Consider the following 72,089-nt stretch of genomic DNA (forward strand, 5'->3'; position numbering starts at 1 on the left):
CGGCAGTGATTCCGCACTCCTCTGCCTTGCTCTGTCATGCTACATTTTAAGTTCACATAATTGGAGATATTCCAATTATCAGTCGGGTAATGTGATGAAAATGCTAACTTTCCCTCTTCAGCCTGGCTGTGCTGATCAATTCTTCCCAAGTGCACTGCATCATGAAATTATATTCATCTGTAGCTTTATGTCTTTTTCATTGGATGTAGCAGTTGTAGGATTTATACACTTCCCACTCACTCTTGAATGGTGGTTGTACTGAAGTGTGTTTCTGGTTTCTAGAAAGATTATTCTTTATGCTGTGGTCACAGCTGCACTTGTCTGGGTCAAGTGGACAGTTTGCCACATCAAAGTAAGTGCAACGAAGGTTGGACCGGCACAGGAAGGTAGTCAAACGTCACCATTTGTGTCTTGTTTTATGGTCCCTACCTGAATCGCACCAGTACAGTATTCCCCAACCAAGGCCCAATGGAAACACTAAAAATGATTTGGTAGCTTTATTTGATCAAGGCCTTATGGTTGCCTTCTCTTTGACCTATCATAGGATAATTATTGCCTCCTATTACCTTTCTTTGTTTTGCTTGACACACTGTTCAATCACAATGCCACGGTGTATGTGAAAGTGACAGGGTTCTCATTAACTTTAATTACTGTGTGCCAAGTCATCTGAAGGCAGTGTTTTGTCATCACCTGTGAAGGTCTAATCTTATCTGTGGCTGTTGCATGGCTCTTCATTAATCACTCCCCCGGCCCAATCAAATGGTGACTGATGGTTGACGTGGCCTTGCCCGGCCATACCTCGGGTGCTGGGAGTCGCTCTTTGGTTGGCCATGGCACGATGCGGCATAGATCCTTTGGCTGATTGTCACCAATGTCTGTGTGTGTGCATATACACGATAATGTCCTCTACGTGGGGCACGCGTTGTGCCCTGTAACCGTGTGCCAACTGTCCCGTGCTCCTGTAGTTCAACACATTGTTCTGCTGCCTCTGACCTTGTCTCATCAGGAGCTATGAGCTCTAAGCCTGACTGTGATTTGTTGGTGTTCAAGCTGTGATCCGGGTACCATACATTTCTGCTCAATGACTCAAAACTTTCTATGTGTTTGATCAAAACTGAGACATTAAATTATTGTTCCATCCTTGGTGAGCTCAGTTGAAGATGTGCCGTGACTGATAAGCAATATCATGAATGGAATGAAGGGATGTGGACGGAGAAAGAGGATTGCAAGTAGGAGAAGGACGAGGGAGGTGGAATAGAAATAGTTTGTTCTTATAGCGGCAGGATATAAATGGCACAAAGATGAAACAAATCAACCTTAGGTAGCCACAGCCTTTAGCCAATCCATAGTAATCAGTGAGACTGCATTGACCTCTCCGCTTCATGGACCTTTACCAATCAGCAGAGAAAACAGAGATCTGTCATCTCTTTTCCTCTGCTCACCGATGGAAACAAGGGGCAGTGAGAGTGAAGTGTGGTAATTATATATGAAGGTTAGGTAAGGAAGGGGGCTGGGGCTGTATGTTTGTGTGTTTTAGTGTCATACTCACCTTTTTAAAGTGGTTTTGCTCCACACTATTTGTCAGTCACTCAACAGAGAGCGTCCCGCTGGCAGGGATTAGAGGATTGATCAGGGATGTGAACTAATACATGCCCACCGCTGATGTCAAAACACAGATGGTATGACTCACTTTGCAGCCTTCTAAAAGAGATTTTGTTTAATCTTGTCTTATGGACAAGTCTGGCCAAATGACTTACAGGGGGATGTGTGGCGTCTATTTGTATTGATCTTCACTAATTGCCGTGACAGTGATATATGAAATTAAACATGAGGCGATGTGTTATTCAGAAAATAAAACTTGTCCTCACACAGTGTGGCCGTGAACATACAGACACAAGAGACGCACATATTCACACATACGCAGACACAATATCTGTTATGCAGCGGCATCACAGAATGATCTTCCTGGTAGGCAGATGATTTGCCATCAGTGTGTTCAGGTTTTCATAACCTTTGGATGCCTCCCATCCTTGTCCTACAGAGAACGGAGGACAAAGCTCTGCCCTATTAGAGATGAATAATGAGCCTGTTGGCAAAAGAGACGTTGCTAATGTTTTGTCCAAATATCTCAAATCTGTCCCCAATGATAATGTATTCTGCGCCAGTGCCAAACAGCTCTATATTTGAAGAGGTGATTTCATCACAGATATGACTTATAACATCTTTAAACTGGAAAAGGAAGAAAAAAAAATCCTCTCACATTGAAATGTCTGGCGGGTGTATAGGCATCACAATAAGGGCTTAGTTTGTTTTCCTGTAATTGATGCTTTGCCTGTGTGGCGGCATAGCTCTGTTTGTTTATGCTAATGGCTGTGATGACCTGTTGGTCCCCAATCTAGCAGGGAAATGGCAGCCAATGCTTTGGGGAGTGAGCCATTGATCTCTCTTCAGTGGCTTTTTCTTCACAGGTACTTGGGATTAACTGTGCCAGAGCAAGACAAAGGAAAATGTTACAAAACCAGCAAAAAAATAAATAAAAAAAATAGAATTAAAAAACAAAAATCACCATATTACTTCTGGTATATGCATGTATAGCAGCTAATTGCTGTTTGTGCGGCTTCTATCAAGCTGCCTGGTGTAAAAGTGCTCACTCTGCTTCCCTTACATCGGGCTCTTGAGGCTTGATGCTGCCTTAACAGCACAGCTGTAATTCCCCTAAGCAGTGCACTATGCAACTGTTTTACATGAATACAAACAAAAACAAAGAGGTGGCCTGTTAATGGATGTACTTCTCCAGAACCCCTAATAGTCTGTAGTGCTGCAGTGGCCAGTTGTAGAAGACTGGGCACATCCCAAGCCACGACTGAAGCAGAGAATCACTGTGTGTACCCAGGCTACCAGTGCTGGCATAGAAAAAGCACACAAGATTGGATAATTTGTTGAACAGTAATTAGGCTTCTTTTTAGCCACTTTTAACAATTATTGCTTTTATGAGTTTGTCATAATTGTAAGACTTGTACTACTGCTGTGAGATTTAAATTATATTAAAAATGCTACCTTATACTGCTAAAAAACAAATATATATATATTGGTTTACATTATTATGATATTATCATATGTACTTCATATATATAATCAATATATATTACTATATTGAACATAGCAAAAATATTGATAAATAAATAAATATAGGATAAATTGACTTATTTGTTCCACTAAAAGGAAAAACAAAAGCCTGTGACTGAGAGGTAAAAAGAAGATGGCTTGCTCGGATACATGTATTTTACTGCACATGAAGAGTAAGACATTTCACAGTGTGTTCAGCTACCTGCATCACTGTGAAAACTAATTCACCAAACTCCCTCACAAAATGTGGAGGCATTAAATGTGTCAGTAGAGTAAGGATGGGCGTCTTCCTGTGTGAATAAATAAGATGCTTTGACCATTTCTCCCTACTGTGGAAGGTTAAGTCCACATTAGTTGATCAGAGGCACAAAGGTCAGATTCACAGGAGGCAGCAAGGATTTTCCTCTTTGAGACTACGGCATTTTACTTTTCAAACTGGAAACACAATATTAGGAAAGTAAGGGTGAGCGTACCAGGGGAGGAGGCTCACAAAGCTGTTCCCCAGGGTAGATTATTGCTCGTTTAAAAAAAAAAAAAAAAAAATCTTTGAATTTGAAACACTCTCTTTCCACCATCAGCTCTCACTCCTGGACACACAATTTTTTGAAATGTCAGTTCTTTAGGGCCACAGTTCTAATTTTTGTTCCACTCAGTGTAAGTAAATAGGTCTGACTGTGAGTTTTTGTTCACAGATCCCAGGAGAGTGGCATGCATGCTCAGCAGAGAGACCTCTCACTGCAACCTCCCTCTAACATATTGATCAGGAACGGCTATTGGCGTTAGCCTTGTGAATAAAACGCTGTTCTACCGAGTTCACTTCCCCGCTGGGCGACTGCATGGAGAGACAAAAACCTTTAACAATTTTTCTGTGGACTGCTATTTAGCTGGGATCCTAAGCCTAATGACGTCACGGGCAGACACAGAGGAGGAGGAGGAAAAAATAGGAAATGTCACTTTTGTGGACTGCACATGTTCAGATTACTTTATATATCTGTTTTTCTGCCTGCCACTCTTATGTTCCAGCCTCCGTAGCAGACCAAGAACAGATCACACTCAGATGATATATGAAATCAAGGGCAGGTAAATAGTGTTGTTTTCTGGCTCTTCACTCAGTCTTGTTTGTTGACATCAAATAGAGGAAGAGGCTTGACATGTGCATCTAGATACATTTCCCCACTGAAAGCAATAATCCCCTTGACATTTGAAATAACTTGAACATGGAAAAAAGACAATGTTTATACAGATTCAGAGTACAGAATGTGCAGCGTTTTGTATCCACATTATAGGAACAAGCATTTTTTTTTTCTTTTTTTGTGACTTATACCATTGTATGAGGAGGGGAAAGGACCTCTTCATACTTCACTTCCAATTTTGAACACTTAAAATGTTCTGTTAAAAATGATTGCTTTTGTAATCTCTGTCATTGTTTCAAATGATTACACATAGGGAATCCATTCAGTGTATCGTTAAACATTAGAACAGGCACTAACCTTTTGGTCCACCAGTAACTTTCATCTTAATGATCTGCTTTGCTTCATTTCATTGTGTTTTCCCTGAGCCTCAGAATGACTTTAGGTAGTCGAGTGATTTCCCATATATCATTTATTTATTTAGTAATTAATTTATTTGTGTATTAATCTATGAGCTATGTATTTAATATTAAATAATGCACAGTCCTCTTCATGAGATTTATGATAAACTTAGGGCTTTCTCAGTGGTCCTTTGTTTTCTGTTTGGTTGGAATATAGGGCAGTACAGTTTGGGTGCTCTTGTCAGAGACAGTTTGTGTGCTGCTATTTCGTAACAGTTTTTTGCGGCAGCCGGGGTTTAAGAGACCTTTCCTGGGTAGTGTGTGAGCTCCTGTCGTCCCCTTCATTGGCGAGGAGACGTAGGAAGGGTCCAGACAGTTATGGAGGAGTGAGTGCTCAGAGGAAGAACGTTTGGGGGCGACTGAGCTGGCAAGGAGACTGGGCTCAGTGTCGCTGTCTGGTGTAGCACAGCCACTCTTGTCCTCCTGTAACTCGTCTTGCTCCTCCTCCTCCTCATCATCATCACAGCACAACGCATGGTACAGAATTTTGTCACTGAAGCGCACTCTTTCTCTTGTGCCGGAGGTACGAGAAGTCTTGTGGCTGTGTGTGGAGCTGCTGGCCTCCTCGCTGGATGAATCTGGGGTAATAATGCGGGGCCCGTTGGGGATGGGCAGCCCACCGTTCATCTGGGAGTAGACCGAGGCAGTGGTGGGGGGCGGGGTGGGGGTCTGCGTCTGGGTGGGGATGGTCCCACGGCCCAGCTCCGATCGTAGATCCCCTGGTTGCTCACCAGGTCTGCGGGCGGTGGCGCCAGCAGCCTCCAGGTAGCTGCAAAACTCCCAGCTATCTGAAAGCACATCTGCATTGAGGAAGTCCAGCCTGAAGGCTTCTCCCAAACCCCGCTCACTGCTGGACGTGCTGCTGGCTGTGGCCACCGTCCAGTCATCTGGCTCCAGGTCAAAGTCAAAGTCGGACGTTAGTTTATCGATCTGACCCACCACCTGCAATAGAAAAAAGGAGAGCACGAGAGAGAAGAACTGATGAGTTATTGTAGAGAGTCAGATTTTGGGGACAAAGAGGAATAGAAAGAGAATCAGATATTCTTATGTTTTATTTTTAGCTGTGTTCATGGCATTGCTGTATTGATGGTAATGCTGGTTGATTGATCAGTCTGCCCACCACATGCATGTTAGCTATGTAACTGAGCATGTTAGCATGCTGACATTAGCATTGAGCTCAAAGCATTGCCGTGTTAGCCTCACACAGCTGCTAGCATAGCTGTAGACTGTTGGTCTTGTTTCTAAGTTTGTAATTTTTGTCCACATTTAGTGCAGGCAGATGGTGATATCATAAAAAGTAATTTTTGTAGTCATCCAGGTACAATTCACTTCAACATCTGGCAGTGTGAGAATGTTTTGAAGCAGATAAAGACAAAGCAGCTGTATCTGAAGTGATTTGTTCTAACAGGACTTTCGAATAGGTACACACACACAAGATAACATTATCAGTAACACAACAAAGCAAAACAAAACTAAACAACAGAAGTTCCTTTAACGCTGCAACTGCATTACTTACAGATATAGGACATGAATCGACTCACTCTAATGACAAAAGTTTTGTGATAGAAACTTAATCAAAAATGAAACTCACTTCAATATAAAACTATGTGACAGCTTACCCATAAAATTTCCTGATTCTTTACATCTCACTGACTTACCCCCTACAGGCAGGTTTTAACAAAAGCTAAGATTTACTCACAGCTGCTAATTGATCTGTGTTTGCCTTTACAGCTTTGCATTATACAACTTTTCCTCCATAAATCCTTAATTGTTTGCTCATGGTTTTAAAATTGTTTTTATTTCTGCCAAGGCCCCGCCTGGACAGGTGTTGTAAATTAGCTTTATGCTACATGAAGACAAAATTAAACATCCAGTGGAATGAGGCTGTAGCATTGTGGCAAGATGTGTCACAGCTCATCAAAGAGGCTTCTTTAGCTCTGAGAGAGAGAGAGAGAGAAAGGAACTGAAGATGCCTCATAAATGAGTGGTGAATGCTGTACATACGCAGGCATGATGTTGCATTGTATAGCTACCAGGATGAATGAGATGAACCTACACACACATATAGCTTTATGGTACATACACTCAACCCAGTGCCTTTGAAGCTCGTACACTGATGCATATTTTAATTTCAGTGCTATTGTAATGCCCGTGTCAAACAAAATAAACTCAAATGTTCACCTACTGCACGGAAATGTATCACATAAAAGCGTTTCATTTATTGTTACCTCAAATTTAACCTCAATGCTTCTGTCATCAGCAGCCACAGTGTTGAGTGTTTGATGAATAGAAAGCACTTCAGCTGAAATCACACTGGTTTGCTGACAATACTTAAAATCTATGCCCTCTATACTTGACATTTTAGCACCTTCAATCAGCATGTTCTGCTCTCAACAACAATCTATTGTAAAATGAAAACACTCAGCATGCATGTACTGTAGCTTGTAAATGATACATTTCCCCAAACTATTCAGCAATTAAGCCTAGTGGTTTGAACTCCAAAAAGTTTTTTTGTTTTTTTTTCAGAGTGTGCACATATGGGTTCACAGCATAATTGAAGCTGAATAGCAGAGAAAGTGTGGTTTTAACCTGAGATTTGTGGAACATGATCCCCCCCCCTTTTTTTTTGTCTGCCTCTATAATTATTTGCAGTGTTCACTTCTTTCTGGCTGTTCTGAATTCTGGTTGTGACTACAAATGAGTATGGTTGTATCAGCAACTCATAGTCTTATCCCTGCTTGTAGAATTAAAGTCCTTTTTCATTCTTTGTCCAACTTTGAAAGAGAAATTAGTCTCTGAGGCTGAAAATGCAAACATACTGATAAAAGGAGGAGTACTGTTCTGCTCACTAAAAGCTCAGGTGATCAGCAAGGCAAACGTGGCAGCTGACATCCATGAGCTTAATGATCTTGTGCAATTGAATCTGAAAGCTGACTTGAATCTAACATGAATTTGCTCACTAAATCTTTGAATAAAAAATAAGAACCCTGACTTACATTAGAGTTACAAATTTAAGATAGAATAGACCTCTTAAAAAAAGGAGTGTGAAGGATGACTAGATATGTATCTCCTCAGTTCTTCGCTCTTATCAGTGATATTTTGTGCTGTTAAGTCAAACCACCTGCATTTAAATCTGGCTGCATACGTCTGCATGCATGGCACTGGCTCATCTGTCAATGAGCTTCTCTGCAGATCTGCCAGTTGTGGCATCGCACACCTCATGAGTACCTGGACCGTGCTTCTCTATTGGCAGACTGCCCGGAGGGAATTGGACTGTATGAATCCTCTAATCCTTGAATTACTCAACCTGTTTGCTGTGTGATTTGCAGACTTTTTACTCATGGAGTTGTTAATGTAATATGTTTCTCAGACCTGGAGGAGGCTGAATAGCTTTGTTTACTTGATTACACAACTTGAACAAGGGACTTAATTTAATCAATGAGTTAAAAAAAAATTACTCGTCAAATGTATTTCACAAGCCTATCATGACACCAGTGCAGGCTATTGTTTGTTTAACAGTTATGGTACTGAGCAGCGAGTTGTTTTAAATAAAGCTTATTGCCATTTTTATTTGAAACATTTGGAGCTCAGACATTATACTGTGATATGTTGAAGGGATGTTAAAAGGAACTGTAAAAATACAGTTTCTAGTTTCCGATCGTCACCCAAACGTTGCTGTTTCTCTGCAGTGGATCATGACTGTCGATTTTCCATCTTAAAATGTATTCCTGAGTGTTAACGGTAAGCTGTGCAGACTCCCACTGCTGGTTAGTCTGACCCCTGCCTGCGGTATGTAGGCTAATTTAGCTTGATAACTGTCTCAGCTCTAAGGGTCTGCTGAATCTTTCTAGGTCACAATGCAGCACATGCTCAATAAAGCAACAATGAACATTAGGCTTTGCGTTTTCTTCCAGTCCGAGAACGTGTGATGAAGCAGTTATGGAGTGAATTGCAGGAGCAGATTGCTTCAGCACAAAGGATGAATGAGCACATCAGGAACTAGTCATTAACAATGCGCACAATGTGTTTGAAATAGAAAACACATTATTAAAATCTTAAAGAGTCTAAAATAGAGGGCAAAAGTAATTATGAGACTTTACAATGAAGCATTTTGCAGAGCAACCCCATTATATCTGTACATCAGTAAAGATAACACACGTCCTTTAAAGATTTTCCTGTAGTAGGTGCCAATATGCAATAACAGGTGAGCGTAGAAAAATAAACAAACATTGTGAGAGTAAACAGAATTAGTCCAGTGCTCATTCCCTGTGAAATAACCAGCCCATGTTTACTGTACCAACACTTAATAATCCTGTGCACAGTCTTATCAGCCTGAATGACTGAAACCACATGTGTACGTGGATGACGCTGAGCTACATGATTAAAGTATAGGCCTATAGGTTGAATACTAGTATTAGTATTTTTTTTATGTTGTTTTGTTTCTTTAAAATGTTAAATTCTTGATATGCAGCTTGAAGCTGTGATAAACCTCTGGAGCCAGACTGTGTATCCCCCACAGACTTTATGGTGCTATCACTCTGCAAACTTTATGATGCAGTGATGGCATATCCTTGTGACTGAAAAGACTCCATTTGCAACACAGTTAAGCAGTAATGCTGGGGATTTGAGTTTAACTTGAGTCTTTAATTTTTTCTCACTGTCTCTGCTGACAACTTCACTTACTTTCTTAACTGTAAATGGTGTCTAGTGGAAGCTACAGCCAAAAACTACGTCGATGGCTATAACAATATATATGATTTTCTGTGTGTGAATGATTAGCACACAAATTAAAGCAATAAACACGTTTTTTTTTTTCCAATAATATTTTACGCAGGATTGACAAGCCAACACTAAGCACACCTGCTCCTGTTTATACAGTCCATACAGAACAATAACCGGTGTAATTTTTTTTTTTTTTCACTGCACACTATCAGCCAGCAGCTGCGAGTCAACTGTGGTCACAGCACCTGATCAACACCGAGTTCAGTCATTTCAGAGCTCTCATAGGTGCTTTAAAAGAGAGGCGGCCTCGGCAGCATCAGGCGAGGGTTTATTACTGCACCTCAACACCTGTCTGAGATGATTGGGCTGGGTAATTGAGGGTCAGAGTGAAAGAGGGCACTTGGAGTCTTGTCTGTGACAGAAAGGTACAGTGATGGAAAAGACAGGCAAGGATAATCTGAGACAGAGTGATGGTCAGTAATGTAAAAACTCTCCGAAGAGCCTCTTCTCAGGCGGAGTGGTGATTTGGGAAATAGATTCGGTACTGTCCGCTATCATTACAAGAGTCCTTCTCACTAATATTCAGCTCCACCTGGTATCATGATTTATTTATTGTGAGTAGGTACCTGCCCCCCACCCCCCCAAGTGAGCGCCAGTCCTCGGTTAATGCTAATTGAAAATGTACTGGAACATAAGTAGAGGAATAAGTTATTCCACTACGAATGTTTAATGTGTGTGAAAAATACAGACTGAGGTCAGAATCAGCAAATTTTGGCTGTGAAATTGCCCCTGATGAGGAGGGGGATATATTTACCACATGCTCTAATCACTCCGTTGATCTTTAAACAGATGTTTAACGGGAATAGCTTGTTTTGATGTGCACTAATGACTGTGTGTGGAAAGATTTTTGTTAACTGTCCAGTGAACAGATGCAGGTCGTCTTCGATATGTTACTGATGTAGAAGTGCATCTTTAACATGTTTCTAATGATCCTAGTGGAAAGGGGATCTTCTTTTCCAGGTCTACGCTGTATTAAATATTCTAGTATTTCTCAGCAAATAAAAACAGCACAGAAACATGGTGTCTGTAGCAATGCAGTTTGTACATATGTAAAAAATACATCAGGTGTGAGTTACCAAAATAAATGAGACATAACACCCTCACTGGGTTCATTTGAAATGCACACTGTATGAGTGAATTTTCCCGTGGATCGCTTCATTACGCTGTGTTCAAGTGGCCTCTCTCCATCTGTTTCTGTGCCACCCGTTCTTCCAGGAGTCATTTTCAGAGTAGACTGAGAGATGTTTGCAGTGCTTGTTTGTTAATTATGTAGCATCCAGCATCTAGCATGGCTTTGCTTTTTCTTTTTTTTTTTTTCACGGAAAAAATCTGAAATGTGTTCAGTGGAGCCATTCAAACACATCTAAGTGTTATTTCTTTCTCAACATGTCACAATAGATTTCCAGCCTTCCCCTGTGAGGCACTTCCAGCGCTGGAAGCGGTTTGTGCCAGTTAGGAAGTCTCAGCAATTATCAAAATGGCCTTGCATGCTGGCTTCGTAAGTAAAATGTTCGCAAATATTGTTTTAATGCAGTTAGTTCCTGCAGTTTTGCAGTTCCTCCTTGCTCTGTACCCCATGATTATTTCCCCTCTGTTTAATTCTCCTCAAGATGTGAAGGGGGGAGAATCCAAGCTACTCACGTTGTGGTGATATGGTTTATCTTATCCCCCAGAAGCTAATGCATCATCCCCAACTTACTCTGAAAGAATATAATTACTGGATACACTAGAAAAATTGTCCAGTGCCTCATAAACCTGTACAATCTCTTCCAGACATCTTTTTCACTATTTGGATGAAACAGCATTTTGGGAGCATTTTGTATTTCTTGTTGTGTACTTTATGTTACCCAGTTGTATGTGAGCATCATGCACTATGTTCCATATCTGCAGAGCACTGTTGGCTTGAACGCTTGAGCCACATGACTTGAAAGCTTAAGGCAGATTTGCAGAGCAGAAGGAGGGTGCTCTGTCTGACCCGCATAAAATAATGCACATGCCAGCTCGCAGTCTTGACGGGGTTGTGTAGGAAGACTGAGACAGAAGTATTTAGGCACAATTTGTAAGAAAAAAAAAAAAAAAGAAAGAGTGTTTAGAACATAGTGAGCACATAGATGGACAGCAGAGAAATGAATTAAGCCTCAGGAGTCTGTTCCATGGACATTTTTATACTTTCTCTCTGCAGTGAAAATTTCTCTGGAATTGTGAGACCAGTAATTCCAACTTGACCACAGCCTCCGTTCTTCATGACAGAGCCAACTGCAAACTTACAGCCACATTTCGAGCAGGATATTATTTTCTCAAGATTTTGTGTAATATTGATATAGTGTAGCTGCATGTGTTTCAGCTGAACTTCAAATTCCCATTTTCCAAAGTGACACAAATTGTGTGAACTTTTGCAAATTAAGATGCTACACTTATTACACCTTCGTCCTCTGTTTAAAGCATATGCATGAAAAAGAGCAGGCCTCTTCACTTCCGGCGTGCAGGGTGCGACTCAGATGACAGGTTAACTAACACCCTTTACAGACTGGTGTGCCCGTTAAACATAAATATCTGCCAGGTCACAAAGCATCAGTGATGTTATCTGTAAAGTGTAGAATGTATTTCATACATTTTTTTAGTACGTGTGCTTCCTGCATCATTACATCAAGACTCTACAGATCACTCTCTGTCATCATCTTTGGCAGATGTGCATGCCATGCGTGGATGTGTTTGCATGTTGCCAAACATTACAGCATGTCGCACGTAGTGTTAATGCTCTTCATTAACACTACGTGTGACATGCTGTTGCATACTATGGGACTAACTTGTCAATATGTTTCTGCAGCAAAGTCAGCGAGTCTTAATTCCTGCATGCTTATTGTACTAGTATATTGAGTGTATTCTAATGCAGTTGACTCCGCAGAGGTCCAGTGAGTCTGTGGGCGGGCAACATTAGAGACAAGCCGGAGAGACCTGATTTAGGTCAGGCCATCTTGATTGGTGAGATGTGTTGCGTGGTGTTGGCACAGGGATGAAGTGTCCTTTGAAGTGTTCGCTGGAAGCATTTGGTGTAATTATCCTGTCATGAGAGGGGCTATAAGCCTGAGACTTCATTAGGCACATGCCTCCTGCTTTTTCATCTTTTCTCAAAAAACACTCATCTTTATGGAGGTCTTAAAGTGCTAAACAACGCTGTGATGAGCGTAGGGCCAATACCTCCTGACAACTCACTAATCAAAAGCATCATTACAAACTTCACTGCATAATGGGCATCATTTATCCCTTTGGGGCTTTAAAAGAGGTGGGCTTCTGCAGTCCTTGAGGCCTGGGAAATCAACCGCTTAGCCAAATTTAGGTCATTTGATCGGGCAGGCTCATACACCTGCTGTATGGCAAATTTGGAAGGTTTATACTGTTATCCTGGAGAGGTTATGGGTTGTACAATCAGTGAGGGAGCAAGATGGGAGCAGCAACAGGGAGGCAGCAGATGCAGCATGCGTTGGTGCTGGCAGAGCACACTGATCATTTATTGAGGTTCTCCTTCATTGCTTCTATCTGTGTTGAGAAGCCCAGAGCCGGTAATGAGTAGAAAAAGATGGTAGTGCCACGCTACGGGGCTCCTCAGTCTGTCTGCTTTCCTGAGATAGCACTCGGATTAGGCCTGAGTACTGTCAGGTCACGCTGTTCACAAAGGTGTGCATGTGAGCGCAGCCAGGCCACACTGACCTGTTTTAATGACTCAGTAGAGTTTTCATCAACAACATGTTGTCTTGGTGTGGAGGGCCAGTGAAGGTCTAAAGTGATTGTAGTTTGTCAGAGTGCAGCAAACGTGTGTGTGTGTGTGTGTGTGTTTTCGTGTGTGTGTGGTGGGTTGGGGTCCTGAACGTAGTTGACCTGTACTGGAAAAAGGGGAGAATCTCTTTAGCAGGGGAAAACACAACTCTACAGGAACCGGGTCAGCTCAATCCAGCAGTAAATCCCTCACCCTGATGCTTCATGCTGCCAGTTTATCTACAGACCAAACCAGTAAATAGATAAGCCCTAAGTCTACCCTTCAAAAAAATGAAATAAAAGATGACTGAATATGTGTAACGTGTAAAGATTTTTACTGTCGTTAAAGTTGATCTGTTACAATAGAAACGGCTCACATGATTCATACTATAGCAAGAAATTGGCATTAGAAACTGCTATAAATGTAAAAATATCACAGTCAAACTCTATTTACATCTGCTGCAATGTGTATTAAAGCAGAATATAAAGTTAAGGTTGACTAAAAATGAAAAATTAAATTAGGTATACATTATACATGTCTCATTATAGACTGAGTTATTATGTTTGAGTCATTGCTTTTGGTGCCTTCTTAATAGTAGCAGCAGTAGTGGTAGTAGTTCAAACAGTCAATCATTTGACAAGATTTTAGTCATTATTCACAGAAACTGGAAGGAAAACAAGACTCATTCTTGTAATTTAAAGAAAAAAATATTTTTCATCTCTTTTTGTCAGAGGAAACAATTTTTACATAAAATCTTGTTTAGAAACAAACCAACTGAAAGTGCACATTTTAGGCCCAATTAAGATATTCTTTGGTGCAAGTACTGACAGTAATGTGGGTCTTGGGCTTATGTAACTGTGGAAAGGCGCACACACACACAAACAAAAAGCAGGCATCCATCTATGGTCACAAGGTCTAACGATCCTCCATTTCAAAGTTATCAAAGAAGGAATGTAAGTAAGAAAGATGATGGATGGACGGTGGGAGGGACAGACAGCCAGGCAGCAGGCGAAAGACTGATTGGCAAGAAAATCATCTTCTTTATCCAAACTTATTTTCACATTTCTCTTACGCAGCTTTTTACGGTCTCATTGTCAGCTTCGTTCCACTTTTGTAACATATTCATATCTGTGAGGAATATAGCCCACAATAAAACTTCTTCACAACATCAGACACAGTCACATTATCACTCATATACAGTTGCACAAAGCCATCAATGGCTTTATCATAAGTGAGGATGAAACTGCAAACAACCCACTCAGCAAAATATCCCTTCAGCTGACAAGTTCTATTTATGGTTGTGTGAGAAATGATCCATGTCTAGAGTTACCATGCAAAAAGATATCACCTGCTCGCTTTTTGTAATTAAAAATCCAAATTTGTGTTATGGCTCCTATCACGCTCTGTCTTCCCAGGCAGGGGAAAGATGATATTGCCTAATGACAGTTTCCATGCCGCAGTGCTGGGTATTATTTCACAATTCCAGGGGTGTAAATGGATTTACACACCCCCAAAAATCTGGAATAACACCTTTGCCAAATATCTACCCCGAAGGCAAACCTTTTTTTGTCAGAGGAGAATATGTTTTTACTGTTTTCCCGACAAGATTCTGCCATCAGATCTACCAGCTCTGTAGGTGGTGAAGAAAATAAGGAGGGGTGAATATACGGTTTGTTTTAGGAGGATCAGATTTGTGGATGTGTAAAACTGGGCAACTCTGCCGTGCGCCTTGGTGTTAATAACTGAGGTCTCATCCATGACAGCTGCCAGACTGTCTTCAGCTGCTGACATAACTCTACACTCACGTCAACATGTCGCAGTTCCTGCTAACACTTAGGCACACTAGTTCAAGGAAAGGAAACATAAAGGAGGTTTTGTTGCTCTGTGTGTTTATAATATTAAAGTTTCTGTGTTGCCATAATTTTTGTCGAATTCAGTGTCAGCTTTTCACTGTCAGCTATCCATACCGTCATTGTTTGTCTTAAGCAAGCAGCAACCGCAGTTGCTACGTAGTGCAAGAAGTGCCTTGAGCCACAGTTCCTAGAGCTGCAAGATGTTAACTGCTAGAAAACTGAAGACAGCAGTAAAACCCCCAAGTCAGTGAAAACAAAGTTAAAGCATCTTTTCTTTGAGAATTTAGTTTCTCAAAAGGCCCCAACAGAACAGAATTTTGCATAACAAGTCCTCATTTCAACAACAAAATAGGTCATTCATCAACAAATATGGCCATTCTTAAAATATGTTATTCTGGTATGTTATTCTCTTTTTTTTCTACCACCCCTGCAGCTAAATTTAAGTTTAGGACAGTAAGAGTGCATTAAGGAAATAAACGCCTTCAGGTTAAGACGTGGCCTCCAGACTCCTTCTTAAGCCCTTTTGCTGTGGTATACTTACGTCACACTACTTCTGCCTTTGCTATTGAGAGGGGACAGTCATTACTTGCACAACTTCAAAAGGTCACTTGTCAGGAAAACATGGATGGAGGTTGTTTTAAGTGTTTCAACAACCATTGTGGTTGGTTTGCTGGTGAGGACAATCTCTGTATTATGTTCTAGAGTGTAGGTATGTAGTGTGTAAAGTAAACATTCTTAGTATGGAGAATGTACTAATAATCTGGACACAGGTATTGCTGTGACATTTTACCTAAACTATTTACCCTGAGAGCAGCATCTGCAGCTCTACTCCATGTGCCATAATACATTACACATATGGTGTTATGAATTATGTGAGCATGTCGCAGACAGTAAACCCTGCATTAAAATGAACTGCCTTAATAGAGAGAGGGGGAAAACAACCCATAAAAGGCAGGAAAGCTAACCTATGCGCTCTGGGCTCAGGGGCTTCTGTTGTTATTGCTCTCTATATTAACATGCTTATAGTTAATGATGCTAATTACCTGGCACCGAGGAATATATATATGATTATTGATCAGTAATCGATGTTAATTACTAATCATCACACCTGCTACGAGTGATTCATTTTTGACTGCTGTTCATGGAACCCAACGACACTGTACTTTCACAGAGTCACTTCTTAGTTTACCTAAGAGATTAGACCTGGTCTTTGAAAATGAATCGTGACATCTAACCTAATATCTACTAGCCAACAGAGTCTTTTTCGTGAAGAAACACTAGTTATTATTTTTCTTTTATCTGAGACACTTACATGGAGCAAAGCATGACCAACCAACAATAGCTACATAACATTTTTAGGTGTTCGATCACTGACATTGAGGTAAAATAGTCTTAATGACCACCACTGACTTTGCTGTGCTGTGCATTTCAGTGCACTACAACTGTCTTTTCAGCTTTACAGCACTTAACACTTTTCATTTTGGTTAAACTTGGGGTTACTTTTCATTGCTGCCCATTGTTGTCGGGCCTCGGCTTTGGATGAAATGTCCACTCTGAGGGAGCAGCAGCTAACCCTACTATTAATACAGGGCATGCAATCAATATGCCACTGGCATTTCTAGGTTTCCTTGGCCTGCAGCGCTTATCTTAATGGGAGTGTGCTCCCATTTTCTTTTATTGTGCGAACCCATATATCATTACCCACCAAATATAGCTGGATCTACCATGCTGAAGTGAAAACATTGAGGCTTAGAGGAAAAAAAAAACAAAAAACATTTATGCAGTTTGTTTTTATTCTAACCTTTTCTCTACTGCTTTATGGTGGTGGTGGTAAACCTCAGGAATTAATTTATACATATTTAATCTCTGTTCCATCTTCAGTTTCACTGTGGGGATCAATAAAGTTTTCCTGATTCTTTGTGCTTTAGGACAAATGGATCTCTGTGGCCAGCCAATGTTTGCAGCAGCATTATTCCGTATGAGCCCTGACATGTTAGTACAGGATAATGTGCTGTACGTGAAGGACTTGATAAATGGCCAGAAACAGATTAGTGTGGACACATATCGTCAGTCCGCCTTCCTTCCTGCTCACCTGGAAAAAAATTTAAAATGATGCACATTTAGTCAGATGGTGCAATATTCTGCTGAAAGACGGTGGAATGAAGAGATGCATCTGGTCAGCAGCAAGGTTGCATAAAATTTGGTATTCCAAAAATTCTCAGCTGTTAGTAAGGTAGCTAATACATGTGTGTATTTGCCAAGAAAAATGTTGTGTTTTGCTTTCATCACTGACTGACGATGACAATGACCTTCTACCTCCATGTCACAACAAACTATTTAACTAGTTTTCCTATTTATTGATTTGTTGGTCATGAGCCTAGAGAGGCCTGGTCTTGCAGTTAGGTAACACGAGTTGAACCTTTGATGATTTACTACTATCGTGACCCTTCCAAGGCTCGATGGTATGTTTATTCTTAGATGCCTCTTTTCACACTATTGTTGCACTAAGCGCTTACTTGTGGCCACTCTGTTAGCTTGAACAGGTCTCCTCTGACCTCTCATCAGCAAAGCATTTTGCGCCCTCAGGCCTGTGACTGTGACTCACTGTCTGGAGGAGTGTGCTGTGTAAAATAAGCTCTCTATTTTACCTTGCCGTGGTAACGGAGATGCTATGATAGGGTTTCGTTTCCTCTGGTGCATTACCCCATGGTGTGATGGACTTTATAAGCTGTCCTCAACTTTAAGACAATTCCAGATTTAAACAAAAACTAATGCTCCCTCATCAGGACACTCTTTCTTAAGTAAATATAAACTTCCACAGTTCATTTGTGATCCTCAAAAATTATTATTATTATTTTTTTAATCATTAATCCTCTGAACATAGACATATATTTAATCAAGAGCTAATTTTTCCTGTGGCACAGATGGGAGAACAAGACAACTCTAAGTAGTGAAGACTTCAAGAGATAAAAACCTGTAGCTGCTCTATTAAAAAAATAATTGGAGATTGAATTTGTGTACTCGTAAAATGTTTGTTTGAGCTTTTACACCCAAATGAGCTTTATTTGGTGTGGTGCTAGCAGTTACGAACCAGAAAATGTGCCCATATCTCCGTGAAATCACCCTGGCTTCTGTTACTGTGTTCACAGTGTCGTTCTTGTGCTCACTCAAAGGCAGCAGATCAGGGATTGTTGTCTTGATGATATAACGAGAGCCTTGACTTCTTTTATTTTTCTTACAAAGGAATTGTTCATGTACGCATACATATGTACTGTAGGCTGTAAACGTCAAACCTTATACAATCATTGGCAGGTAAGATTATTTATTTGATGAGCATTTGGTAACTAGAATTTATTATTTGGTGAAATCAAACAACCTATGTAGCATATTTTCAGGTAAATGTAGTAGTTTGTTAAATTGTGTGGGTGCAGGGAACTTAATTTAGATTAATGACTAGTTCTTAATATATTGTAAACATGTTACTGATTTTCAGATGTTTCTGTCTGCAGGCAGAACCCCATTTGGGAAGGGTCACGACAGCTACACATTCGGTCACAGGAAGCGAAAACAAAGATCTTGAGTGATGGCTCTCTCCCCTCCTTCCCCACCACCGAGCTGAAGTAGGCCACAGATATTGGCATGACTCGCTCTCCTACTTCTTTCTCTCAAAACAATTTGTCATTGCTTCCAGGGTTCTGCCATTTCTATCTGTGACAATCTGTAGGGCGGTCGCCTCAGAGAGTGACAAAACCTGTCACAGTGCGTCACTTTCACTCTCTCTCCAGCAAGCGGCAGGACATCTTTGAGTCTGCAGCACCTTTATCAGATATGGCAGTTCCTAAAGCTCTGCCTATAACAGCAGGCAAGTTGGAGGAGTGGAGCCGGCGACTTTACAGAGACCTATTTGCAAACAAAATCACTGGGAGACATTCCCCACAAGGCACCATCTGGCTGCCACACATACCTGCCTCCATCACTCCCTCACCATCACCAGCTTCTCTATTTATAGACTCTCTTCTGTCCACCCACCCACACATTGCGTCTTGTAAAACAGCAACCAAAATCTAGCAAACTGAAGAATCTCCTTCAGGCAATCAATCATTGGGGTGACAGATGTCAACACATCTACCCGTAATGTGTGGATAACATCTTCCTAACAGTCTGCCATTGCTAACAAAAGAAATGAACAATCAGCCGGCTCCTTGCCAGACCTTGCGGAGATAGCTAGGCCGGCAATGACCTTCTTTGTCATTATCTGAACTCTTCTTCTATTTTTAGCTTGGCTGCGTGAGAGTAAATAGTGAGATGAGCTATGGAATAGGAAGAAGCACCTAAGTGTGAGGTAAAAACTCACTGCAGTGGCTGGCGGGGGGGGCAGATGGTGAGGGTATTGGGTGTGATCTAATCTTTGTGTATTCCAGGTTGAATAGGACAGAATTTGTGATGATGTGGTATGTCAGCTGTCAACCACCAGTGGCCTATCAGAGTTATCAATAAAGCAATTAGTGTCTCATCTCTGAGGGGAGTAGGCTGAATTCTGATCGTCCGTATTATGTTATTGAACAAGCATTCCCCAGCGAGGGAATGATATTGAGAGCCCTAACACAGAACGCAGACGTGCACTTGCAAGCTAGTCAGACATTTGCTGCATTTTGATAAGGTCCACAGTGACTGTAGTTTGAATGCTATAAGAACCCTCACAGCAGTGTGCTACTTTGATTGCAATGCTAAAATGTCACATATAATTAAACTTAAGCAGGGACTGCGAAATACTGACTCACTAATAGATGTTCTCTCTGCATCCAAACACAATTTCTCCTGTATCTGTTTGTGCATTTAACGTATCCTCCTTCCATTTACGCTCAGTCCACGATTTTATCCTCTCAGAGCAAGGATGAACTTTAACAAAATTCCATTGTAAAATACAAGCGATGAATGTAAAATTAGTCATCAAAATCCAGATGTGAGAGCGTGGCTCCCCATTAAGAAGCTGCCTCTATTTCTCTCTCTCTCTCTTTCTTTTTTTTGGGGGTAGATTTCATCAGCCATCTCATTGTGAGAACAATTAGTCAATGTGCATGGATCAGCTCCTTTAATTACATATTGAAATATTACTCATAAACTCAAAAACATATTGATTACTTGCCTGAAATCTGCAGAGAATACATATATGTTCCCCTCAGAGCAATACCACAGCGTATTTTCCTCCCAAACAATTCTCTTGATTTGCCTTTTAATGTGTGTGTGTGTGCGTGTGCACACGCGTGTGTGTGTCTCTTGATAATTATAGGTTGCAGAGTTGGCAGGGAAACATGGTGGTTTGTGGAGAAGCGCTACCTCACTCACACAAGCCCTTCCGGCAAGAGGAGCCTGGTAAACAAATCTCACCAAAGTGAGAGAAAAAAAAAATGTTTAACTAGGGCAGTATTTTATTGCACTATTAATATTTTTTCGGCTATTTTCTGGACTCATTTTTGAAAGTCCACCCCCACTGCAGGGAAATGGGGGTTTGTGATCGTCCAGATAACTGTCTCCTTCGTCAGTGGGCATAATCCAAAAAAATATCAGGGTTAACTCAGGTCGTTTGCATTTCAAATGTCTGCCCATTGACAAGAAAATAAGACAACCTTCAGAATGGATGAATCTGTCGTTATGAATCTTGTCAGGCTCACATATTGTATAGTCAGTGTAAAGTCCATAGTTGCCACCCGGGGATATAGTCCATTGTAATATACATCATCCATGCGTAATATTTCCTTCCATCTGCCAAACTCTGCTCTCCTATGTTGTGAGAAACAACACCCAACAATATGGGGTTCTCTACCTGCATTTTCCAGGAACATTAAAAGGGCCAATTACCACAGACAAATAAGCAATGTACAGTGAAGGTGAAGGACAGGAGAGGCAATTTTCCTTTTCTCCTCTCACTTCATCTCTTGCTTTCATGCTTTAAATTGCCAGTCTGCAAACAGTGGGCCCATTGTACTGTGCTGTTGACACAAATTGGAAGGTGTAAAGAATGGAGATGTATTGTTCCATGTGAGGCATATTCATCTTTTCAATAAAGTTGGCATTGGTGGGGAAGAGAAAGTGTGAAGTCAGGCGCAGCATGTAATTAGCAGGTAGAGGTATAGTACGGACGCTTCGTCGAGCCATCTGTGGGGAACATTTGTGAGAATCTCTGCGACTGAGCTTCCCCCGTTTCTTTGTCTTCATCTGCACTTCTCACTGACCCTCTCCCCTATATGCTTAGCCTGCCAGCAAATAGCCTCCTCCAAGCCTAATGTAGTGCCTGTTTGCAACTCTGCATGATGCAGTAACTGGTGTTCACCAAGGCACCTTCTGATGCAAGCTCCTCACTCTTCACACACCGTTCTGCAAGGTTCCTGGAAAGATTTGAAAAGAGGCTGCATTAATAATCCATGGATTCTATGTCCATGCGTAAATGTGGCGCTAACCTACAAGTGCAAGTCCCTAGTTGGCTACTGTTTTGACACCTTTCAGGGTTTCTCCCTCTCTCTCTCTCTCTCTCTCTCTGGCAGCTGAACTTTGATTGATGACAACAAAAGGAGTGGTGAAATCTGAGGGCTGGATGGAGAGATAACTGACTGGCTGAGAATGACTCAGTCTGTAGCAGAGAGTCAGTCTGCTGCAGCCTGGAGGAAGAGAGCGAGACAGGAGTGCAAGTGCAAGAGAGAGAGCGGGGAAGGGAGAAGATATCACGGGGTAAATGAGGCCTTGCAGTTTGGTAGTGCACGTAGCTTCATCATCCTTGGCTCATGTTTGGGAGGCAAACATGACTGGGCTAATGTTGCTTTATTTGAGAAGAGAAACATCACTGACAGTCAGAGTGATGTGACCAAACACACAGCAGGGCTTTGCCAACAGCATTCTATCTAATCAATCTACTGTGAGAGGACAGAAGACACACACAAACAACATGCGCTCACGCAAGAACACACACACGCCCACAGTAGGCAGCCACAAAACTACAGTATATTGCACACACACTCCCATACGCACAGCCAACCTCATATCTTCTGGCAGATACTTGTACACCCACACAAACACATGCATCAATCACCGGCTCTTTTTTTTTCCCTTCCTAAATAAAAATACACTGTAATACACACACAACAGATACACACGCACATGGCAATTCAGTCTGACTGTCAGGCTGGCTCAAGCTACTTTGATACTCTTGGGAAACAGTGATTATTCTGATGGCAGCTTGTACGTCTAACCTCAGGGTTATAGAGTTTTATTTATAAGCCAACAATAACCCTTAAAAACGTACACAGCAGCTCTGGCTGCATCTCTGACATCATCAGGCAAATTCCCTCCTGTGTGACCTTGGCTTTTATGTGGTGAATCCACACAGATGCAGAGAACGTGCAACGTGATCAAGTCAGTCACGGCAGAGAAAAATGCCCCTCGCCCACTCCCTTTGTAGCCATCATTTGTGCTTCATGTTTTTTTTTGTCACAAGGTGATAGCTGCCAATGATGTCAGAGAGGCAGCGGGTGCAGTGTGGACACTGGCGTCGGGGGCTTTGGCGTGCTCTCCCTCTTTAAATAGCCCCAGATCTAATCTGCAGACAGCAGCAGAGTTCTGACAGATCCTGCCTCGGTGCCTCCTCCCACTAGGTGACACATTCTTTATTTATTTTTCCTCTCCTCCGCTCTGGTATTCACTCCATGGAGCACTGGCCCCTCAAGCTATTGTCAGTTCCGTTCTCCTTCCATGTCTGAAAAACCAAATGGATTTACAGGGTTTACTGTCAACCCCTCCCTTTTTCTGGGCTTATGAATGTGGCACAGTCTTCTATTTCCACTCTTTTATTTCCACGCTCTCCATCCCTTTATGATGACTTGGCCTCTCTTCTCGTAATAGGACCCTGCTGTTGTGGCACTAGCTTAACTTTGTTTAAAAATGTCTTTCACAAGTGATGTCATAATACATCTTGACCTGTGTTCAATATAGTACGGTCTGCCTTCACTGCTGTGTAGTGCAAGTTTATGAGGCTGTCACGACCGTTTCAAAGACAGACAGCAAATCTGTATAGTTTGAATCTTTAACCCTCACGGTTTGACTCCCCCACCCACACCCTGATTGCAGAGACATCGGTCTCTCTCTGAGCATGACGTTCTCTGAGGAGAGTGAATGGCAGGAGGGTAGCTGGACGAGAAGGCATCCCAGGACGCGTGTTGAGAGCCTGTGCAGACCAGCTAGCACCGGTATTTAAATCTATGTTTAATGACTCTTGCCCAGTCCACAGTCCCGACTTGCATTAAAAAGTCAGTCATTGTCCCTGTACTAAGAGAGCAGCATCCCCAACCACACCTGCTCTTCTCTGCCCAACACCCTAGACCCCCCTTTGTCTGTTGCCCCAACAGAGCACCCAATAATGGCATCACAAAAGTGCTGCACACCACACTCAGCCTTGACAGCAGAGGTTGGAACTATGTGAGACTGCTATTCATATTCAGAGACTGCAAGTGGCAATGCCCCCTCAAACACCCTCACTCTCAACACCGGCGTCTCCCATGGGTGTGTACAGCTCACAGCTGTATGCCCTTTACACCCACGCCTGTGTGGCCATGCACAGCTGAAACTTCACTGTAAAGTTTTAAGACACACTGATAGCGGGCTGCATCTCAGTGTAACAACAGTTTCTACCTGGATGAAGTGGACAGCCTGGAGCAGTGGTGCCAAGTCAGCTACCTATCTCTGAATGTCAGGAAGACCAAGGAGATGGTTGTGGATTTCAAGAGGGCTTGAACGAGGAACTACACCCCCTCAACTTCAACAGGACCTCAGCTGAGAGGGTGAGCAGCTGCAAGTACCTTGGAGTCCACATCAGTGAGGACTTGACAAGTTTCACACACACAAGCACAGTAATCAGTAAAACCCAGGAAAGACTTTACCACCTCAGGCAGATGAGGAAGTTCAGGAAGTTCAAACTCCCCCCTCCCCACATCCTGAAGGCTTTTTACTCTGGAGCTATTGAGACTATCCTCACTGGGTGCATCACTACCTAGTGTAGGATCTGCTCTGTCCAGGAGTTGAAATCTCTGCAGGGGGTTGTGCGCTTAGCTGAGCTCACCATTGGAGCTTCACTCCTCACCCTTCAAGACATTTACACCAGGCAGTGTCTGGTCAGGGCTCTCAGGATCTCCAGGGACTCCAGTCACCCCTGTAATAAACTGTTTAAGCTGCTGAAGTCAGGCAGACGATTCTGCAGCATGAAAGCTCAGACTGAAAGACTCTGTGAAAGCTTCTATCTGCACGCAATCAGACTGTTAAATAGACGACACTTCTGAAGGGTACAGTGTTCCTCTCTTTCTATCCATAACAATACTTAGGAATATTGTTCCGTCATAATACATAACCAGCAGTATTGGTTATCTGTTTTTATTTAATTTATTATTTGCACATTTAGATATATGTTGCAGTATTTTAATTAGTTATATGTTTGCACATTTCTGGTTGCATTATTTTGTTACAGCTCTATAGTTTTATAGTGTAAAATTTTATATATGTTTATATATTTCTATTTAGTTTGGATTTTACGTCATAGCACAGCTGGAGGCTGTCGGGGAAAACCATTTCACTGCACCTGCACTACACTGCATGTTGCTTGGGACAAATAAAGGTCTTCTATCTTGAATCTTTTGCACTATACCCGAGAGTAAGATGAAGAACATACTGTAGTATGAGACCAAGAAAAATGACAGAATCAGTTCAGCAAGTCCTATATACACTATGACATGTGTTTATGTTCAAGTGACAAAGCCCTCTAGTGACCGTTGTAATGTCATGCGACAGTGCTATAGAGCATCAAAATCTACAGAAGGACAAGGTCAAGGTCGGTGGATGGATGAGTCAACGAAACTTTGCACTCTAACCTGAGAGTTGACTGTTTGTTTCCTGCTTCCTACTCTAGCTGAGCGTGGGTTTTTTTTAACCAGGATCGACAGTAACCTTCACCACTTGGTTAGTATTGCAACCATGGTGAAGAAGCTAGCCTAACCTTAACAGAGTAGTAATTTTAACCCATACTAAGTTGTTTTTCTCACCTTCACAAAGTACTACCACTTGTTTAATATTTTATCTTATACCTTTGAGAAAAGTACTGAATCTGCAGCTCTTCAAATACAGATCTACTGCTGACCAACAATAGAAAATTATACTTAAACTATACTGAACAGTTTCAGTTTAAATATCATGCATGCTCATGACAACTTCACATTCTTCCAGCTAAAGTAACAAAGCTGTTACTATGTCAAAGCAATAAGTTATTTGCCTTATGAACAGTGTTCATAAGGCATAGTTCATCATTAGCTTTAGTACTGTAATAGTGCTCCAGAGATGCACTAAATCTCTAGTGGCTCCATCACAGTGAACCTAAGTCTTTCATCCATGACATGAGGCTCTAATTATATGGCAGTAAATGAGTGTAACTAAAAGAATTACGTAATTTATCAAAATAGGGTGATAATAATAATTCACAAAGACGGCGGAGAGTGTTTCAAAGGCTTTGCCCAAGCGATCAGAACAATAGCAGAATGTTTAATCCCGTGCAGAAACATATGCAATGGCACTGAAGTCAGTATGATTTTCTGGCCAGTGTATGACCACAGTAGCATTCACCAGTTTTCTTAAGGCTTTAACCATTACGCTGTTCATGAGAATGTTTTTTTTTTTTTTTTGGTGGGGGGGGTCTTCACTATCCATTAAAAAGGGTAAACCTCCATTAATAAGTTCTGACAAGTTTTACCTCGTGACTTAAGTGTTTAGGCACAAATAACCACTGCACTGACAGAAAACTTCAAAGCCTTGGGATAATCCTGCGGCAGTAGTCTCATCATATGTTGGCTCGCATAGCCATTTCAATGTAAATACCGCGCATACCATCCCTCTGCACACCATGCTGACAAGCCTGGAAATTAGCTAATATGTAATGCTGCACTATATCTCTGCACTGCATTATGTATTCTGGTGGAGGCAGCGGCTATGTGGACTTTGCTGGGATGAAAGCGAAGAAAACAAGGAATATAGTTTTACTTTATGCAATTGTGTGATGACATGGTGAAATCCAATTCTATGAGATATTCTCTGGACCCTCCTCACTCCATGCACAATTAATTTGATACAAGCTAGAAGCATAAATCCTAGATGATTATGCTGTGTTCAGGACAACAGCAATGAATATTTTCATCTTCTCAGGACTCAAGAACAGCAGGAGACAGGTAAATTAGTTTTGTTGTATTATTATGTAGATGCTGGAGCGTTCTGCAGCATCGACAAGATTCAGCAGTTGAGGTGTGTGTATGTGTGTTGTTGGAGTGGGTCAAGGTTAAAGATTAAAAAAAAGCCACAAGTAGGTTTTTTTTTTAAATTTAGTTTTGTTTTTGTAACCTCTTTTTTTCCTACAAAAATGATGACATTTTAACAGGTCCAGGTTTTCTGTCGAGGGGTGGTTGTCATAATGTGTCTTTTGAGCAGTGATCCTGTGAGGCCAGACTGTTTGGTAATGATCAAAATGTAACTGTAGTGGTAAGCAAGCGGTGGCCCCCGCCTTTGCCCCCACCCCCCACCCCCCACCCAAACACAAGCACAATTAAAAGCACAGTTGTTCAAGCTGGAAAGTGGCCAGCTGTTCTGGGTTAATAGATGAGCTTGGCCAGACGTCTGCGAGGTGACCGTGAGCTGGCAGCCTGCTGGATAAGGTTGCAGATTGTAAGTGGACATGTACTTTGCTTCCCTCTGTGTGCAGTTGTCACTGAAGATGATGAAGCACCCTGAATCTCCCTCCTTCTCTGTCTTTAGCTCCCTTCGTCTCACCCTAATTCTAACCTTCACAACCCTTTTTTCTCTCTCCAAGGCCGAAGCAAGTGTAGTGCTGACACGTGGGTACCATCTCCCTGGCCCCCTGACTTTAGACCCCAGAGTAGATTGTCTCTATTGACTCAGGGGAGTTCAAGGACTAGGAGAGCAGGATAAAAAGAAAGACAGAGATGGGTAGACAGATGCAGCAGGAGGCAGGGGCCATGCTCTTTGGTAACCCATGCCCCGGCTCTGAAAAACAACACATATCGGCAACAGTGCTTACTTGGCATCCCCCTACTGTACTCTTACATCAGTGTGCCCTCAAACCTGGAGTTAAATCAGTGCAGGCACAGGCGTGATCCGCTTTGACCTGGAATGACGTGAAATGGCATGCTAAAATATGTACATTGCTCTAAATATTCACCCAGTGTGTCCCGGTTACAGCTATTTCTTATTTCAGTACTGCTCTGCTTAGTGGTTTCATTTGGCATCTGCTCTCATTTCCAGAGGAAAAAAAAAAAAAAGAAGAAGAGAGAACAAGATGGTGGCTGGTTGCTCGGTCAGCCACAAATGTTACTCCAGCTTTTTATGGAGTAGAGCCGTGTTATCGATGTTGAACAGGAATGTTGGTCAGAAACAAGCAGTAAAAGTCTTTTGGACATATTGCCCCATAAGTAGCCAGGAACGCCTCCAATACGAGCACTTAAGGTGGCATGAATTAATTATTATGTGTTGCTGTTATGTTGTTACAAATCAGTTATTCAAACATGTTACATTTGATTGATAAGTTGTTTATTGTTGGAGCAACAATTAGATGTCAAGAAAAAGTCTGTGTTATAATGTTGCACAAAGTTAGTCTACATCAGCAATGTTGGTAAATACTGGAGTAGAACATCCTACATTCTGAAACATGATCGATCGAGACACATAAAATGCTGATTTTTCCATCTACCACTCCAACTCTTCAATTATGGATGTGAATATACTGTACCTACTCTATAATTTATGTAGTCAAACAAATGACTGATTGGGCCACAAAAGTATTCAGTCTCTCTAATGCAAAATGGAGAGAAATCAGAGGATGTGAGCAGGGCAATAAATAATAGGTAATGTTTGCAGAGTCTCTGATAGATCCCATCAAAATGGATGTGAAATATTCATTTAATGGGTCACACTTTATTTGGATAGTCCAGTGGCTGAAAATAAGCGTCCCATTAAGCGACTTTAATGTCTCACTAAAAATGCCTCGGGTGTTTCAAATGCTGTCCATAATTGTGTGAGAAGTAGTCAATATATCTCGGGGCTACAGTTAAACTTATGGTTGGGGTTACTCCAGTAGTGCAGTGTCCTTTAAGCCTGAAAGCTTTAATGCAGTAGAAATGGAGGAGGAATACAGGAGTGGAGTCTCTTGCAGCTCTGTCTTTGGCTTCGCACTGGCCTGATTAGTATTCTCTCTGCAGCATAGGACACTGGTCTAAATTTAACCAATAAAAAATAAGGAACTGGGCTCACCCTTATAACTCGAAGAGAACAGAGCTGACCAGACCTGAACTGCTCCTGTACCTGCTGGAGGACCAGTGTTTGTGTTTTTGGTTTTTTTTGTGCCTCTGGCCACAGTTCTGGCACTTGAGTAACAGTCCTGTGTCTGGCCTTGATTGGGTGCTTCTAATGACATGCCTCAGTGCTGCTGGCAGGGTGCTTTAGGCCCACACTTACACCAGCGCAGCCCGGTTACTGTATTGCTGGGATCCAGCTCAGAGATAGCACATCAATAAATACTCTCTCTCTCAAGTTGCATGGCATTAGGGAGCCTCTTTAATCAGTGGTATGAATAAACATGGAAACAAACATGTATCTGAAGAACTCTCGTATGCAGAGTTGATGTTGAGATGGCTCCGTCTGTAGCTGTAAATTAACAGTTGGCCTGTAATGAAGGAATAAATGGGGAAGAAAAAAGATTGATGTGGCTGATATGTAATATGTCAAGGCAGCAGTAGCTTTTAGTCCCCCATCTCTTTATTGTCACTCTGAACATGCCACTAAGTGTCTTCAGATAGTGAAAGCAGATGCTCCTGCAATCAGTGCAGTCCACCCAATTCATTAGCCTCCAGAACTACCCAGCACTGATGTCAAAAAACTCACCGTTCTGCTCCCAGTAATGAAAGTGGCAATAAATGGATAGCTTTGTGGGGAGCGGGAGAGAGTGAAAAAAGAAAGAGCGCGCATCTATCAATTAAATGACAGGGGCAGAGTGTGTGCGGTGAATTAAGAGAATCCGATGGCCTATTTTTCCTCTCTCATTGGAAATCATCAACACTAAATACAGCAATAGCAGATAAAGGAAGGGAATCCAATAAAGTATAAAATGGATGGAAAATACAGCCACTGGCTGTCACAAAAGTTTACAGCGGTTTTGTCGTCACAAAAATTCTCCACTGCTCCAAAATGAAGTCTCACTGTTAAGAGTAGCTCAGGCTTGCTGCGGTGCACCTTTCATCAAATACATTATATTTCTAAATTGAACTGCTATGCCAGATTGTTTCTCTCTTTATTGTCCTCAATATTGTGAGCGCACAGCACCTCCCACAAAGTCCAACATTTTCTCCAGCAGTTCAGAGGCATGAAGCACTTCTGACAGTAATTTTGACAATGTGGTGTGGAAGGAGGATAAGAAGTGGGTGGGTGGGCTGAGTGACGATGTTGTTAGCGGTGCCAGCGCTCCTTTTCCTTTCCTTCCTTGAAGCTTGTTTTCGCCTTTAATGGCTCAGTGCCCCACAAAGAGATGATACCCGAGGCAACCTCCAGTTGTTTGTTTTCTCTTTCTTTCCTTTCATTTATTTATTTATTTATTTTTAAAGATGATCAGGCTGAAATTATCTGCCGCTATCTTTTTTTTTTTTTTTTTTTTTCAATCCAAGATAAAGGACATGCATATTGAGAGATGTACATGAGTAGAAAATAAAATCCAGTTTAAGCATCTTCATGGATCAGAGCTTTTGGTATCCAGAGCATTTGAAGCCAGTCATTCTAAGTTAATATGCTGCTATGCAGATTTACCTCAGCACACCTCATTGCAATGCTAAACTGTTGACATTGCAGTGCTTAATCATTATTTATTTATTTGTTTGTTCCTGGATGTTAGGCTTGGTTGCACCAGATCTTGATGTGCATAGCCCCAGATACAACAGTGTTTTTGATACACTAGGTGTTCACCCAAGTTAAGTTTTGTAACTTCTGGCTCTGCAACAAAGTTTGTTATTCCTCAAGGATATTCACTGGTGTCCTGGAGTCAGAGATCAATAATGTATCCTCTGCCTCCACTAGGCTCACTGATTTAAAGAAAAAAAAAAAAGGAAAAGAAAAGAAAAAACAAAAACAAACCAAAAAAAAAAAAAACATTTGTGAAGTAGAAGTAGCAGTTATTGATCTTTGTTATCCCTTTTTTTATGTTTAAGTGCATAAGATGGTTTAAATTCGTGGCTCAAACTGCAGCCTTTGGCAACAAACTACATGACAGGTCAGGAGGCGTCAGGACTGTAAGTTTATATGCACAAACAAATGGAAAGAGAAGCAGGGGATTCAGCCATTCAGCCAAGACAATAAAACTTCAATTAAAAACTATTAATATAACATATAATGTTATATTTCAGTGATGGGAAAACACTAGCAGTACTTTATAACCCATTAAGACCACCTGTATTATAAAATGAAAATGGTTATAGCTTATGGGTGGTTTGCTACTTGTTCCCTCTTCCTGAGCCTTCTCTCATACATATGTATAGTGCTGAGACAGGCAGGCAGGCAGGCAGGCAGGCAGGAGTGGGTTTAGAACAGCATGAAGCTGTGTTTTGTACTGTGCTTATCTAATTGCCTGACCACCAACAGTTATAGCCAGATTCAGATCCAGCACTAAATGCTTCCTGAGCTGTTCTCCACTTCCCAACCCCAAAGTTGAACCTCCCCGGAGCCCCGTGGAGGCGGGGCAAACGGCCCGTCTACCTGTGGTGAGTAGAGGCCACAGTCAACCTTTATCAATCCGTCAATCAGGCAGCGACTGTCAGAATGAATTTCGGAGCATCAAGCCCCCGCTACCTCTCCTGCAGAATCTGGCTTCAGAACAGTTTCCCAGCCGCCAGTGTTATGTCCATGCAATTAGACTGAGGGAGAGGTAATGGTGTCACTCTCCTCCAGGTGTCTGGATGAGCTGCATCTGGTCAAGCTGAGGAGAGGGCATTGACAGAGTTCTAATTCTCAGAGGTGCACTTACCCAGGAGTGCCACTAAGTTTTCACATATAGGTGTCAAAGCAGCAGTTTTTTAGTTTTTGTTTTTTTTTTTTTTTGCTGCAGGCATCAATTAGTGCAGTTGGAAAGCTTTGTGTGAGATTTACATTCACAGCTATGTTGTGTGGAAAGGTGATGACGTCTCCTGCTTGTGTTAAAGTAGAGTACTAAGAAAAAGTTTTGAAACTAGAATCTTTTACATGTCTCTTATTTTATTCCTCTAGAGAGACACAACTCCCCTGATGAGCACACTATTTTCCTGGACTTCAGTGACAAAAAAGTAACTCTAGATGTCAAAAAAGATTTATCTTTACTCTTTATTGAGTTTCTATTCAACACTTTGAAGTTCTAAAACAATCAGTAGGAACAGCATTAACTAAGAAATGAAACTCTGCAAGGATGAGATCCCTTTTTTGGAAGAATCAAAGTGGGGCATCATAATGGCAACTTAGCTGTGGGACTTTCTCCCAAGCAGAAAAAAGGGTACACTGATCTGAGCAAAGAGCTGTGATAAGTAGGGAAATGAGGTTTTCATTTACATAGAAAATGTGGAGAAATATGGCTATCACGCACAGCATAGTTCACAGTGCATAATTTTCCATAAAGAATGTACATGTTGCCTGGCTTAGACTGCTATGTATTCACATTGTGTTGTCATCGTCAAAGCCTTATCCATATTTTTTTGACCGTTTAAATTGGAGGTGTCGTATTCATAAACGAGAGAAAAATTTGGCTTAAAAAAAGATGATTTTGTTTGTTCTTCAAGATCACTCGGTGATTATATTTTAGAATACTGGCAGGTTTTAAAATGATTTAGTTGTCTAATGCAAACCCTGCAGCGGTTTTGTTGAAGACATCAGTTTCTGATTTGTGTTACTTTTTTACACAGTATGAATTAATAGCAACATACAGCATTAAATGTTAATAATTATATAAACATCATACCAATGTTATTTTAGGTAGAGAAAACAGGCTTACATATTTAGCTTAAGTCCATCTCCATCAACAAATTAGTGTTGAGCAATTGTTATTTTGCTTTTACATACTGTATGTAGATTATGGATGTATCTGTACATATACAAAAACGATCAAAATGCAACAGTGACTATGTGGGTTTTTCCTTTTTTTCCTCTTTTTGGTATCTCAGTGGATGTACTTAATTCAGCACTTCTTGCAGTTCCTTGTAAAATGCCTTAAAGTCACAGTGAGATGAAAAATAATTTTTTCCATTTTGTAAGCTAATTTTCCATGTAAAAACATTTACATTGAAATAAATGCCCCCAAAAAGTGCTCTTTTAAAAATGCTCTTGTGGTTTTAAATCAAAATCCAATTTGAATACTAATTTAGTTCTTGTACTTTATGGAAAATTGTGTCTTCATTGGATGCTGCACCTTTAGCCCTCCATCACATAAAAATCGTTTTCACTTCTTAACCGATGTAACATAGGATTACATTTCTGAATGATGCAGCTCCGCATCATGTTCTCCTTTAATATTCTGTATAAACTGAAAATACAGCACCTCAGTTAAGGAAGCAAGAGGCTCTACAGTTGGTGTTTTGTGACTTTTTTAGGCATTTTGTTGATGTGTGCATCACACTTGTTCTGGTTTTCCTTTTCCTTTCTTCATAATTTAGACTAGAAGCTGTACTGAAAACACACATTCCTTTAAAGAGTGTGCACCACAAATTTAGCTACTCGCAGCCCATTTAATATCGCCTCCATTTAGGTCATAGCAGATGTCATTGACTAAATGTAGACCAAAGCTATTTTTGGTTGTTACAAATGACTCTGCAAAGCAATAGTGATGCAAGACAGATGGGTCTGATGCGTCTTTGGGGCGAAGGACTTGTGAAATTCCAGAGTCAGATAAAAATAAGTGAGTTCAGAAAAAAAAAAAACAACTAATACAAATGCACACGTTTAAAGACAAATCTTTTGTGCTCCTTTGTGAACCCTTGCAAATATACTTTGGCTAACAGCTCCTCTAGTCAGCTCCCAGTGCAGATGCAGGAATGACAGGTGTTAAATAGCTAGACCCATTTTTTATTTATTTTTTTTATTGTCATGAATCTGCGACTGACTTCTAGCCATAGAATTATGGGATGAACTGCTGACCCTCTGGCTCATGCACCCCTGAAGAGGAACACACTCCCCCTCCCGGCCCTGGGCACACTGCTCTAGCTTTGAAAAAGAACTGTTGTCTGCAGGCCAAGAGATAAGCCTTCTCTCTGTCTGTCTCCCTTTTCTTTTTTTTCTTACTCTGCCTCTCCCTGGCTCCTTTTTTCTCCCCCTCTGTTTCACACCGCCCCCATCTCCTCTTCCTTCTCCTCATCATCTCTCGATTCTCGATCTCTGAATATTTTCCCCGTGCACACAAACACCCATACGGGCTGCAGTGGACATGGGATGTCCTCCTGTGCTGTACCCTTGTCCTATTTGTTTTGTGCTGACAAAAGCCTCCCCACTCAAACCCAGCAATGGATGACCTGTGTGTCTTCACCCTCACCTGACTGAAAGTCCTGACTGTGGGTAAACCACTCCATCAAGCTGCCCTCTTTGCCAACATGAACAGCTGATTCTAGGAGTTATAATTCTAGCTATGACCTTGATAGGCAGTGTAGATGTCATCATTGCAGCCTCACTCCGCGTCATCTGTCCTTCCCTTCTACTTCCAATCCATGTCAATGGCTCTAAAGCCAGACAAGGACAGGTTCTAAACATTAGGTCAATTAGTCACATAGTTTGCCTTTTGGCAAGTCACAGATGCACACAGAATTGATAATAAACCCCAAGCTGCAGACCCCTGGCACTATGATTTATGGGGCAGTGCCAGAAAATTTAGCTCGGTGGGGGTCATTGCAGTCACGATTAACCTTAAGTCCTTTGTCGCACACAAATTGCAGCACTTATTTCTTCACACTGGACGACACATTGTATTGATCATCACGCTGTTTTCATTGACCACTGAAACCATAAATGCACTATTTTACATAAAGAATTAAAAAGAGAACATACAAGGACAGAATGGATTTATAATAGGATGTAAAATGTTTAAATGTGTTCCTCTTCATTTGCCAACACAGCAACAAAGTACGTTATAGTAACTTGTGAAAGAAAAAAAAAATCAGTCCATATCTTATCCCGTCCAAAAAGTCATTCTTAGTATCTCTATCAACCATCTCATTTCCACTGAATAATCTGTGCTCACTCACTGGGAGCCACAAAATTGTGAGTCATAGTTGAATTGAGGACAGTGGAGAGGCTTTACTTGTCAGACTCTTCAGCTATTTCATACTTTCCTTACCACACACAGCATGCAAATATGGATTTTGCTGTGCTGAAGTGAATGTACTATATTACTTGCAGCTGTACACATGAGTCAGTGTGGACCAACATGAGGATGCCTCGTGTTACGGATTCTGTAGAAATGACCACGGTGGTAAAGGTTAACTGTTCAGAGCGTATTGAATATATTGTATAGTGTATTTTTTGTATTCAAGCTAAGGAGAGTAAATCAAACCGTATTTATTTCAGCCAACCTTAGAATGCACGACCACACAGAGCTGCAAGCTTCATTGGACAGGGTCAAGATGTCCACTGCTAAAATCAATGGGATATGTCACTGAAATGGCTTTTTTGTGTTCATCTTTATCTTTGAATTAATAAAATTAACCATGCAATTGACCTTGTGTTATTGTTACAATTAGAGGTTGAATTATTGCTGTCAGGATTGCCCTTTATTCTCTTGGCTCCAATACAACCTATAAGTCCTTGCACACAGTGAGCAGTTTCTTTAGCAGAGCCTCAAAAAAAAAAAAAAAAAAATGCTGAAATGTACTTAAGGATATGACAAACATTATTTTTCTTACAGATTTATTTTTCAAAATTTCAATTTTTGTGCCATCTTTACAACATCTGAAAACAATAATAAAACAAAAATGCCCACCAGAATTTCTCAAGATGATGTTATCTGTATGTCAGTCCAAAACCCCAAAATATTCAGTTTACTCCAATGTAAGCCAGAGAAGATGAGCAAGTGCTCACAACTGAGATTAGAACAATTAAATCTTGTGCATTTTTTTCTTGAAAATTGATTTAAGCTGTTAACTGATAATTAAAATAGTAGGTTAATTTTCTGTCAATGACTCATGACTCATCGATGAATTGACTAATTGTTGCAGCGCTAATTGTATTGAACTAAGACATAAAATTATAAGGCTTCTGCCTCTCTTGTTTAATTTCAATGCTAAAAACAGCCTTACTTTTTATGCTCCTTCTTACAATAAAGTTTATATTATGTGGCCACATAATATGCAACATATTTTTCAAATGAAAATCCCCATAAATGCAGATGATCTTTTCAGATGTGTTTACCCTGTACCACCCTTTCTGTGTTTAAATATATCTTAGCACATAAAATAGATGGTTGTAAAACTATCCAAAGAGGTTGAATGTTGATTCCTGGGCTGTTAACATTTTGAGACCCTCGATTGGATCATTCTTTTTTTAATCATGCGGCCATGTGACAGCAGAAACAGCTTCCCACAGGCCTCCCACCTGTGATCACTGATACTTGTGTTCACTGGAGCGCAACAGTAAGCAAGCAGCCACAAGTCAGTGTGTCCATCTGACACTACAAACAAAAAGCCCACACAAAAAGAATCTAAAATTTTACACTGAAATGAATTAAGTCCATGGGGGACCCTGTTCATAATGGCAGGGGATAGCGAAACAAAAAATATTTTTTTTGAAAATCTACATCTGTATGTAAGGAAAAGACTGGCACAGCACAATGTTAGAAACGGAGAAGACAATCCAGAGGGTTATTAACCTTGGGAATTTGCTAATGCGTGTTCATCAGTAAATTCATCAGTAAATTAATTTTTTTCCAATCTGCTTTTTCCATAATCATAATTAGGATTTTTCTCTCTAATCAGAACCTGCAGCACACGGCCTGTCGCAGCCCACATCAACCTGCAGTCCCATCCCCAGTTAATATCCTTGAGAATAACAGCAGACCAAAGAGTCTAATTATATTTTTCCCCCTCGTAGACCTTGCTGTATCTTCTACTTAGCATAAAAGTCAGAAATCTCAGCCTTCATCTTCTTGGCCATAAACTGCCAGATGCACAGGTGACTGCGCAGATGACAAAAAATATTAATCACCCAAACAGTTTGTTGACGTGTTCTGTCCCCGTCTGCTCTTAGCCGTGTGTCTGAATAATTAGCCTGTCCTCTCTGCTGTGCCTTTTTCATCTTGCCTTGCCCTGCATTAGACGGTGCGTTGTCATGCTATTGACAGCGACAGTGGTGGCAGCCGTCCATGCTGTGCCACTGGCAGAGTGTGAGCTGCCAGTGCACGGCGATGGGGGAAACAGGGGGAGATTCATGAAATATGGAGAGCTGTCTTTGAAGGCACTAGACGTGGTTTAAGTTTGTGGTTTGGATCTAAGACTTCAAGTCTGTGCAGGTGCTGCCCTTTGCAGAGAATCACAATGACTGCACTTAAACAAGTACAAACATATCATTATGACAAAGACCACTCGGCTGAGTGAAAAAAAAAAGATTCTTCTTTCAGAAATGAGCTGAATCTATATTGGAAGTATAACTCATTATTATGGCCAACTCATTCACCTGCAGCCTCAGCACCTGCTCCACCAACACTCACTGGCACACACCTCGTCCGTGTTGGATAGATGACTTTTCCCTGGATACGGTCCCTGACGAAATCTAACACCACCCGTCCAGTTTACAATCCAACAACGTGCCAAAGTGATTGAAGAAACAGTGCACAGTTACAAAGAAAAAAGAAAAACACATAAATATAGGAACTTACGGCCATTGGCCACTGTCTCCTATTTCTTGTTTAGCCACCCAACTCCCAGCATGCAAAGAGGCTTCCTGATCTGAACAGGTGTCTTGCCTTGATGCAGCTCCGTGTGTCACTCTGTTTTACTTGGCTGGTTTTCCTGTGTGACTGTTTGAATTTTGTGATTCATGGCGTTAGTACAGCTCTCTGTGATAAATCTGTAAAATAATTCACCATATATTTTTTTTTCATGATTAATATCATAGCACTACACTACAGCACTAGTTCTGCAGTACTCAGTTGTCCACGTTTCTGCAGAGCAATGATATCTATACCAAAAACTGTACTTTGCTTGAGGTTGGCAGACTTATTGTCGACCAGTCTCGCCCATTGTGACTTTCAAATGCTCACTTGTGTAATAGCTGAAAACAAAAATAACTGAATCATTCAATAAGACAGGTCTCGCTCAGGTCCACGACGCAGATTAGTTATGACACCCTGGGCCAAGCTCAGACACACTGCTTAGATATTCAGACAGACAGGCTCCTCACAAAGTGAAGTAATTAATGACATTTAAATGTTAAATGGATCTCTGTATAGTTGGCATTAATTAGGTGGATTAGAAACAAATCCCAGTTAGAGAATCTAATGTTTTGGCATTTCTAGAGTTCTGTTGCTCACATAGCAAGGTGCATTACCTCTGTATTAGCCCATTAGTCCCTCCAGGAGTCTGTTCTCTTGCAGCCAGAGAAATTAATGCAAATTCAACCAATCCCTGTATTATTTCCTAGAATTATTTTCTGCAGTGTTTCCAAATGGAGAACAAATTGGAGAAAAAGAAAAAATCTAATTTTACCAATTAAAGGCAAATTCACAAATTCTGTGATAAGCCCAAGCCAAATAAATTTAAGGACAGCAACACACCACACCAACTTACATGCAAATACTTTGATTAATTTTGGGTCATGTTCTAAAAGCTGTGTATTGCCCCCAAAAAGCTGTGCCGATTCAAATTTCAGCAAACCATTTCTAACATCTGACAGAAAAAACAAAACAAAAAAACAACAACAACTAACCATCCATTTTATTCATGAGCTTCATGGGAATCACTATGCAGGCCGAGACCAAGCACTCGCTTAATTTGGGGCAAAAATATCCCTCAAGAACATCATTGTACTGTTGCCTTGGCAGGTTTTCAAGGGCCAAATTCCTCCATAAAGTGAGGCAGCTTTGTTTACATCTCTGCTCTGTTGTCATAGCGCTATAGAGGTCATTTTGTTAAAGTCAAACTCAGCTCTTCGTTGCCCAGTAAAGTATAGTGAAAAATATGGAAATGCAATTATGCTGATCTTGACTATGCAACTATCAGTACACCCAAAATATCCAAAGACATACTGTTGACATGTCTGATTGTACATCGCTTTAGAAGCATGCAGCTGAGATCATTAAAAAATTTTGCCATGTAGAGAGGATTTTTAATTTGCAGTTTTAGTGTCTGGACTCCAACACAATCAATAAAACAAGTCTAAATGAAGACAGCAGATGTTGTGCCAAAATTTATAGACCCTTAAAAAATGAGTTTTCCATAGCTGCGTGTCCTTATTTTGTCCTCTGTGTGTGTGTGTGTTGTTTTGCCACTGCACAGGGAAATTATGCCTGGGGAAATGTGCTTAGTAATAAATGACCAGAGTCTGCGCCAATGTATAACTCTGACAACTTCCTTATAGAATCATTGGACTTCTTTGGTTTGAGATGATAAGATCAGAAGTCAGCACAAATGGTCTTTGTAACGAGGAAAACAGGAAGCGTCATTCTTCACCTGGGAACTCCGTTCTCATGGAAATTCTTTTCTTAAACACATCAACAAAACTGAAATGTTTCAATGAATTTTCCTCCCTCATAAATTTAACACAAAGACCTCATAATGAATGTCACAGACCTCTTATGTGTCAAACTACAAGCACCCATTGGTTCTGTGAGTTGTCGGACTGAATATTGCTCTGATAGTTCCTTTGTGCAGTGGCTTATTTGTTTTATTCATGACAAATTACTGACATATTTTGGACTTATTTTTGTATCGCAGTTCATTGGACTGCAACAATAAAGTGAGTAATTCCACACGCACTCGCATTTTACAATAAAGAACTCTGTGGAACAAACGTTTCCACTACACAAAATGTTACAAACTAATTTTACTACCCTTTCAGATGCTAACAGTAACTAGCGAGCCGCGAGGCCGAACCTAATTTTGTTATTCATAGCCGTGATAAAAGAAGGTGTGAGTGAGGAAACAAAGAGCTGATAATACATTTAGTCCAGATCACTTCATCACAAGTACACTGTGGGTCCACACATTATCTATATTTGTTTTGACATACAGCTCATTTTTAATTAAGCTTTTCTCTTGGCCCCCCCCCCACACACACACACACTATTCAGCATTACAGATGCCACGCTCGTATTAGTCCGGAAGAAGTGAGTCATGCTGTTGTGACTTGTCACAGTCTTTTTAGTGACTTCCCTCACCACGCAGAACAAACTACCAGATGCATTATCATGTTTTTCCATGGTTCAAATATCAACAGTACTCTGCATACACAGCACTAAGAAAACCACTTGAATGTTATCTGAGCAACTTTTTGACATTACAGCAAAGGATGGAGATGTTACAGTATGTTTATAAACTTGAAATCTCTTAAAAAGCCTTAAAAAAATAATGTTGAATGTTTTTAGGGCAGGAGGATTTAGCTGCTTAGTTGTGGGCCATCTCAGTTGTTTCTGCTGGTTAAGTCTGAACAATCTCATTTGAAACTGGGTTGATATATGATGCATCACAGACTGCGGCTAAAAATGAAAGGAAGGACCCTCCAAATAACACAGTTCCAAAGATTGTAGCTGGATTAAGCTGCTACACTGGTGAGTGGGCTGGCCCACGCTGTTCTGAGTGCTTTCACAAGCTACAAAAATACAGCATCTCTTCACAATCAGATCACATTATTAGTTTGAATTTCTTGTTGTGCTTTACGTGCATCTGTGCTCTTGGTAAAAAAAAAAAAAAAAAAGTAGTATCCGAACCTGGTAAAAGAGTCAGTCTGACGGCCTAATGGAGAGCAAGCTGTCCCTCTGCGTACAGTGTGCTTTGACACAATGAAATGATGTAGCTATTCTTGGAGGCTGCTTGTGCACTTCGATGGATGCCATTTTTCACACCATTAACTACAGCCTACTGGTTTTATTCACAGCACAGAGATAGGCCAAAACAATCCTAAACACGCCCACGAACGAGCACAATTGCAACAATTGATCTAAGCTGTTCCACCCAGTCTGTCGCAATTCTGTGCAGCCGGAGAAACCATTATCTCCATCCACCCTTCATCTCTCTCACTCCGTCTCTTTCTCTCTTGCACACATTCTCTGTCTTTCTTTGCTCTGCCTTTAACACCCCTTTTCATCCTATTCAGCCCCATCCTTGCTGAGGGACAAGCAGAAGGGTTTGTTGCTGAATCACAAAGTACAAACATGCATGGTTAAAAAAAAAAACAAAATCCACTGCTTTATCTATAACTAGCCCACAGTAGGCGTGTTAGTTGATAAAAATCAATGAGCATGAAGAGCGCAATTTTTGGAATGTTTACCTCAGCAGAGGTCTAACCTAAAGCCCTCATTACAGTCTATGCTGAGTGCAGGGTTCGCGGAGGGAGGCAGAGCTCAAAGGGCCAGCTAATCCAGTGGGTCTTACAGGCATGATGGGCTCGTCAATATGCTGGGCCTGCATCCTAAAGAAGCTGGAGCTCCACAGCAGAGCTAGGTAAAAGAGGCTCAGGGGAATGCTTTGCATGGTGCAGTTTTATTCTCTCCACAGCTCTCAAGGTTAGATGCCGCTAAAGTCTTAACCCGTTGTTTACCGCTCCTCCCTCCCTTCTTTGATTGTGCTCTCCTTTCAGTCCTCAGTACTGCTTACTTTTTCATGTAGGGATCTAGGAATTAAAGATTATTCTGATATTGCTATCATTGCGAGCTAGTCTTGGTAAAAGCGTCAGCTAAGCTAAGTTTAATATCCTCTCTTTTCGTTAAAGCAGTGATGGGCTATATTTGTATCAGATTACATGATAGTCAGTGGGGTCACCATGATGGATTTGTATAGCAAACGTGAGCATTGCCGCGGTCAGGTTGGAATCCATTTAAAATCAGCTCAACCAAGAGATGATCTGACATTCTGCTTCAAATCCCGAAGCAGTGTTTCATCACTCCTGAGAATAATTGAGCCTCTGATTCATTCCAAGAACGGACAAATTTATGTGGAGCTCAGCTCAAGGCAGCAACACAGGTGTGGAGATGGCAGGGTGTTTTGTATTCAGCAAAGAATAGATAAGGCTTGAGGTGCCTTGTTCTTGTTGTTTTCCTGAGCAAAGAGAACTCCGCTAGAGGCACGTCACCAAGTTTAATTTAGGAATTTAATTTCCACACACAAAAGAGGTCAGGCAAGGAGGAACAAATTGACAGACACAGCAGGCGGGTACTTGTCATTTCTTCCAAATGGCTTTTAATGAGAAGAAACCCTTTGGCCGAGGTATGTCAGGTTGAAGGGTACTTTCCTCTGCAAGTGGTTAAGCTTTCAGGGTTGCCTGCTGAGGGTTGTTGGCCTGCAAGGACAGCTGGTCTGCATGTTCACAGGTTGGAAGACTGGGCAAAGACCCTGCCTTAATCTGAAGTAAATGGATTCTCCAGTTGAGATCACTGGGCTGTGGTCAACTGGGCAGTAAACCCACAACACCGGCGGCCAAAATGGTTGCTTTGTGGGAAATGATCCACCAGGACACAGCTTTGTGACTGTCTGATTGCAATTTCTGATTGTAGGCACTCATTTGAACAAACACAGAGTACCACAATCACCTTCCAAGTTTATGTGCTATTCAGCCGTATCAAGTCACCATTAATAGTTAGATTAAAATGGATTTTTATTCAGAATATAATTACTTCAGCATGTTGGCACATACACGGTAGATTATTTTAGTAGAGTTTTCACCATAGTTTTCCAAACTCTGAATTTGTGTTCAAGATTTAATCCAATTTCATTTAAGTGGGATAAAATCTGGAATTTTTAAGTACTACGTTCCACTGCAGTGACCCATTTTCCTTGCTGGAATCATCAAATTTCCTAATATCATTGCATTGCCCTTAAAATGTCCCTTTATTCCCCAGTAACAGTGTGACAGTGTGTTTACCAGTGTCCTTTATATTGATCTGCTTCCTGAGTGCAAGTGCTAGTGATTAGCCCCCCCCCCCCCCCCCCCCCCTCCCCCACACACACACCTCATGGTTAAATGTTGAAGTGTTCTTCCTCAGTAGTTTTCTGTTCCCTGCCCTGCGTAGCATCAGCATCGGCAGGGGGAAACACAGACTGTTGAGAGGATATGGCCCCTGCAGAAGAAAAATAGCCCTTTGATTTTGGTTTTGGTCTCCCTTGGGCTGCCTCTGGGTTTGGAACAGATTTGGTTCAGTGCTGAGCTGGGTAGCTTCAGTAGAGAGGAGACTGTGGCTCCCCCTTCGATGTGGATGTGTCATAACTGGTTTCAGTCTCGATCTGGGGACACCACTGGCTGGCTTGCTGGCTGGTTGCTAGACTGACTGATGTGGGGCCAGCTGTTTGGATACCTCAACATCCGCACCGGGCTTCAACAATGCAGCATTTAAACTTGCCTCCCACATGAAAGAGCAGCGCGCAATAGCCTTTCTGATCAGATCATTTACATAGCAGTTTTTCTTTGACAGGCTCCATTTTAGCACAAATGCCTTGATTTGACAGCCAGGCCAATGGGATCACGCGGCTGGTATCAAGTGATGAATAGAAGCTGAATAGACCGCCCCATTTGTGCCACATGTGTCTGACTAAGCTCGTCGAGCACAAAGTTGTCTCTTCCAAAAACAAGCAAAACCTGAAAGCGAAGGATGATAGTTCTGCTGCTGCTACTCACAGGTGAAAACATGATGACTGTGATTTTTTTTTTTCTGTAGATCAAAAGAATTCATGACACACTTTCAGAAACCCATTATATAATTCTAAAAACTGCATGGTGGCCAGTGTCATTAATAAAGCTGTTACGCAGTGCTTCATTCCTAAAAAGCTGACATGTGGAGGACGCATTTTTCACCTGACACCACTGTTTTCCTGCCGCCTCTTTTCTTCTGTCTTCAGGCTGCTGGTAGCTGAGTAGAAACAGTGAGCCAGTCTCCAGCATAAGCATGGAGGATGTGCAGACAAGCTACCACAAGGCTGACTGATAGATGCCGGTGTCCAAGACGTGCTGTACTCTGTGCTACTGATAATTGCTCTTTGTCCAGTTTATATTCAGTCCTCTCATTTGGAGCTTTAATTCTACGAGTCCTGATTGCTTTCCTGTGTTCATTTGTCTTGAGTCGAGCGCAGACGCACGGCATCGTCTGCTCATTGTATGATTCTGCATAATATCTACATCCACATAATAACAGTTCATCATTCCTGTTTGGTTCCATATAAAGATGTGTAGCTCACTGCCAGCCCCCTTCCCCCCACCAGTCCATGCTATTGCCTTGTCTCCCTGGTCTCCCTGGTTTCTCTTTTTTTTCCCCCCTTTAACACTTCATTAGATTCTTTCAATTTCCCAGTCTGTATGTCACTAATAACCATCATGGTTACACTCCTACATTTGCGTTTCCTTAGTTGCCCTTTTTGCAAGTGTAATTCAGTTTCAGAAAAAAGGAACAACTCAAGATCAGAAAATTTCAGAGGGTCTTTGCATTCTGTTTGGTGTCATTTTTTCTCTTATTTATCCTCAGACTTCTAAGTCGCAGGTTGACGTGATACCTAAATGAATTATTTCCTCTAGAGTTGCCACTCCTGCTGGTGTTATTATTACAAATGGAGTAGTTTATCAGTATATTACCTTCCGATGTCTTTCCTTTAGATCCTTCTCATTTTACCTGTCACGAAGCCTGTAATGGGATTCACAAGTAAGACAGGCTGCATTTGACTGTAATAGGATTTTGAAGGGAGCAATCTTGAAAAACTACGTGTGCTCTGTGTTCACATTTTTCTTTGACGTTCAAAGGAGATTTACTGCTTGAGACTGTGCTGCAACATGGACAGAAAACAGTACTACTGATCTCTGCAAAAATCCTGTTTTATGAAAGATGATAATTTGAGATGTTTTTATCCGCCAGCTTGATGATAGGCAACCACGTGACATGGGTGGCCAAGTCTCTGATCAACACACGTTCAACCAAATAGAAACCACATACATTGTACTGGATTTTAGCGACTTTCAAGCTGGTCTTTTTGAGAGCCAGTCTGGGACTACTGCATTGTGATGCTGGCCAGAGATGACTGCAAGCACCTGTGTACCAGGTAAAATCCAAAACTGGCCTTAATATACTTGGGGACCAGAGGACTAGGAGGGATAAAGACTGCAGTGTGATGCAAATATGCGACTGGAAAATAAAAAGCATAGACCTCACATTGTTAAATTGAAGTTTCCTTGTTATTGCTTTTTAATTTAACATTAATTACTCCTCATATATCAGGTTCCCTCAAAATGGCCGACTGTATAATGAGCATCACTCGAAATACACTAGTAGAAAAACGTGAGATTATTAAAGCTTAATTGTTGCTATGGCACTGTCATTGATGTTTTTAAAATTCAAAATTTCTGAATGCCACGTACTGGCCACGCAGGAAACCATTTCCATTTACACAACAGTGATTAAAGTTCAGTGGTAGGTTCACCGCAGGGTTTGATTGCACTTCGCTCAGTGTTGCTCGCAGTGATTTTAAACTCGCTTGTAAAAAGGATGAACCTATTTTTGCCATTATTTAAGATCTGAGTTGGGCCGGTCCTCCAGGGAGTGGATGTTTAGCAATGAGAATGATGAGTCCTGGCAGGCAAGAAAGTAAGACCCATGGGTGACCCCTGTTTTTTTAAGACTACAGTGCCTTTATGAGGATAGCAAGTCACTTTGGGGTAGAATCAGTGGAGGTGAAGGTCTTTTTAAAAGGACAAGCCGTGTCTTATTTTCCTTGTTTATACTATCATGTTGGCTGTGTTCAACATTTAATCATGAAGTTAACAGTTCTCGTTAATATTAATTATCAAATACTATGTGGTGCCGAGGACAATAGAAATGTGAGATTCCCCATTGGGCCTTGTTAAATTTGGACCTTGTTTAACTGGTAAAAATCACAACTTTGTAAATCCTCATTTGAAATGTAATAATAGATGGGGATAGAAGTATTGTTCCTTGCACTGTAGTTGCCTAACAAATCTGCAGCTCATACAGTTTTTTTAAAGGCTGATGTAAAAGACGACAGAAAACCTTATACTTCAATTCATGCAGATGTTTGAACTAAATAGTCTAAATGAACTCTACAGTACACAGTATATGCATATTTAAGGCAATGGACAAAAGAAAAATTGAATGTAGGCAAATTGCCTATACAAATTCCAGTGTGACTAATCGCGGTTGAAATGTGGGGTTTTATTCTTTCTTGTTTTGTTTTTTTTAATTCAGCTTTTGACTCAACTGGCTCTGTGCATGTACTGAACAATGACACTGTAGGTATGTGATCTTGAGTTATGAAAGCAGTGCTGTGAAGTAAGAATAGAAACACACCAGTAACTTCTTAATTTCAGGGCAGCTATGTGCTCTGGAGTGTCAGCTTTAACTCCTCAGAGCACTGCAGTGTCTCCAGTTCCCCAAAGACCTTGTGGGTGATAATCAGTCATTACTGCTCCTCCACTGAGTTATTTATTTCACCATATTCACATGGCAATTCATCATTTATTTATGTGACAGTTGTTATCTATTATGTTGTTCCTTTCATGTGGCCAAGAATGAGAGATTTTATGGAACATTAGGCTTCCATGCATCTGATGGCAGTACACTGATTCTGTTTCTTCATCTCCCATTGATACAGTCTGCAATCTCACAGGTCAGTTAATTGCAGGATATTGATACCAGCATTATGACTGCCACTGCAGCTAATATGATTCCTTAGCCATTTCAATATGTGGGATTGTGCTCTTCCAATAAAAAATGACATTTGAGCCACTGTGCAGAGCCCTCTCTAATGGGGTCTGGGATAAGAATGGTAATATGCGTTGGAGCTGGCAGAGGCACAGGCCGTGTTTTTGTTTATAAATAGCTCCAGCCAGCATTATTCCACTTGCAGTTGTCCCATAATCATCAATCACTCCCGCGCGCAAGCTGGCTTCTCCTGCTCACCAGAGAGAAGGTGCACTGTGAGCTGTGGCCTTGCACCTCTAACTGTGCAAGTACATAAAGTAGAGCGTGGTGAGTGGGACAGAGCTGGGAGTCAGGGAGAAAGGGAGGGGAAAGGTTCCTGTGTGGCGATGGAGTGAGTTATGGAAGCTTCACCATGGCTGTTTGAAACCCTCCTCCTCCTTCAGGTCATTACATGCACCAACATCCGCTATTTCGCTTCTTCAACACGATTATAAACACACACACACACACATACACACACAAGCTCCCTGTGCGTCCCTGATGGGAGGCAGGTGGGAGGCTAATCATGTGATGCGCTTGGAGGATGTGGGATGGGTCAGACACAACTGTTTGCTCAGGTTTCATTTGTCTCTGTCCCTCTATCTGCCTTTATCTCTTTCTTTGGAGGGGCTTTGCAAGAAGAGCTCACAGCTTTGAAGACACTGCAGGGGGAAGATCCCAAAGAGATGATGAGGGCCATTTTGTACTCACACACATGAACAGATGTACTCTGAATATCAGCCATCGCACTCGTATTTTTTGGTCTATATACTTGTAGATGCATGTGAGAGCACATGCACACGTACAGTATCTCTCTTTGCTGATCATTGTTAAAACTGTGTACTGTAAATACACGCACACACACACACAAATCTCTCAGCGTTACCATGGCAGTTGCAAAAATACAGTAGGAATTCAGCTGATCCTTAACAAAATGGTTATATAACTATTGCGGCACTAAGTCTTGTATCTTATCTAAGCATGCCTCCGTGTTTCCTTTCAGCCTGGCTTTGCTGCTTTTCAGCAGCTTTTCACATCCACTGTGCCTGCCACAAGACACCACTGAACACATGAAGGACATTTGCAATTGCCAATCAGCAATTGTTTGATAGGAAAAGGAAGATAGCCTCGTTGCGGATGTAATCAACAATATCCTCCTGTTACAAACCAAAAAAAGAAAAAAAAAAGACTCTCATCACTTTTAAATCTTAATCAAAATCTCCATGCTGTGAAAAGAATTTCACACTTAGTTAAATGCAGCCTCCTTGAGAAGCACACCCACCTGGCACCCTCATTCTCTCCCTGCCTCCGACTCTTCCTCCCCCCCTTGTTCCTCGCTAAATCCCCCTAAAAGCCTGATACGTGTAAGCTGATTTTGAACCTCACCTCCCGGAGTTCCTTGGCCACATCCTTGAGCTCTTTGAGAATTCCTTCCAGCTGGTCGATCACCATCTTCATGTGGCTGCGGATGCGTTCTCTCGGGCTGGGGGTCTCAGAGGTGTCCCGGGCCGGAGCTCTGCTGAGGGACATCCTTTACAGGGCGACGTGGGGCCAGTGGCCAACAGGCTGAGGGCGTGGGGGAGCCGAGTCGGGGTCCATGTCTTTGGCTACAAGGAGCCTCAGTGCTACTGATCCGAACAGGGGCCCCGGCCACGCAGGGAGACCTCAACATCTTAAAAGCACCTGGGCAGCCAAAACACCTTGCCTCGCCCGCACACTCGGCACAGGGTCACACTCTGACATCCATGCCTTCTGGTAGACGCTTCCAAAAACGAAGAGAAAATGAGCATGGGAAAAGTCAAACGCAGTAAATCCATGGAAAAGGAAGAGGCAAAATACATGGGCTAAAGCTGGTATGAAACTCTTACATAATCATGTTGAGCCAACTCATCTCATGTGTCATTGTGTACGTTTGAAATTGTTCCCAAAGAGATGCTATTTAAAACACCTGTCTATACAGGGAAGAGACTTCTTCCCTCTTTTTCCACTTGTCCTGTACAATCTTTTTTACTCTTGAGACACAGTGACATAATGGCAGGCTAACATAGAAAAGTGAAAGCAGAAGAGGGTTTCATATTAACCCTTTTACAGAGCGAGCTATCCAACACAGATAGAAAAATAGAATTCCCAGCAGTGGCTCAATTTTCAAAATTATTGTGTTCTACATTATTGGTGGCTAGCGGGGACAAGATTTGCCATCTAAATATAGTCCCTCAGTGAGGGCTATTGTCTTTAAAGAGAGAAAGGACAGATCCTGTTTGAAAAAAGGGGATATTCCTCTGTGCAGCGTGGCGTTTCCTCCTCCAGCAAAAACTAAAAAGATTCTCAGTAGAAACTCACATCAAAATAAACTTTTCTTCACATCCATTTTCTTTGCAGATGATGATTTAATCATGTTGTCCTTCATTTCTCGTCCGTGAAAGCGAGCAAGTTAGGTGTGGATCTTTGCACAGAGCGTCCAATACCCCCCAACCCCCCCCACCCCCCGAAAGCAGGGCTTATTCCAGGTGGCGTGGGATCAGAATGAATTGATTTCTAAGCCAGCGGAACGTGACTTGTGATGAGAATTTGTGGAGGGATAACAAAAAAATCATGGTGTCGATGAGACACAGTTACAAAGGGGCTGGAAGGCGAACAAGCACCTTCCTCTGGAATTTGGGTGGCAGCTTGTCTTATGCAACAGCGCTCTCCAAGTCCTCTCACAAAACACTGACCCACAGCAGTCCACAGGGGTGTGCCCAAAAACCAAGGGAGCAGAAAGAGAAAAGGATTCTCTTCTCTCCTTCAGTTGTTGCTAAGGGAACCCGGTCTGCTTCCTTGTGCTGTGATTGGATAATTATTTTACTTCTTATCCGTGTAGTGTATGTTTTCTCTCTGGACTCTCTTCAGAGAGGCAGAGAGCTCCGTGCCATCCAGCAGGACGAGATAAATCCCATGAAAGCTTCCCAGAGGAGCCCCAGAGAACAAGCAGGGGGGAGAGCCTCTCGCCAAATCCAGGGCGATGCCACTGCCACGGGGTGCGCTGGCCAATCACACATGGCACCTGGACAGACGGGAAGGAAAGCAATCACTTATTCTCTCATGTCTCATCCTCCTGTGCTTTCTATTCCTCCCTCTTCTCCTACTTCACAGCAGCATGAAAAGCAACAACAATAGTTGAGTGAGGGGGACTCAGAGATGGACAGGAATGAACTGCGTTGACGATTTTAAGCTGCTGTTAAAATGCATCTCTTGCTTTAGCAGCACTTGTCTCACCTCCACGCACACACACGCACACACATGCTAGAACACACACCTACTCACCTTTCCTGTGCATCACTTTGCTGTTGCTATGCTCAGAGCTCACTGTCCACGGACAGCAGGATCATTCAAGCTACACACAACCTGCTGGTTCTTTAGCAGTCCCTCTGTCGCTCACACACTAACATCTTCTCTTCTCGCCGCCTTGCTGTTCTCTCTTTCTTTCTTTCTTTCTCTCTCTCTCACACACACACACGGTTCTGTTCCTCCCTCCCCTACTTACTGTCTTGACAGAGAGAGAAGCTTCTATCAGCAGGGTTATTTCACTCTGAGGCTGTGGCTCGTCAGAGGAGGAGTAGAAGTGGAGGATGAAGCTGTGGAGTAGGAGGAGGAGGAGGAGGCAGGAGGCATGAGATGGGAACGATGAATGGCCCTGATAGCACTCTGAGAAGGGAGAGAGGAGGCTGAGGATGACTAAGAGCCAGAGTGGCGAGGAGAGCTCCCGCTTTGGATTGTGATGCTGCTGCGGCCGCTACCATCACTCAGATAACTGCGCTGCCAGAAACACACCACCCATCATCCCCGTCAGCGTTCGCCCGCATCAGGAGGCTCAGCAGACAGAGCAACTGAGCTGCTGCTGTGAAAAAGGAGCTGTGTGATTCCAGTGACAGCCTCTCCCTCTCTGTCTATCTGCCTGTTGTCGCCTCTCTCTACCCCCCTTTCTGTCACTCTTTCTCTTTCTCCGTCCCTGTCTCTCTGCCCCTGCGCCCTCACTGTGTCCTCGCTGACTGCCGGATGAAGGGAAGCTGATGCCAGAGTTTATCGTGGGGCTCAGGTTCCTGCCAGCACCACTCGACTGTTCTGCTCGGCTCTGTGGAGGAGGGGCTTGGTGCTTTAAAGGCACAGTGTATCGCACAGTCCCTCCTCTGCCTCGCTCCTCTCCTGTCCTCTCCTCTCTCCTGGCGTCTACACTCCCTCACTATCTCCTCTCACACTGCCTATCTAGCCTTTGTCACAGTTCTATCGAGGGTGTTATCTCTGTCTTAAATCCAGATGAAGTCTTCTTCTTCTGCCGCCAGCCAAGCAGTCTCTAGGGACCGGGTGTCCAAAAATCCTGGGCTGTTACATCATTAATATACAAAGCAGGTTGGTGTTTGATGACCTCATCTGACTGAGAGACAGAAATAGGGAGGGAGGGCCAGCATGACTTTTCCTCTTTTCAACACAAGACGCAGCCCCGCGTAACCCCACCAGAGGCAATTACCCTAATATGAAATTAGTTTTCTAAAGGAGATAATGTACCAGTAAAGCAGATTCATAATGACAACTTCTTGAGCAATGCACGCCAGTTACCAGGGGGTTTTGGCAGATAACTGTAGTGAACAGCCAAAGGCTCAGTGCATTCCTTAGCATAATTGAGAAATGCAGAGTGGATTCAGGTTAGGTAGATCTTCCATGCAGATGAATTTGTTCTTGGGTCCTCTGTGGTTTCCGCTACCAGGATCACAGACGTTATGCTGATGCTGTAAGGCTAATTGGTGGAATATTCTGCAGTATAATAAATTCTCTTTTGCTTGTTTTCTTTGATTAATAAATGATCGAGTTTGGCTTTTAAAAAAATATAAAAAAGAAGTACTTCGTGTAATGTGTTATCCTTTTCTGAATACACAGCTGCTCGGTGTTATCTCAGATTTCTGACATGTCACGTTCTGAAGTACACTCTGGCTCTGTATGGAGTTTGGCGACAGCGATGGGGTCCTGTGTCTTTCCTTGCATTTCCACATGGCTGATGCAGCATTGCACCGACAAGATGCTTGCCTGCAAGAAACAGGTGTCCTTGAGTATGTTTCCTTTGTAGCTTCCCTGCTTTAGTCTCTCTGCACATATGGGAGGCTCCCTTCTTAGAACGCAGCAACAGTTGCAGCACTTTTTCTCTCCCCATCAGTTTCTTTTTTTTTTCTTGACATTGCAGAATACCTTTTTTGCTTGGATATTCATGGTGTATTTAATAGAGCTGACCCTAAAAGAGAGAATGTATACTAAATGACCTCTCAGTGGAAAGGCCCAGGTGCACCGCACAGATAGCTCCATGTCAGTGATGCCTTCATTGGAAGGGAATTGGATTATTTCCCCCTGTAAAATATATATTTTTTTAATGCTAAGGTCATCTCGACTCGTGAGTTTTACTAGGCATCTGGAGTGGGTCCAGCAAAATATTGGTTCCACTTAATATTTCTGCCTTGGATTTATTGTGCCATGCCGTTTATGGAGACATTTTATAGAACGTAATTTTTTTCCTAGTTGGGCACAGGCTCACAAACAAGCACAGCGATGCATAAACACACTAATACACAAAGGCACGCGTAGGCACAGACCCACAAAAAGACGCATTAAATACACACACATAAACACCAGACTGGGCATTTCGATCCAGAGGAAACTATATTGGTAATTTGGTACCATAAGAATAAAGCCAGGGAGAGGTTTTATTTGACTTACATTGTTTACCTCCCAATAAGCTATCATACTCCTACTTATTTGATACAGCAGGGATCAGGTGTCTTTATTTATTTATTTATTTATTTTATTATTGTTCTTTTTTTGGCAACCTTCCCCACAGTCTCTGCGTTCATTGCAACTAATACAGGATGTGCACAGGATTTATTTTTTATAATAAAGTGGAGAGAGCGGTGAGCAACAGCGATCAATACAGATACTCTATGTCCTCCCTGTGTCCGCACAGCGCACACATGTATGATTACATGGACAGGGAGGGTGAATTTTGGAGCATTTTGGCTTATTTATGAGCAGGCGTACTCATTCTCCAATCTAATATACAATAGAAAAGTCTCAGCTGTAGAAAATAAAAAAAGAAAATAACAATCTCTCATCCAAAAGAGAAAATCACGTAAATGAATTGGTTATTTAGGTGTTTACAAAGCTTGTCACTGGTAGGAAGCTGTAAAGGTTCTTTCACTTCATAAGCCGGGAGGCGCCATGCTTACAGAACTAGTTAAAATGAATGAATCCAATGAATCAATTAATGCATATCCACATCTTGATAAAGTATCATTTTGATAGCGTTTCACAGATTAATGTTTAAATTCTGAAAAATTTGACTTTGTTGTCAAAATTTGTATGATAGGATTGACAACCTTCTCTCAGTATTGCCAGTATTTGTCTTCAGTATCCTCTTCACTCATCCCCAACGTTGCTCCTGCACCATTCTTTGAACGTCAAGGTGGAGTTCATTTGCATACATGTCTGACACACATTCTCACCATGTGCATAATTGATAAATCTGACCTTTTCTGACCTGTAGCTGTCCATTCCTGTCAGAGCAGAGTTGAGTAATGGATTTTGAGGTGATTGAGACAAAACGTTCCTAAATATTCTTAGACTTTCAAATATGTTTATTGTTTGTTTTCTGGCTTTGAATCTCAGCTTAATGAAGCATAATGTTGTTTAGCACTCAAAGCTTGTATTATGTTGGACTTTCCCGGCAGCACATAAATAGATTGTGTCTCTCCTTTAAATGTCAACCAAATTTGTTTGTGATATTTTTGAAATATTTTGCAAACAATGAGACAAGGGAGAAAACACAACCTTCTTTCCACTTTGTTCACAGATAAGCCTCAATTTGTGGTATTATCCCTTTAATTAATCTGTATCCATTATGCTTTTCCTCTCCTGGCCATTGTGTGGCACTGTGGTGTAATTGTGACATGTTGCTTTTTTCTGTGCTCTGCCTGAGGACTAAAATGGTGGATGGACAGACAGAGAAAAGTTGCACGTTCCTGGTGTTCGGGTGAGGCGCTGTAATATTTATTGTTATTCAGTGTGACAACACTGCAGTGTGAGGAAATCACATGATAACATGATGCAGAATCAAAGGAGGATTAATTGCAGTTTTTAATGCACATTCAACACATAAACATGAATAAATTAAGAGATACTTGGCAGCCAGTTCATGCCGATCATCATTTATTTAAAAGTATGTACAGTCAAATGATTTTCACTGATAAAACCCACACTCACTAAGAGGCTTAAGTATTTTTCCATATAATCTCTCCCTTCGTAATTCTGTAGTTGAATTTTTGGCTTTATGTTGACCCTGAATCATGATTTATGAACCAAAGGAACTGGAAGACACATCTGGCATCTACAACATGCATGGCCAAACATAGACATCGTGCCCTGTTTATGATTTCCAGTTGCGCCCTTGATTTCACACAGACAAACACTGAGGGACAGAGAGCTCAGAGGCCCAGCCTGTCTTACGATGACACCAGTCTCTCCTCTTGCCTGTCTACTGACCTTTTGATATTTCAGTCTGTGTACTGTGTGTGTGTACTGTGTGTGTGTGTGTGTGTGTGTGTACTGTTTTTTTTCAGCAGTCATACAGCATGCAGAGGAGCAGAGGCTGTCTCAGACCATAACACCCTGTGATGGATCAGTGCTCTTACACAATGAAATGAAGCTCAAGTGTTTGATTGATTTCTCATTTACTTTCCCTCACATGTGGTGGAAATATGGACTGTGCTTGCAGCTGTACTGGGGCCCCTGGTCTGAGAGGGGCCTGTGGTCTCATTTTGAAGAGTGGCCTTGTATCATATTCAGAACATGCTTTTTGAGCTGAAATAACTCAACAGTCTTCTGTTTGCTTATGATGGATCAATGTGGACCTATAATTTAGAGTGTGACATGATGGGAGAGCAGAGGGAGAGAGAGCCAATATTTGTGTGTGTATGTGTGTGAGAGAGTGAGAGAGAGAATACAGTTAATACTGCAAGTGAAAGACAGGTTAATGTTTGTCTGCTACTGTTTTCCTCACATGTGAGGGAAATCAAACGACACTGCAATTTGCAGAAAGCACCTCTTTATCTTGGCTGCATCTTCAGTTACCATTCATTAAACTTATCTGACAACGAAACAAGTGCAACAAATGTAGACTAGACATAAATCAAACTGGGAGGTAGGAGTTGGTCACTAACCTGAATGACCTAAAAGTCGACACTCCCTGTAGCTGCTTTATATCCTCCCAGTGGTTTGCACTTGCAAAGCTTTTAATATGACATAGCTGCAAGAAGCTGTTCAGCTCCCATTAATGCCGGCTTAACAGCTTCAACACACATGTTGAGCCAATCAGTTAACTGTGACGTCAACATGGCGCGGTTGAAGATGGGGACCTTCATGGTTTGGCCCTGCTTATTGCGGGTCAGTGTGGTTATCTCCTGCTGTGAGGATGCAGTGGAAATAGAAATGAGCCCAGCATGCCAAGATATGCTGTAGCTTCCATTATATATGCTTACACTGCCTTAAGGATAGAAAGCCATATGCAGCGAGAAACCCGGCTACATAAACATTATTCCATCAATACCAGCCACTGCTTGATGTATTGCCTGTTAATTTATTTATGGTTGTGTCTGTAGTATAGATTGTGCTCATGTTTTTTTTTTTTGTGCTGACTTCTGTCAGTCAAGTGAAAAGTACAATTTTGTAAACAGATACCTTCCCGTACCACAATATTACCATCACCCATAGGGGGTTAGGGGATTAGGTTTGATAGCTCATTTGCCCTGATTACAGTTCTGCATGAGCTGCTAAGAAATGTGGGATTCATAGCAGCAGTGGAAAATGGCTTTATCCTGCACTGTGGAAGGTGGTAGAAAAATGTACATCATGTCAAAGAAAAAAAAATCCAGCTTTTGATCTGGAAGATAAAGGGGAAAGTATAGCAAAGGAATTCAGAGATGCAGGCCATACCAAATATCTTCAGTATAAGGTTATGCAAACTATATGTGTAGAAATTATTCAGCAACTGAATGTAAAATTACATTGTGCAAGCTTTGTTGTTGGTTCATGGAGTACACAGTTTTTGACACCTGTAAAGTGATTGCTTTGTTCAATTGTGTATTTTTTCACCATTTTACGTTTGCAGTTTACGGAATTTACAGAAATTACCATGATTTATATTGTAAGGAAAACCTGTTAACACCTGTCGGTCAGTAACAGTCTGGAAATAAAAGTCGAATAGGTCCTGTCATTTTAAAACACCTAAACCAATCAAATTAGAGCCCTGAAAGCTGCTCAGATTACATCATCTCCCCCTCTCTGTCTCTCTCTCTCTCTCTCTCTCTCTCTCTCTCACACACACACACACAAACACAAACACACACACACACACGTTGGTCTTACTGTTGTTGTAAAGACACTCATTGACGTAATACATTCCCTGGCTCCTTACCCTAACCTAAACCTAATCAGCCAACGATGGTTTCAAACCAAACCTTGTCCACACAGCCATACTAAGACATGCGCACACACACACACACCCTGACGGATAAACACTTTTCCCTGTGGGTCTCTGTGTGTGTGACAAGAGTTGCTAATTTGCAGGTGCAACTATCATCCCCACTCTGCTGAACAAAAAGCAGAGTAACCAACTCTGCTTTTACATTCGCTGTGACAGTCGGCATCAGCAGCACTTGAAACTGAATGAGGGAATGTCACTCAAAAATATTCTCAATATTCATGCAGACCAGGGAGATTTTTACAAATCCTCTCAAATTGTGCCAGGGATAGGACATAAAGGTTCAAATTCACAGAAAGATTAGAAAAAAAAAACATAATCCATAACAACATTTAATCCCATAGTGTTTTTGCGCCTATTACCATGCACCAGTACTTTAACAGCCAGCCCAGTTTTATCGGTATCTTTCAATCTGTTCTTTCCTCACTTCTCCTGCCTGTTCACTTTGCTCGGGATGCCCTCTGTGTCTCCTTGTGAAATGCTAAGTAGTCGTCCCCCCTTTAACCCTGCCCTTCTCTCTGAAGCTAAAGTATCTTTGGTGTGCTGTTTGCCAAGAGCTATAAACAAGTGTAATAGAATTGCAGAGGGGTTAGCCGAGATAGCCGATTGTGCATCTCCCATCACCCCTGGCTCCCCAGCCGTGTGCTAACAAGCCCAGCAGCATCATTGCGAATTCATAACGAGTCTCACCAATGTGGGTCATCACTGCTGCTTCTACGTCTTCCTCGTTGCCTCTCCTTCTCCCCCTCTTTTACATACTTTTTTTTTTTCTTTTAGCACCTGTTTGTCTATTTGACAGACATTATTTATCTCAGCTGTGCTAGAGACTTGAGTACATTTTTTTTGGTCTGTAAGTCTACCTCACTCAAAGGGAGAGTAAAATCATAACTAATGTGTTTGTCACCTGTACAAGCTGGAGCTTAATTAAAGAGAGCCCTCTAAAGTAGGAGAATTTGGAAGAAAAACATTTAAGAGAAAGCTTTTGAGAATTACTTCCATTTTTCTTATGTCAAATCAGTTTGATTTGTTGTGCAACATACTCAGTTTTCTGTTTCCTCTGGGAATTTAGACAATTACGTTAGAACAGCAATGACTGCCGTTGTGACAAACCTGTTATCTCAATGTTGACAACATCAAGCAAGGTGAAATGAAATGACATGGAGAAAAAAGAGAAGGATTTTTTCTGTACGCCTTTTTTAAAAAATTGATTACTCTTATGTAGCATTTGCATAATGGATTTAAAGATGAAGTCTGGCTATTTATACATTTACTGAGCTGCCATACAGAGTCTGCCATGTAAATGTCACTCACAAGCCAGCTGATGGACTTTTCCTGTGCTGAGGGTCAGAGTGAAGGCTTTCACTCAATAAAAAGACATTAAGATGTATAAATTCTTTGCTACGTGCCTCTTCTATCTACTGGATGGACACCAGTAACTGGGATGCATTGTATAGTGTTTTAAATTTTATGCCAACATGAACTTGCCGCCGCTTCAGCAAGAAATAACTCATCTTTAATCCTTGTGTCGACTGTAGTGGAAAGGGAAACGCTGTACATTAAACATACTCCTGGTATCCTCATTGCATATGACTTTGCTGTGATTCAGATCAACCCTTGAGACTGTTTTCCTAATCAGCATCGACAAAGTCCTCACAGTACATCAGACCAAACCTTCAGGTGCTGGCTAATGATGCCTTTTTAATTCCTCAAGAGGAGTCATTAGTTAATTCAGATATTTATGGGGTCTGAAGAGGAAGATGCATTCAGGCAGAGGATGGGAGGATTGCTCAGATAAATGTGCCAGTAAAAATATGAATATGAAAATGTACTGTGATCCAAGAGCTGAATTATTCAGCTCGGCCCTGATGCCTACTGCCACTCTTGTTTCTTTGCCTAAGGCAGACCAAGTTTCCTTTCTCAATGCCACGGTTTGGAATCTAGCAGGAGACACCAGAGGAAAACTGCTTTCTTCTACTTAGCATTTCTACAGTAGCATTCAAGATCTGGTTTAAGGATGCAGGCAGCTACAAATTACACGAATCAACAGAGCAGTGCATTATGATCTCCAACACTTCATCAAAGTAAACACTCTACCTAGCTGTTGCGCATGGAAAGCTCTGTTTTGTAAGGGAAGTTTATGTGTTATTCAAATTCATAGGTTGTGTTTGAATCTACTGAGGATGATCAGCTCCTGAATAATTAATAACTGGTCTTCAATACAAACATAACCCAACCACCATCTGTTCAAATGTATTTATTTTGCTTTCCTTGATATAGTAAATTAAATGTCACACACGCCGATCGGCCTCAGTGTTAAAGCCAGTTAACGGTTTATAGCTCATAGTCATTAACTTTAGCACCATCGTCAGCTCAAAATTTCAGTTCATACAATATTTTGGTTTATGATCAAATAATCTACAAAAGTAATGACATTCCTGTCAGGCTCAGTTGTGCTCTGTGTGCTTAGAAAATATTTGCATGCTAACATGCTAAATCAAGACAGTGAACATATTAAACATTTAGCTCAAAGCTCAGCTGTGCCTAAGTGCGTCCTTTCAGAGCCAGCAGCATGGGTGTAGATTCTTAGTCTTGTTTACACACAGCTTAAAAGACAATTATACATATTTATGGTTCCATGAATATTTTTATTACATTATAAGAGTTTATGTTATTTTGTGCCAGTTGAGCTCCCCAGTCGTAATGAAACGAGTGCTTATTCCTATCCAGATCACATTCACTGTACTCCAGCACCAATCTCCAAGTCTCGGTACAGAAGATTCCTGGCCGAGTGGGGGCCTCCGCCCTCCGATTCTCCCCTCTCTCATCAACACATCACGTAGACAGAGTGCTGTGCCCCCCTATCCCGCCCACCCCTCGTCACTGACTCATCACAGCCTCTCAACATGTGTCAGGCTAGCCAGCGGCCTCCATCTGTCTCCCCTGGAGCCAGCCAGCCATGTCCATCCCAGAGAGCCACACAGGCAGAGAAAAAGTAATTCCCAAGACAAAGTGCGTTATGCCATGCAGCCGTTCCCCTTGAAAATGAGAACTCCATTTGGGGAGCAGGGGTAGTTTAGCAGGCAGGTCGCTTGCTTGTGTGTCAGAGAGGCTGGGAAACATGGCCCCGGCCACGCAGTGGAGAGCTGCATGACTGTAGATAGTGATAGGAGATTTGTCATCCTGAGCCACATGCTGACATGATGTTGGGCTTCTTTAATATAGAAGAACAAACACACAGAAGCTCAAAGGTTGAAGTACAGATAGACAACCATAGACACAGACGGACATATATATGTATATATACAGCATACATGTATTTATCCACACTAACAATACATAGCGTCATTTTTTAAATAAAATTGGCCTTGGTAGTTTGACTTTGAGTGTTTTATCAGATTCAGTCTTCACACAACTTTGACAAGTTATACATTGTTTGAAAGCTCTAACTCTCCTGATACTGTGCAGATCTGTGCAGAGCATTTTAGGATCCCCATATCACTGCAACAGCTGTTTACACAGAAAGGGTTCAGGCTTGTGGCTATGGCTCCAAAGGGTTTTCCACCCAAAAAAGATTAAAAATAAATAAATAAGCGAAATCCTGTGGTTGTAAAACTTAAAGAGCTGCCTTTCAAAGGCATATATTAATATAATTTACACTATATAATATAAATATATATTTGTGCATGTACAGTGTACTGTGTTGATTTGTTTCAGCTTTGCATTAAACTGTAAACAAAATTTATGACAGTGAGTTCAAACTACCTTGCCAACATGTAAAAAACAAATATATATATTAAGTCAAGCAAAGACCAAAACTTGAACTTGATCAATTGATGCACTGATTCCTCCGTGACAATCCTTTTCCTGTTCCTTTCTATATTTCTATAATCTTCTTTTTTTTTGTGCCAGTGGACTACACTCATAGGTTGCCATGTTTTGTTTTTTTAAATCTCGTGCCACTGTCAGGCGTATCAGTGCTATTTGGGTAGTGTAACATAACATGACAGGCTGAGGGGAGAGCAGGAGGATTTCCTTCTGTTTCATACATATCGCCCAGTCTTAATAGTATTACCTGTAATATTTCTCTCCCGTTGATTTGCACTGAAGTCTCTCAAATATATACAACAAAGCGCATCTCTTACCAGTTCAATACAGCACAGATCTTTTAGTTTGATTTTTTTTATTTTATGGGACAGTTGGCAAACCTAGTTGTGACTGTAATCAAATTGGTTGAATAACAGTGACCTTTTTATTTTGGGTACATTATTTTTGGGCCAGTGCACAGAAATGTCAGTCTGGCAACAGTGTAACCACTAGGCTGCTGTATGGTGCAGAATTACTGATGCACATTACCACAAATACATAACACAATGTGGTGAATTAGTCTGTTTTTTTTTCTCTCAACTTGTTTATTAACTTTTTCTTTTAATTAAGATTATTTAAGGTACATTGAGGCAACAGCCGTAACGGGGAATTTAACAAACTCAGCAAAAAGTAAAATCCACTCAACTGTTTTCTTCCACACATGCTAAGGAAACTCACAGTTGGCAGATTTAGAAAACAAAGAGCTCTCACGCCATGTTCTACCCAGTCCCTCAGTAGCAATGTCTCTCTCCCTCTCTCTCTCCCTGTCACACAAAGCTCACACACAGTAGCTCAGCAGGTAACCAGAGCGAAAAACGACAAAAAGATTAGTACCCACTGTGTGTTGTCTTTTGGGATTTGAGATGTAAAATATCTAAATGCATGGAGCAGACAATAGTGCCTAAATCCACAGTGCTAATGAGAGCGTGAATAACATGGACAATGATAAGGAGCAAAGGACAAGGGGCCGGCTGTGGAGTGTCTGCTGAATGGCAGTGTTGAAACATCGGGTGTGCTTTTCCCTATTCTAGACACATAAGTTGATGATTTTAACTGGCTTCTGAATTTGGAGTCAAGCAGTCGCTTTGGGTTTCTATCTCTCAAAACTGATCCAGAACTGTAGCTTTGTTGATAACAAGCTGACGTGGAACCATCGGCCAAAACCTTGGCTCTTTTGCAACGACCACGCCAGAGCGGGAGATTTCTGGATTTTGTGTAACCTTTGGAGCATGTTCAAATGAGTTTGGCTTTGGAGCGTTGGTACAGTGGTGAAAGAGAGTTACCCTGTTTCTTATTATCAAGTCATTTTCAAGGCCTGTGCTTTTCTGTTGTGACCTGAGCAAAGGTAATAACTTCAGGAAAGTCTCTTTGCTTGAGTAAAATGTGTCACAATTTGATTAATCTCTGTCTACAGTTGGGATTGTCAGGGAAGATACAGGGATAGGGGTTAGAGAAATGAAGGAAGGGGAGAAATTTTTCAGCCACACACGCACACACACACAAAAGAAAAAATATCAGCGCCACTTCCACAATGGCAGCAGAATAAAACACTCATGAAACTCTTATCAGTGTTCTGCTCAAAATTAATCTTGCAACCTTGATTTATTTTCAAAGGCAGATTTTCTTGAAAACTCTCAAGGCAACTGAGGTGGCATTGGAAAAGGTGACATTACTTCAAACCATTGCCGGTGTGCTTATTTACTTAAAAATCACATTTCAAGGAAGAGTACGAAACTAAATGACATATTAAGATGTTTTTGCAGAGCTCACCCAGCATTGTCACGGCTTTCTCTTTGCGTATGAAACAATGCTGTATTTCTATAGAGATGGAGGAAAAAGAATGAAATCTTGAGTAGTCCACACACAGTGTCCCACATGAGAGCACTGCGGCATTACCTTGCCTTTCAGAGGGCGCTGTCGTTGTCTCCATGGATGAAATAATTTCCTCTGGATAGTGTGGAAGTAAAACAGTGCAGTGAACTTTTCACTTTTGTGTCTTCCAGTGTTAGATGTTAGACAGGAGCAAAATGTGAACGCTTGTTACGATATTCACTGACCCCCTTTTTTCCCCATATCAAGAATATCCATCACCTTGTCTCTCTGAAGTTCTACTACACATGACTGCTTACCTCTCTGCAATCATTAAATTTTAAGAGCAGCTCTACAGGGCTATCTGAATCTGGATCATGAACATGAACGTGAACGTCTGAATATTCTCGCTGTTACTTTGCTGTCAGTCTCCTAAACTAACAGTTGAATCTCTGACAGGCACTGCACTGCTGCCTTTCCTGTTCTGAGCCCTCTGTGTATTACAGCTCGCTCGGTGATGATGCTGATGGTTTATCTGTGAAGAGAGATTGGAGCTATAAGGGAATCTTGCTGACACACAGGGTAAAACCTGTTTTTCTTGTGTCTAATAATCCCAAGGTGGGACCATTTATTATAGTGCCCTCTGAATTTTATGTATGCTTTGCATTAATCACAGGCCTCTCTGGCTGAAGGTCCTCTCAGTTTAAAGATGGTTTATTAGGTTGCTGAGGTGCTAAACACACGAGTGTCTGGGTATGTATTCCTCTCTGTATTTCTGCATGTGTGTTTTGCAATATTAGACCTAGCTGTATGTTTCTGTATCACTGAATTCACAGGTGCATGCTTGTGTGCATCCTAAGTGAACTATTGCATGCATTCACATTCTTTCCTGAGAGGAAAAAGAGAAAGAGAGGAATGAAGAGCAATAGAGTTCCATTATACATGGTGGCTGAAGGCCGCCTATGATGACTTGTAAGTGCATGAAGGCCATAGCTGTGAGGAATATCAATAGCAGGGAGACAACAGTGTGATTGTTTGTTGGCGTGTGTGTGTGTCTGTGTCTCTTCATGGGGCTGATTGCATAGTGAATACATTAATTTCCGTCTTTGCGTGCAAATGTGCGGCTTTGTAATTCTCTGCATACATGCAAACCCATTTGCATGTATGTATTCCAATAGCTCCACAACCGCTGGTATGCCTATCTGCATGTGTCTGTGGAAGTGTGGGCGTGTGGATGTGTACTGTAAATGTGCAGCATTGTTCTTCATCCTTTTACATACCGCTTTAGGGCCAGGCTCCCTATGAAGACAACAAGGGTCCTAACAGGGCGCAGTCACTCAGTGCTGGAGTCTGTCACTCAACACTAGGACTCCCTCCATCTCCTCACTGCTCATACGCTGCTCTCTGCTCAGCTGTCTCACTGACCGGCACATGATGAGAAGTGACAGCCAAAGACAGCCCCGTTCTCAGCCACAGCCTTGGAATTGAGTCACCATGCAAAGTAGCAGCATACCCACAAACACGCACACATATGCACAACACACTGAGGCAGCCAGGCATAAATTTCCACAGGAAGACATATGTACGTTCAGACCTGCACATTCAAACACTTGCACAGGCACCCATGTTTATAACATTAATGTCAATGTTAATTCTTCTTGCACAGGATAAATTTGTAACGGCAAAAACTGCACCAGAATTTTCAGTAAAAACACGTCTGCTTGTGTGTTAATTGAGGACCATGTTGGGCAACTTACTTGAAAAATGGAATTTATTACTCATTGTATGTAACTACTCAATACAGTTATCCCAAGCTAACTGGTCCAGGACCAGTCTCTCCACTGGGTGGACTTACTATAAACGTCCATCCTACTCTCAGGTCAACAGCAAAAAACGCTGACCCAGAATGTCTAAATAACGGTAATGTAAATTTACACTAATTTTAAAATGCAAACCTTTTCACTCCTCACCACTGAGAAAAAGTAATAACAGTACTCTAACATAATACTAAACCATATGTTATTGCCCAGCTCTGACAGAGGGCATAAAAAACCAAAACATTTTGCTTGCTTCATTTTATTAATACACAACTGCAAACACTCACAGACTGTTGAATGGGTCAACCACCCACAAGTGAGAGACACTGAGGACTTGACAATGAGGACTTGACAATTACAAATTGATGCACAATGTGCTGTGATTTTCACTGGATGGTCTCTCCTCAGTCTACCCCTGAAATATTGAACAGCATGAAGCATCTGCGTATTTTTGCGATGATGTATCCATTTATATTAAAGGATTTTTAATAAGGGCACCAATCTTTGCTGTGAGATCTGTATCGCTAGTATCTCCTGACTCTTGGTGAAATGTGTACAGATATGCAGTCATAATTTTATAAAACATAATATGGCAGTTGAAGTGCCCTTAAAAGTGCAAGGATTTGTATGCATTAGAATACACAATATGAGCGCTGCATTTATCTTGATGATGCATTATTGATCAAATACATCCCTCCTATTACTTTGGGCCAAAACATGGTGGTGAGGTGAATCTTGCGAGTCTCCCAGGTGCCAAAGTGAAATTAATGAAACTACATCTTATTCATAATGAGACAGTGCTGTGGGTCCTTCACAGGCAAGGCTGGTTGTATTAAAAATTCATCAGTGAAATGAACCTCTCCTACATTGAGGCATGATGTGTTGTTGAACTGGCAAAGTATGCATTATTAAAAAAACAACACAGATCACATTTAAGTAATCTGAGGAAAGTGAAAACCTCACATTGGTCCAATTTAGCGCTAAATACAAGGTGACATAGCAGACAATGTGGTGAGCAAAATGTAGTAAAATCACAAATTAATAATGGATACAGACTTTTGTTTCTGGTGGTGAAATGGGACTTGACTTTGTAATATTTGCTTCCTCATTATGGCGGGATTGAGCATTTCTAAAAGCCAGTGCAAATTTTAAAAGCCAGGGGAATTGCTGATACGGATTTTAATGGCAGAATCTGCAATACCTTTGCATGCGCTTTAGAGGACAATTTAAGTGGAAGCTTTATGAGATACTTAATTTGAGCCATGTGGGCAGTCCAGAAGATTCAATAAAAGGAGCAGACCTTTTTACTGTAGGAGAACTGAGCATTAACTGTGCATTTCTCAGATACAGGTGAAATGAGAGGAAAAATAAATGCCGACCTTTATGGTGAACAAAGACAACAGCCTTGAGAAGGGTTACCCTCAACAGATGGATATACTGGGATCTTGCAGAGACACTGACACATCTAGACATGAAAGAAGGGAGTCTGGGATGACTTCACAAACTTTGGTGAGCTCCAGCAGCGACTAGCTCCCTGGGGCACAAAACAGATCGCGCCTCACACAAGCTGGATTGCGTGAGGCCAGAGAGATGCTTGGCCTTGGTACACAGGAGCTGAGGCCTTGAGGGCTGAAACACCAAGCAACAGACAATGATGTCCTCTATCCGTCTCTCTTCTCAAAGCCGATTAGAGTACTGGGGGCCTAGGAGAAGTGACTATATCATCCCTGTCCGTCTGGAGACAGCTTTTCTCTGCCAAACGTCCAAACACAAACTGACAGAGCTCTGAGGGATGCGGCTAAAATCACACAAAGAGCAGTGCAGTTTAGGAAACTTTGCATCGATGTAGAGTGGTTAACCTTGGAGGACGCGGGTTGTTTATTGCCTCAATCAATCAGTCCATATATTGACGTATAAAAATGATCTCAACAAAAGCGCAGGCAGTTTTGGTTTTGAGTAAAATGTGTCTGAAAGCTGGTTATATGTTATTTAAGCTCTGTCAAAAGGAATGACAAATGTGCACAATCAGCGTGGATCGCTATTGATGTAATAGCCAAGTTTTATATTTGAGTGGGGAGGTCTCATTTTTCACTGACACCTCCACTTCCCTGTCATTCGCAGATAGAGCCATTCTCCTCAAACAGGACTAAATAAGAAAATGTCCTAAATTCTAATCTGTCCACAGAGTTTGAACCAGGATTGTCCAGGATTGTCCAGGAGGGGGGTCAGATGGGCCCAGCAGGTCACTGTTCCATCCAAAGGGGAGTAATAAACATTAGGCGACTGTGAAAACTGTACACCCAGTAAGATAAAATAACAAGGTTCAAAAACAGTGTGATCAGGCACATCTCTTAGTTTCACCAGGGTTTAACTGTGCAGATATGACAAATATTTTAATATTAAATCTGATAATAATTGCACTTCTAACTAAAATGACTTGTTCATTACTTAAATCATTAGACTCAAAAGTGGAATTATATTTAGTGGTTATTGTTATATAGTTGTCTATTATTGGATAATAATTAAAAGCACTTAGTAAGCAATGCTTTATGATTAAAGAAGATATCAGATATCATCTGTAATAATCCTGTTGACAGTTCTCCGTCTCACTTTGGCTGCTGAGCTCATGTTAACAAAGGTCACAATTGTACAAGCTGACAGGACAAGCTGCTGCTCAGTCCAGTTTAAAGCGATTAAGATATATTTATATGATTTTCTTAAAGGTGTATCTGAGGGATTCTAATGATATTTGCTTGTCAGTGTGAAATAGGTGGAGTAGGAAGCGTCTCAGAATGGTGCATCACAGCTAATAAGCTGCGATAGCTCTCCATCCCCTCAAAGGTCAGCACTGCAAAGACAGCTTGCAGTTGGTCAACTGAACTCTACTGCTGATTAATTTCATCAGCTCAAGTGGATCCTGTGATCGTGCTGATTCCACTGGGTCTTGGGCTGTCCACTAATCAGAGGGTCTGTGGTTCGATCCCTGACTCCTCCAGTCTGTGTGTTAAAGTGTCCTTGGTAAGGTACTGAACCCCAAATTGCCCCTCATGTGTCACCGATGTGTGAGTTTGTGCTTGGAAAGTGCTGTATGAATGTATGTGAATGGGTGAATATAACCTGTAGAGTAAAACACTTTGGAACCATTTTGGATTTTGAAATAATCCTGGTGTGTCCAGACCTTTAGTTTCTATCTCTTATCCATCTATCCATCTATCTATCTATCTATCTATCTATCTATCTATATATCTATCTATCTATCTACGACTGACTCTTGTGCATGTTTGTGTATCTGCGTGTTTGATGTATCTGTTCAGAAGTAGCCTCTGGAATTGAAAGGACTGTCCCCTGGTCTTTTGTTCCTTCTCGTGAGATCTGAGAGCTCAGAGGGAAAAGCAAAACCAGTCTGTTTTGTTAACACTCCAATCAGGATTGCAATAGTCTGCTCTCAGATGGAAGCAACGCCCCACGTTCACTCTCTAGCCTTCGTCCTTTTTCTCCCTATATCTCTAGCTCACACACAAAATGCTTTACTGTATAGGTCCACCATCAACACTCATACTAGATCATACAAGCACATGTCCAGCTTATATGCTATAGAGCAATGTGCACACAAAACAAATGTAATTGTATGCGTTGTAATTTCCTCACTTTTTTCACACGAGCATCTCAAACCTGACAGTTAATGGCATGGAAGAACTACTGGCTGCACCTTGACATACATAATCCACATAATGCCCCCCAGCTAAATTTCCTGTCCATCACTCCATTTATTTAGAGTAATGTCGGGAAATGCATGAAAGTGTTCACTGCAGGAAGCCATGCCGTCAATTGTTCCAGGAAATGTCCATTTGGTACAGAGAGAACTGTCAACCTAACCAGACCTGAAAAAGCATAGTTCACCTGACAGACTGGCAGCCACTGTTGAGGAAAGGTTTCACTGAAACCATCACTGTTTCACCAAAACATATACTCCAAGCCCTGCATAATACTTACGAAAAGACTGTATGTAGGTATACCTACTTACAGGTGTTATTTGTTTCACATTAGAGTAAAATTATGGCAAGACGTGCCTGTCTAAACATGTTTGAGTCTGTAGTTGTGATCCACACAGGCTTTAGCCTATAACAGACTCTGTAATATGATATAACTACTGATTTCTACAAATTTCATTTCATTGCTGTTAAAGGGGGCACAGTCAAGCCTTAACAGCCCAAAGGAGAGCTTCACTTGTGTTGAAAGAACCCATGTTTCAAAGTAGTTTGTTTTTTTTTTCACTGCACTGCCAAGCACAACACTTGTGGTTAAGTCTGGTTTAAAGTGTTGCATTGGTAGCCCAACAGTGATGTGACGGTGTATTGATAATAGTAAAAACAGTAGTATGCCATCACAATGAAAAGTTCATAGTCAAGTACTTAAATATTACCAGCAAATTAACTTTGGCCAAGATGTCTGTAAGTTTATCCTAATACAGCACTCACGTACCATGTGTACATTGAGCTGGTTCACTGTAATTCCCCTCCCAGTCACTGGGTGTGAAGCCAAAGCTAATATGCAGCTCCAGCAGTTTGAGTCAGACAGACTGAGCCTATTTTGAAGGGCAGTGATATCTTTTTTTTTTTTTGTCTGCCTTTGTGAAAATCACAGTCTTCAGATTTTAACTGATTTTAAGATTTTTACAGCAACTGCTGTAGTAGGCATTGATTTATCTTAGAATACGGATAGTAAAAGCCAGAAAGAAAATTTCTCTTTTTCAGAAGGACCAATGAAAGAAACCCTCAGTGGCACATTACACTGTGTCACAAAAGCTATAGCACAGCGGTTATCCCAGCAGTGGCATCAGGACCTCTGTTCTCTATCTGGAGTGAAAAGAGGTAATAAAAAGTTATTTGTAACTACTGTCAAATTAGTGTAATAAATGTTATGTAAATGCGATCAGTATAGCATTTCCCTCTGTAATGCTAACACTGGGAGCTTTTTAGGGGCATCTATTACTAACAGAGTTGAGGTTATATGTTATGTTGATGCCTTCAGTATATTCTGTCTTTTTGTTTCAGCTTCCAGCAGTAGTGTTTTTGTTCTGCTGCAATCTTAGCACCCATTCACCTTCACTTACTGTTAATCAACTTTCCTTCAATGTTGAGGGAGTTTTACAGCAGTAGGAAACAATAAGTGGAAGGAGTAGAGTGCATGGCCCGCTAATGGGACTATTTCATTCCATTTAAAAGGGCAATATTCAGCCCAGCTGTTTAAATAAGCATTGCTAATGTACCTCAGGGGCTCGGCAATGGGCATTATCTACCAAACAGGGCTCCATCTGGCAGAGGCACACTGATTTTTATTTATTCCCTACTGTTTTTACTCAGGTTTGTTTTACAGAGAACAGGGGAACCATACCGTAGTTTGAGGATCACAGGGGTTCTCATCTGAACAAAGCAATGTCTGAGCTGAGCCTGATGTATACTGCTTTCCCAACTCGCCCTCTAAAAACAAATCAAGACTGTCTTCACACTCATTCAAGCATATTTATGTACACTGAAACCATGCGAATCAGTGACTGGAAACAACAGGCAATTTCTCTAAAGACTGAAATTTGCCTTCCACAGGAGATTTTGGTTGCCAGCTGGGGAAACACGGACGAGATTGCTGCCCCCTGAGCAAGGTATTTAAATGAGGCTGCCACATCTGTGTTTGCTGTGCTACAGGGGGTAGATCTTGCTACAAACCAAGGAGCCGGAGGCTGGGATGATGAGCTTGTGAGGTCTGTGTTCAGCTTGGTCAGTTCCTCTCTGACTTCAATCAGATTCTCTGTTAGAGGAATTTAATTTGCATCACACGCCTCACCGGTCAAGTCTCCCATTTTATCAAAGCATTTTCAGAGGCATCACCCCTACCGACTACTCTCAGCCTGGTCTGAAATGCACCTCGGCATTTAAGCTTAAGATGGACTCCAGTGGTGAAAGTGATGCCTCGGCTATTTTGTTTCAAAAGCGAAATATCATTTTCAATTTTTTATGATTCCGTGCTCTGTATATTGTGGCTCAGCTCAGTTACACAGCAAGGCAGACACAGTGTCAGAATTACTTAACCCACTGGAGAGCTGATTTTGACCCAGTCTGTCAACCCAGTCAGAGGTATCCCTCCTCCCTCTCCGTCAGAGCCTGCCTATCACAGGGAAGAGGCTGTGTCAGGGAGATACACCAGCATCAACTAAACTAATTGGACATGAAATGCTATTAGCCCCCCAGCTACCAAGGTTCAAGTTGATTGGGCCCTGTCATTACAGATTATTATCTCCTGATTGGGGATAGGTAAGCATGGATTATCATCACTGCTTAAGATGTTGCTAAGTCCCTCTTCCTGACAACTGAAATCTGTGCACCTTGGCCCCATTCTTTGCTCCATTATGGTGATAAATGAGGAAGGGCACGGTTTCACCAAACTCTGCCGTGCATTATACATCCAATCCATCCCCAGTCTCCTTCATGCCTTCATGAAGCGCTCTTCAAGCAAGGTACCAAGAGGGAAGCACTCTGGGTGATCATTTCTTCTACAGTCATTAGCTTGGAAGAACCTCTGCAGATGGTTTAAAGGCCACATCCAGTCAGCTGTAGAAAACATGCAACACAGCTGTCTCCTGGTCCTACTCAGTGATTAAGCTCTGCAGGGTTTGACCAGAGTCACCGGCGCAAAGCTGGCAAAGCAATATCATTTTTTTTGGCCCAGTTCCTTTTTTTTTGTGCTTGGGTGTTTCTGATAATTTCTTGGCTTCAAATATATCCAAACAAACAGAGAGTTGGTGGATAGTGGAGTTATGGTGGTTGATGCCAGTCAGGTTGTGCAGACTAATTTTGGAAGGTTTGCTGGCTAATGTCATCATTTAGAGTTTATTTTCTGATGTGAGAACAAGATTTTTATGAGAAAATGTTTTTTATATTATTGTGCTCATGGAAAGCTAGTGTAATTAGATGACTAACTACATGCAACAGACAGTCATAATGAAAACCATTTGTTGGTCTGCAAGTTACTGTAGTGTATCTTGGCTGTACAGCCATTGTGGTCTTCTAAAATAATTAATTCTTTTGTCAAACAGGAATTTCTGTAAATTCAGCTCAGTAAGAGACATCAACTGCCATTAAAATGTTGTTCAGGATGCTGTATATCAGCACATAATTAACTAATCAATATATAAACAGTTGGCTGCCTGCATTTAAAGGTCCAGAACAGTTTCTGTCATTGCACATGAGGGATTTCTGTATGCTCTTCTTCCTGGTTGGCTCTGTTGTTAAACATAATGCCATGTACTTCCATGCAGCAGTAATGATTTGAATCAAATAGGACAACAGGTGTTGGGGGCGGGTGTTTTTATGTTGTGAGCACTGTAAGTCATATCTGATCAAATCACGCAGTCCTGATGAAGCAAATTAACTGAGCTTTAGAACGTTCTGTGTTATAGAGAAATACGTAATTAGTTTTGAAACAAAGTTCTCAGGAGCTTTAAACTGTATGAGCACCCATGATCTAGTTTTGCCTTTTCTGAAGCCTTGTCCAGTTCTACCTGGGGATAGTACATTCCTCTCATGGCAGTTAAAATGTGTTCATATTGCTTCACCTTCTTTTCCAGTTTTCATTGCAATGCACTACGTCTGAGTTTATGTCTGCAGTTTTAAAAGTTTTCTCGTCACACCCACGTGTACTTATCGTATGTCCTTGTTGTAAAAATAAATACAGAAAAGCAATTTAGTTTGAAATTTTGTCTGCTGAGCCATATCTACAGCCCTAGCTATTTTTTTAGGATGCTTGCATATGTCAGGACCACCTGGAGGAAATTTCATTACATCTGTCACAAACGTTCACTTGGACTGAAGCAAAGGTCAAAGGTTACTGCAACCTCACAAAAGACAGTTTTGGACATAAAAATTAATTTGCTAATTAAGACAAAATTCCACACAAATATCTAATAGGACAAAATGATGAAACAATGACTTTTTATATCTAAAAGGTCAAAGGTCAGCTTCACTGTGATATCATAATTTTCTGCAAATACACTTTATACCTTTTAGTAAATTCCTTCAAAGTCTTCACAACGTGATATATGAGTCTGGACACGCATGGAAGCAAACTGTAATTTGACTGGTTGGTGGAAGCATACAAGTGTGAGGTGAGAATTCAAGTTTGAATTTCAGTCAGTTTTCACTTTCCATGGCAACCAAATAAACACTGCAGTGAATTAATTGACACTGAAGGCAGTGTTGACAGAATACATGTTTTCCTTCGAGCTTGTTGTGCCAGAATCCACTAAAACACCACCCTCAAATTAAATTTAAGCAAAAAAAAATAAATAAAAAATAATTCAACAAAAATACAACGGTCTTGACACATTATTATGTATGGCAAGGCTCAATAGAATAACAGAATGCTTTGAATCTGAAAGTAGATTATTATAATCTATTATGAACAGAACTTACTACATAACAACAAAGTTACTTGAAGCCTGTAGCAAACCATCACCATTTGAGTTTATGATTTTCACTCTGGTACATTCCCATGGTCCGCAGCTATAGATGAATGGGCTTGTGGAGAGATTGTAATGCTATCTGTAGTATCACAGATGCTGAAAAGAAACTCATTATTTATTAATTATACAATAAAAGCACTGGTTTCTATTTCGACTCTTAACAATTTTTTTCTCATGGAAAAACTCACAGATCTTGCCCCACACATGCAGACACAAAGCAGCTCTTTATAGCACCTTGTACTGAAATTCATCTGTGACTGGAAGTGCTCTGCCAGGAATGAATTATCTCATTTGAAATGAGACTCTGACACTATAAACTCGTACTCTATCCTTTTCTCTCTGACACATCGAATACCTAAGATCCCTTTAATTTTACAGGCTGACGTTGATATTTAATGAAGCAGTATACAGTGTAATATAATGCGAGGCATCTGTATTACTGGATTTTTCCCATTTCCAAA

The 72,089-nt window shown here is 41.4% G+C and overlaps 1 protein-coding gene across 1 annotated transcript; it reads right to left on the reverse strand.

The window, feature by feature from the left end:
• Positions 1-4,659: 4,659 nt before the first annotated feature.
• Positions 4,660-48,507, reverse strand: insyn1 (inhibitory synaptic factor 1). Its single transcript, XM_041040402.1, has 3 exons — positions 48,411-48,507; positions 47,457-47,832; positions 4,660-5,659 (listed from the first exon to the last, which is right to left on the reverse strand). Exons 2-3 carry the CDS (start codon positions 47,598-47,600, stop codon positions 4,838-4,840), a joined length of 966 nt encoding a protein of 321 aa, XP_040896336.1. The 5' UTR covers positions 47,601-47,832; positions 48,411-48,507; the 3' UTR covers positions 4,660-4,837.
• Between the last annotated feature and the right edge of the window lie 23,582 nt (positions 48,508-72,089).

Source organism: Toxotes jaculatrix, chromosome 1 (genome assembly GCF_017976425.1).
Source record: "Toxotes jaculatrix isolate fToxJac2 chromosome 1, fToxJac2.pri, whole genome shotgun sequence".
In the NCBI taxonomy this organism is placed as follows: Eukaryota; Metazoa; Chordata; class Actinopteri; family Toxotidae; genus Toxotes; species Toxotes jaculatrix.

Coding starts and splice junctions, on each gene's coding strand:
- insyn1 (XM_041040402.1), bottom strand. CDS start 47,600: ATGTCCCTCAGCAGAGCTCCGGCCCGGGACACCTCTGAGACCCCCAGC. Junction 5,660..47,456: donor TGGCCAAGGAACTCCGGGAG/GTGAGGTTCAAA, acceptor TTTCTATTGCAG/GTGGTGGGTCAGATCGATAA.